The sequence below is a fragment of the Epinephelus moara genome, chromosome 5 (assembly GCF_006386435.1).
Source record: "Epinephelus moara isolate mb chromosome 5, YSFRI_EMoa_1.0, whole genome shotgun sequence".
Taxonomy (NCBI): Eukaryota; Metazoa; Chordata; class Actinopteri; order Perciformes; family Serranidae; genus Epinephelus; species Epinephelus moara.
In genome coordinates, this window is record NC_065510.1 from 12,979,164 (window position 1) to 13,045,277 (window position 66,114).

The window sequence follows — 66,114 nt, forward strand, 5'->3', positions numbered from 1 at the left end:
TATCTTTCAAGAAAAGTGTTTGAACCATTCCTGAGCTTCTGCACTCCATCCTTTCAGCGTAGTCCTCCAGTAAAAAATGGCAGGAGCACACAAACATTTTCCGGACCATTTCCACAGGCGTGTTGGGGTCGATGTCCAGCACAAATAGCCATTGTTTCATCCTGTCCGTATTACTGGTTGGAACTACGTGAAACTTCACTTTGCTCCATGTCTTCGGCTTGTTACTGCAACCTTTTACAATGCATGTGTAAACCATGATTTACAAAAACACTTGTAAACTTTCCTCAAACCTTCTGGTGTGTCCAGCTGACGATACCGCAAATGGCTACAAGCAATAACAACGGCACTGTCTCAGCTGCGCACTGTGTCACTCCGCCCAGTGGTTTACTCAAGAAAGTAGTTCCGAGTATTTGCTTCATGTGTCGTAATGTTACTTAATTATACATTATTATTTCATAGCGTGGGGAATGCGCAAGCCATGTGTTGTCCACTAGAGCGTTTTGGAGTCATTTGATGGTGTATTTGATTAGTTTTGAGGGAGAGAGGGACCTGTACCGTTCACCTCCATTTCAGCGGGCAGCTCTGCCCCACCGATCTCAGAACAGCACGCACTGACAATTAAAGGTAATGTACCTACTCATATGACTATAGGGATTACGGCAATAGGCGAATTTGCCAAAATGTTGAACTATCCCTTTAAAGATAACATTAAAAATAAAATAAATTAAATCTTAGGGTATTAATGTAATTTTTAGGTGATCATTAAGCCACATTGGGTCCATTTGTTCTCAGTGATTTTCTACTGAGGAAATTGATTCAAATCGTTTATTTGATAGCTTTTGTTTCCAAAGGTATAACTTTGATTTTAGAAGTGGGGGGAGGACAGTAATTAGAAAAAAAAAGTGATTTGATTTGAATTTGTTTATCATGCTAAAATTTGCCAGAACACTGTTAAATATGTTAAATGTGCTACTCCTCTGTGACATTTTTCTGAGTATTCAACCATGATTTTTGTGTTAAAAAAACATGAAAATTACACCTCAGCTTGTTTCTCTTTTAATGCGCCATTATATCATCTCATGTTCCTATCACCTGATGGGATTATGTGTTATTATGTAGTAAATGTTATGTTCATGCTATGTTTTGCCTTTTGATAATGTTATGTTTTAGCTACTTTAAGGTCTTACTTTTGCCTCAGTTTCATGCCTGTGGTGTGAACGTATTATCTTGCCATCGCCAAGCTGCCTTAGTGCACATGCATGTGTACTTTTCATGTGGCCTTAGTTTTATTGTTATTTTCATGCATGTGTTGCTTTTAATATCTGTGTATTGTAATCGTCTGTGTTGCATGTTTTAATTAGTATCTGCCAATGTAGCATAATGATTTCTGGTGTGATAACTAGAGAAATTTAATAGTCTCTCTTTTTTTGTTATTGCTCTGCATGCTTATAAATTTAATATGTATATTAAGGGTGACAGTGTCAGATGTCTACTGACCACAGAAGAGAAAAAACAGCGTTATTGGAACTTAAGTGCATTCACAACAATCTTTATTAATGTGCAAGGTTAAATTAAAAAAAAAATCAAACAGATTTATTTTTAACTTTTTTCAGCTTCTTAATTCTTTTTTACACATTCTGGTCTTAATCAAACAAAGCCTAATGGCCCCAAACAGCTTGCAAAATTTTCAGTTCAAGTCAAAATCAATATCATGTGCTACATTAGCCCCATTTTGGCTATTTTTACCAGACGTTTCAGTCACAGAGGCAATATATTAAATTATATTTCAGTGCTAAGACCCTACTGTACATCCACATTTTTTCCTCATAAATAATGGAAACAAACAGGAAAGGAATTAAAAGTAATACTAGGTGTGTTACAGTCAAAACTTCATGGTATTCCAGTGTATGAAATACAAAAGCGGATTATCACCTGGAGGGTGTTGTCTTGTGCATTTCTCTCTCATGAATGAAAGTGACCCACACTGTTATAGTTTAGTTGTGTGACATAGTGTAATTAAGAGTTAATGCTAAGCTGAGCTCAGCTTTCACAGAAATCCACCATGCTGCATTTGATCACAACACACACACACACACACACACACACACACACACACACACACACACACACACACACACACACACACACACACCATCTGTTGATACATACACTGAACTTTCTGTTAGTATCATATAAAATAGCCACCAGCCATCCGAGGCTCGCAGCAGGCAGCAATGTGATATCAGTTAATTCTGCTTTTTTCTTTTTCTTTTCTTTTTTCTCTGCTTCTCTCTGTAAATCTTGTTTTCTCTTGTGTCTTTAATTGCGTCAGCGACTCTCTGCCTCTCTCTTTGTCTGTCATGTCATTGGACATGGGTTAATATCCTCTCTGTCAGTCTCTGTCTTAATCCTCTCTTTTTCATCTCAGTTTTTATTAATTCTCCATCTCTGCTTCATGTGGCTGTGCTTTTCATTTAGACGTTGCATTTTACTAGACCGCCCTCAGTGGCTGCTGCATGCTAAAAGGCTTGTGGAGTAACCTAGTTACAACATCCGTTTACCAATACATGAGATCTGATGCAGCACCAGGGGTCCTGTGTTGTACACAAACATCTTAACTTTAATTACACTTTGCAAATTACATCAGTTTAATAAACTTTCATGCTGTGTATATAAATGTATATGTCACTCTAAATTTGAAGTATAGCAAAAAATATTTTAAAATTATTTTTTTTAAATTGAACGTACTGATGTTTTTAACTTATGAACATTCCCTTTTCTCTTTAAGTTTGTTCCGCCTATTCATTTGAGGTGAAATATTCAAAGCCAAGATTTTTATGATGGTACCATTTCATCAGATGGAAACATTGTCTTAAATTTTACACACATGCAGGTGCTGAGTCCAAAACTGTAATTGTGATTTCTGGCCCCCAAAGACTCGTAAAACCGGACCGCTAACTGTAAAATTCAGATTGTATTGCATTAAAAAAGCATGCATTTAAAGCCCAAATTTACTTTTCATCAGGTATTAAAGTATCAAAAATACCTCTGGTTTCTGAAGCGCTTTCAAAGTGAGCTTTCTAAAGCACTGTGAGTCTTTGGGAAGCAGAAATCCCAAAATACAGCCCGACTCTTCTGGAACTTAAAATAAAGTTTTGTAGGTTTAAACAAAGTTTGGCTGCACGGATTGAGTCTGTTATGACTGAAGCACCAGTTAACTGAATGGGCCCAAAGTATTCAATATAAATGGAAAATGTTGTAATGAAATTAAATAAAACTTTGGTTAGGGGACTGATTTGATGTGGTGGGGAGATAAATGTTTGATTCGCAATTAAATGAATGCATTATTTATGTACTTCATGTTCTGTCTCTTTTTTATTTCTGTGATTTCCAAATGTATTTTGTGAACTTGTTAAATGTAATTATTTCATATGTAAATCTACATAACAAGTAAGTTTAATAGGTGTTGCTATCACTTTTCTTTCCTTTTCTACAAAAATAATTCTTAACAGAGTCGTTGTATAAAATGAATAATAATAAATTGTGTCATAATGATAAAAGTATGTGTCTGTATTATTATTACTAGTAGCAGCAGCAGTAATAGTTAGTAGGTAATGGATGAGTGTTGGTAGTAACCGTAGTAACAGTAGGAGCAGTACCTGTGGTGTCAGCGGTGTGTGTTAGCAGGAGCACTGTGTGAACTGGCCTGCAGTGTGTGTGTGTGTGTGTGTGTGTGTGTGTGTGTGTGTGCACTGCAGTGTCAGCAGCAGTGGCTGCTCATGCTGATGAAGTGCAGAGGCTCTGGGGCTCAGGAGGCCATCCATCATCTCCATCAAGCTTAAGTGAGGCTCTCTGGACTGGGACGCCACCAGACAACGACCCGGGCCACCGGTCTGAGCTGGGCTAAATAAACACCAGCCCCTTCATCATCATCATCATCACCATAATCATCATCATCATCTACCTCCTCCGGAGACCCAACGTGGTGATATTGTTGGAGACCCAACAATATCAGCAGCAGCAGAGAGAAAGTTGGTGGTGCTGGATGGCGATGTTCTTTTTTTTTTTTCCAATATCACATAACATCATGTATTAATACCTTGGTTTTGAACATTCACCTCACCACATCAGGAGCTCTGACAGCTGTTCAAATGATGAGGTTGTCTGATCTTCATCCTGGGAATGTGGCATTGGCATCAAAATTTCTCACACCCATGCAAACACACAATAGATCTTTGGATTTCAACTACAGGCAACTTCAATGCCTTATCTAAGGCAAACACATATTTGGAAGGGAAAAAAAAAAAAAAAAATATATATATATATATATATATATATATATATATATATATATATATATATATATAAACTAATTTTGCATTGACAAAAAAATGTGTCAATGCATTCTTCTTAAGGTCCAATAGATGAACTGATAAGGTCTTGAAAAGACGTCCCAGCATGACCTATAACTAATAGTCCTTTGTCTGGTCTGGGGGAATCAGCATTAAATCTGGTCATAAAACATAACTTCAACACCTTCTCTTTAACAGTTTTGATTACTGTCACAGAAGTCAGCTCAGATCTGATCAATGAAAAAGATTTCCCATAAATTCTTCAGTGCAAATCAAAATTACACTTTCTACGTCTAATTTTCATTCATTTGCTCCATTAATAAATTGCTGAGACATTGCTCTGAGAGAAGCCCACAATGCTACACTTGGTTGTAGTGTATTCGCAGTGTAAACATACTATAGCTTCACCTTTTTCAGTCAGCAGTAATTTGACTTACTTTTCTGATGCTAAACTGAGAGAAAGTTTATGCATGTAATCTTTTGTAAATTGCTTAATTGAAGCATTCATATCATGAGACTTTTTTTTACTTCATGTAACTCTAAAGACCTTTGGATGTTTGGACGGTTTGACAAAACACACTATAAGCTCATATGATTACCTGAAGAAAATGACTGAATGAAAACAACCATAGCTGCTTGCATAACTGCTTCTCAACAAAATAAAAATTAATTAAAATATTTCTTTGACTGTTAGTATTATTTCTGATACAGCTAATACATATTACATTGTAAACTCCTACCAGCACCACTGATAATAATAAAACTGCTGTTATGATTTCAAGGACGTAGGTTTTGTTTCTGGGGACACAGTTATTGGGGGTAATGGGGGTCTTCTCCTAGGATTAGGAGGAATCTTTGTGCACCAATTTGTGCCTTTTCTGCATCAGTTTATGGTGGAAATGTCTTTAATTTTGGCAGAATTAAAGTCCTTTCAGGTTTCAAAATTTGGGGATGTCCCCCCACCTTCCAAAATCTACACCTATCCCATTTTCTCTTTGAGGAAGCCAGATTTGTTTTCATTGTAGATGTGTAGTCAAATATACACAGGATTAAAAGGAAGTGTCACTTTTACCTTTGTCACAGAGTGTGTGTGTGTGTGTGTGTGTGTGTGTGTGTGTGTGTGTGTGTGTGTGGATAGGTCATGTATCTCTGCCCTCTGCTCTCTTTTCATTTGCAGTACATAAAACACCACCACCCAGAAATGGGTCATTCACACACACACACACACACACACACACACACACACACACACTCTCACATGGGTCAAGTGTCAAAGGTCATATTGTGTCTGAAGAGGATTTACTCTTATGGCTGTTTGATCTCAAACATGCCCACACTTACACACTTACACACACACACACACACACACACACACACACAGAATTACAAGAAGCAGTGTGGCCTGTATCACATCTGCTGTTGAATGACCTGGACCAGACTAATATGCGCCTTTCATTCTGTTAGAAAAAAAAGGGATCTGATTGGGCCTGATGATGTCGTTACTTTAGCCACATTACAATATACTTTCTATTAGTATGTGAAAAATCGTTATGATTATGCTACAGCTCTTATGACGAAACAGTGATGTGATTGGGTGCCATCACAGTCCTCTAACCCATCCAATAGCGGTAGAAACCCAAAACTTAATGCAGTGGTGTTTCAGTATTTTGCATTAGAACCCTACCATCATCAGTAAATGACCTCAGAGTTTATACTGACAATAGTGAATAAAGCTGCTCTCCTAGCGCCTTTGAACATCTGCTAATGCTTCTCATTTAAACTGTAGAGAGTGGAGAATCTTCACGTTAGTAATCACTTTCCATTTTTCAAGCTTTTCTGTGAGATAACTCACGTCACTGGAGAGAAATGAAACACACTCTGAATCACCTTCATCTAGTGAAGAAGAACCAGATAATGACTGAAGTGAATGTTATATAGGCCTCATGCAGGAAGTGATACATGAGCACATTTTGTCTTGTTTTTGTTTGTATCCATAAATTTTCTTATTTTGTTACTACCAGTTAATTTCTGGAATTTATCAGTGTTCTTTTTTTTTTTGCTTTTTCTGTTAGGGAAGAGAAACTTTTATGAGCAGTTGAAAGAAAAAACACCATCTTGTTTTTACAGTGAGTCCACAAACACGAGGGACCAACGCAAGGAAACAAAGTTCTTTTAATGTAAGGAACATAAAAGACACACCATAAAATCAAATATGTTTTAAAGTTAAAGTTAATTAAATGTGTGGGCTATTGGTCCATTGATCCCAGTTACAACTTTAAAAAACCCTTTGATGATGTTGCATGTGTTCAGCTCGTCCTTCAGTCGTCACAATGGTGTGTTGGTGTGTTTTTTTGCTTCCATTTCAAACATCCATCCATCCATTTTCTGACCACTTATCCTCTTGAGGGTCACAGGGAGGCTGGAGCCTATCCCAACTGACATTGGGCGAGAGGCAGGGTACACCCTGGACAGGTCACCAGACTATCACAGTGCTGACACATAGAGACAGACAACCATTCACACTCACATTCACACCTACAGACAATTTAGAGTCACCAGTTAACCTGCATGTCTTTGGACTGTGGGAGGAAGCCGGAGTGCCCGGAGAGAACCCACGCTGACACGGGGAGAACATGCAAACTCTGCACAGAAGGGCTCCCACACCCGGGATCGAACCAGGAACCCTCTTGCTGTGAGGCGACAGCGCTAAACACCACACCACTGTGCCGCCCCCCATTTCAAACCATTTTCTTTAATTTCAGTTACTATGCATCCCTCTGTTGACACGGCATTTACAGCATCACAAATGTTTTGCCATTGCTGGGATTTTACTTTCCTGTAACGCCAGTGCAGTTGCTCTGGAAAAATCAAGTTTAAGTTCCTTAAACAGTACGTTGATTTCATCGCCTTTTTTTGGTGGCATCCCTCCAACTGTTGAGCATGTGCTCAGTATTTGCACACAGCACAACACCGCCTTTATTTAGTGTTTAGGGGGTGCTAATATGCTAACAACAAACAATCAGCCATGCGCCTCTAATTCATGATCAAGTGGGATTCATCATTCAGCACACCTGGGTAAGATCAGATTTGGATGGTTAGAGTGTTTGGTGCATCTGGAGTTGACTTGTCTTATTTTTCTCTTAACAGAAAATAAAAATAAAATACAAGAGAAATTAAGGAGAGTGTTGCTGCATGAGGCCCAGTGTAGCACATAAAATGAGCGGTGCGTGATAGCCCTCTGAGAACTGATTCTCTACTTCTACCATTTATTATCTCACGCTGTCCGTCTTCAGGTGGTTGAAACATGTCAGTAAAATCAAGCCCAGATTTAATGAGTCAGATATATGGAACATTTTCTCAGTACATGTTGTCAGTCATAAAATCCTCTAGTAACCACAAAGGAGCAAAAAAACACACACAGCAGGAAGTGGATTTCCTTCATAATTTAAATAAAACAAATGAAGATATAGCTCTAAATCAGTGTGCATCATCAGCAATAATGAATACATGTCATGTTTTGAGTTCACTCATGGTCAGATTTACAATCTAATGAAGAGGCTCAAAATCAGAAAGTATATACATGTTGGTATTGCAATGGCTAACTAGGTTATGATATAAACCCTTAATTTAAAAAAAGGTTTTAATACAAAACTGCTTCTCTGTGTCATCCCATCTGTTTCCATGGTTACAATCAGCGAGCATTGTGATGCCTCACTGTTAGCTGCGGCTACATGCGAGCTGCTGGGACTTGACGCTACTAGCACAGAGTGACTATAAGGCTGCGTTCAGGTCTGATGAGCATCATTGTTTCATTTATTCATTTTCAAAGCAGCTGAAAATATTTCACATTTGAAAGTTTTAAGTGTCAATATGACCCGATTAAAGTATTTTCTACACTCTCCAGATTGGCTTTTACATACTGTAATGTCAGGCGCCACATCTTCTCTATGGTAGTGTTGCCCTCAGCCCAGGCACCAGAGGAAAGTGTTGGCGTTGTATGTTTCTGCAAACCATTTTTATTTCATATATATCACGTTTCAAAAGTGATGTAGTATATGAGCTGATTGAAGGAGATGGTGGAGCTGTGCTTCCAGCAGCGATGGTGACATGAACAGTAGTTGTTTTTTTACCAGGACATCACTGCATTTCCTGCCAGGACTGTGCCACTAAAAGCAGGTAATCTGAGCCAAAACATGGTCTTTTCCTCACCAAAACTAAGTGGTTTTCGTTTCCAAACCTCACCACACGTTGACTGCAGCGCTGTTAAATTGTGAAGTTTCAATGTATGCTGCACAATAACATGCAAATGTATCTGTGGTTTGCAGAATTGTACAACGCCAACATTTCTTCTGGGTTGGTTTCATTGGGTTAGTTGCCCTCCAGATGTAACAGGCTTCCGCTATTCAAAAATTCATTAAAAACAACTCACATATCCCTGCACTGACAAACGTAATCCATCATTTAAATTTACACTATATTTTACCTATTACTTTACCACACTGCTAATTATAGTGTTTAATATGAATAGTTTCTCTTTCTTCCATGACTGTGCGCTGCTAGTTACCATGAATGGAAGGCTAAATAATAAGGGATGGTGTCGTGTTGTGAGATGCATAATAATCTTCTCCATTCATTCCTGGAAGAATGACACCACCTCTGACGGGATTACAGCTGCAGCGGTTGTGGTGTTTCACAGTCATTATAAAACTACATGTCTAATTTAAATTGATGGATTATGCCATTATGTCATGGCAGCAATAGCTATGTTGTTGTGGGCCGTTTTTCAGACAATGGAAGTCTATGACTTTGGGGCCTAAAGCTAAAACTGTGGGAACTGGGGGATAAATACATGGGCACTGTGCAAAAATAGGAAATTATAGCAGGATTAATTTCAAAACACAAGAACTTCATAAACCTCATACAGTTAAGTGCGCTGTTGTCCACAGACTTCGGCCAGTGGTTTTGTTCCAGAGCCAAGAATTGCAGATGACTTGATGGAACTCCTTAATTTTTTTTTACTTAACATTATCTTTCTCCACACTTGACTTGAGCCTTTTCCTTGATAATGATGCCAGGTTTAGAGCCAGGTTCATCACTATTTACCGCCCTCATTAAGCAGCATAATACCAAAACTGCTGTAATCTGTCTGCTACACAACAAGCGTGTCACCTCCAAGCTCACCTCACTGTGACTATACATTTCCCTAATGTCATGGGAAAAAAAATACATTCAATTTCTCTCATAATCAGAACAAAGCTTGCACAAAATATTAGTAAGTTGGCTCTCATAAAACTGAAAATACTAAGTGTGACTTCGCTTTTATCTGGGTGACCATCAGATTTAAGATAAAACAATTCATCTGAATGTATGTTGTTTTAGGATTTCTTGTGTATTAAATAATTTCACATTTGTGGCATTCATCAGTTTCCTTGTACCAGTAATTTTCTCTTAGCTACAAATCAATTTCACAAGTGGTCCACACCCGTCACACGAGCCACATACAGATAGTCTGTAGAGGAAAAACACTTGTTTGATTTAAGAATTACACTGCCTTTATCTGAAATCTGAGTGTAAATATGAGACTGAAATGAACTGAAATAAAACAGAAAACTAAACCAAATTTAATTGTGCTAAATTGATTATCTAAACATCATCTCATTGACATCATAGCTTACCAATTTCTGAGAGGTACTTTAGATTTTATCATTTGTTGTAGCTTAACTCTGCTGTTTGAAATTCTTTTTGCTCTCTGTTAAAGGGACAGTTCACCCAAAAATAAAAAATGCACATTTTTTTTTTCTTTTGTATTGGTTTGAGTTGCAATGTTGGAGGTACCGGCCGTACAGATGTCTGCCTTTTCTTGAATATAAAGGAAGTTACTCCTCAGCTGAGCTGTAGCCTTAGCTAGTTGAGTAGTGCTAGGTGAGCTAGCAGTAGATGCACGCTTCCTTCTACAATTGGTGTCTGTAGTTCAAGAGAAAGAAAGTAGTTCCTACATGAAACTGCTCACAACAAGGTCTGTGGATTATCTTGAGTAACCGGGTCATGATTTCTGGAAAGAGACATTGCTGTTGAGTTTTTCAAATGTATTTTCTTGGCGCTTTGAGCACCACAAGCCGAGTGCCATCTAGTTCTGTCACATTAAAGAGAGGGCAGATGTCTCTACAGCTGATATCTCCAATACTCAGAAACTAACACGAAAACAATCTAGATTAATAAATAGCACTATAAGTAAGAGGAAAAATATGTATTTTTGATTTTGGGGTGAACTGTACCTTTAACATTTCTGCCCACATGGGAAGTGGAACAGGTTGCAATTTAAAGGGGTGCTAATTATGCTAATTATCAGATACAACAAGGGTACTCCTCTTCATCAATAAGTGACATTAATCAGAATAAAATGAGCCATTTACATCAAGTTTGTGCAATTTGGTGCTTCTGACTTAGAACACATACAAGCAAACCTCAATGGAAAAAAGAAAAAGAGATTTGGGATAGGAATACGCAAATGTTCTTGCATGAGACCCAATGTGTTGTTCATTTTACTCGTGTTATAGAAAAGAAAAAAACCCAACAGAAAACCAGATCTAGTTGAATCTTGACACTTGGGACATTCAGGTTGTTACCACTGGACGAGGTATCAAGGTCAACTGATTTGCAGAATAGCTCCAATGCAGCTTTGTCATTAGTCACACTGGTAAATGCTACTAGTGATATTAGTGAGTGGTCTTGTGTTAGCCTCGCTGTGTCACTTATAAGTACGGGCCAGTGTACGTCCTACTGGTGAACGTTAAGCAGCTGTCCAATAGGAAATAAGCAGGACTGTCCCGGCATCTGTGACAGGCTGAGGGGCAGTGCTCCGCCTCCTCCCTCCACCAATCAGTAGTCACCATCAGTCAGTGCAGTTATCAGAGCTCGTCTTCATGGTTCCATTTTAAAACCTCCTTCTTCGCACGGACTTGGTTTTAAAGACATTTCTGATGTTTCGCGCCTTTAATTAGAATCATTACTAATATTTGGTAGCACAGTCTGTCTCACAGTGCATTGGTGAATTTTGTTTTTCTAACCTTTCTAGTAAGATTTATTGGTTGTCATGAAAATTGTTAAAATCCATTTCCACAATGTCCCATACTTTCCAGACATATAGAGGAACCCGATCACCAATTCCCAATTTTCAGTGCAGTATGAGGGTATCGACTGGACAGCCGGCAGGCAGAGCTACGCAGCCACGTGGCCAATCAGGTATATGTTGTCATAGAGGTGGCCTACAAAGTCATCCGACACATTATGTGCTGCTCGGCGAGTGTTCCTGATAAACTCCCTCTTGGACATTTTGTTTTTGACATGGGGGCTGGTCAGGTCGATGGACAGCAGGATGAGACTGTAGCACAGCACATAGACAGCATCTGCAGAGAGATGAAAGCAGGCCGTGATCAAACAGGACTGTTGCTGTTTCTCACGAGCTGAGTGTGGTATGAAATACAACAGGAAATTAGCGCTAAAACTGAAAAGTCAAAGAGCTTATTTACACCTGGTATTAATATGCATCTTGAATGATCAGATCAAACGTGAACAGCTCTGTTTGTCTGGCATTAAAATGCATCTCCACATGTGTCTCCAGTGACCACTTGTAATCAGATCTCCCTTCCCTGCTCTATATGCAAATAAACACGTACACCATTTCCATTTGCAAGAAGATAATGCATTCCTGTTTATCCTGTTTATTATGTGACACCACCACAAAGATGAGGGGAGAAATACATGGATATTATTATTAGAGATTTTAATAGTAAGGTTAATCTTCTCAGGCATTGCGTCCCTCTCACCCCTGTTGTATACACTGGTCAGGGGTGCTCTTTTACACAGGTGTAAGGGGGGCGTGGTCTGGGGAACAAAGGAGAGGAGATTTTGATTGTGTTTGAAGAGAGAGACAGATGACTGAGGTTGGAGCTGAGCAGCTTGCCACGGAGAAAAAACACATTTGACTCTTTTGTTATGGTGGTTCCTCGACCAACTGAAGGCAGCAGAGACACTACACATATGGAGGACCAAAAAAAACTGAGCAAGCCATCAAGCCTAGGCCAGAATATTTATTTTCTCGATTCAACAGCAGGTGAGTTTTATTCCTTTTTGGACTTTTTTTCTTGGACACTTTCTTTTGTTGGATCATGCTGTCTTATGTAAGAGGACTGTTTCTGAGTTGGGCACAATGGACAATTTTCTGTGGTAAACATTACTCCAGCTGTTTTTTCTTGTACTCTACTTTGGAGAGAGGAGTTGTTTTTTAATAAAGTGTGTTCAAGCTTACATTTAAAGTTTCCTTTTATCTTTTGGTGGAGTCACTCGGGAATTAAAAGCAACCCACATTATTTGCAGTGCCTCTTTTAACTACATCATTAGTCTCATAGCTCTTAAATTATAATAGTAACAAGGCTTAAAATTTAAGCTGATTTTTATACCGCATCCCCTGCTCCTCCCTGATGCTAGGAGATTACAGCTGGGGGAGTTTGAGCTCTGCACTGTGAACAGTTGCTGAGAGTCCGCCTGCACTCACACACGGCTAGCATCACATGTCTAACATTATCTAACACTTATTAATGAGTCAGACCATTTTTATGTCGGTGTGAGTTTGTTGAGACTATTAAATACCTGCTGCTGTGTTAGCTTCTGCTAACTGAGCAGACATTGAATGAACCGTTTGCTAGAGCGGCTCTGGGGACGGTCCAACAGCACTGTATCGAACCTGTGTAGCGGCAGACAGTCTGAGTCAGATAAGCAAGGCCCTTTAATGTGGTCCAGGACACATTAGCATTCACACTGCTGAAGAAATGCCCTCTGAATGTGGTCTGAGCCATTGAGAACGCATTGGGTGCATTCACACACATACACCCAGGACTTGCTTTAATTTGACCTCAGCTTCACTCTACAGAACAATCCATGGAACCTCAAATTCAACCCTTTAAACCCAAATATTACTGCAAGAGGAGCCACTCTAAAGGGATAGAAAAGGGGCAGTCAAAGAAACAAGTACTGTAGATTTATTATTTCAATTATAGCTAAATGATGAATAAGATACATTAATGTATACTGTGCTACTAATAAACTCTAAGCTGTTCTCCACTGCTGTGCCCAATCCTTTCCAGAGTGGATGCAGGGGCAGAACTGCAGTGAAATGAAAGGGCTGGTTTCAGAAAGGCAGCCATCCATCCATCCATCTCTAGCCTTGAGCTCAAAACCATTACACTAATCCTGCTAATCATATGAGAAGGACCAGAGAGTTAACAGTAACAGAGTCGGGGATTGGTTTCTGTATGGTCTGCTGGCATTAACAAAGCCCTCAGTTGGTAAATGTACGCTCCATTGACAGTACTGAAGCCAGGGATTACTTGAAAATAAAACCTTGAGGGTTTCCCCTCATTTTGCGGTCGGGCCGATGGGTCAGAAGTGTAGTAACTTCAAAATCACTTTTTCTGTCACTAGAGTTTTTGGACTTCTGGCTGCAGGGTTTAATATGGTGATGTCTGGTTAGGCTCAGGATAGAGTGGATACTAATGGCAAGAGAGGACTTTTCTGAATGTTTCGATGACCCCCTGACCTCTCTTGTGGTATCACCATCAAGTCAAAATCTCAACCCAGACACCCGAAATATTAAAATCTTGCCTTGAAACTTAATGAAAGTATTTACGTTCTCCAGAGGATAAAGCCTCTTTCATGTGGGACAATCCATGACCTTTCCTCTAGCGCCACCTTCAGGCCCAGTTGTCACTGTACACAACTGTGAGCACAAATTGTGTACACAATTTAAGTACAAATGGATCATTTTAGAGTACTACATATGTACTGTCGCTGCATATATGTTGGCTGATAAGTAACAAGAAATTGCGTGACAGAAAAGCCAAAAGATAACAATTGTTTTTTTTGTTGTTGTTTATTTAATATCAAATGTCCCACTTAGCAAATATCTTGATCACAGTTTTCAAATGATGAATTTTCGCTAATACTCATTAAAATTATTTGCCTTATTTTTCATTCATAATTATACGCTTCCTTTTTCTAAGTAATAAAATGTTGTCCAAAATACCATTATCTATTTTTTAACTCTCAGATATCAGCAATGTCACCATGTGACCCCTTGACCTTTTAAAATGTCCACTATTACACAACATCCTTCAGAATCTGGTGGAAAAATTACAATCAAACTTAGACCTAGACCACAATCCAATTTGTCTATTACACATTTCCTCTCATGCGCTCTTTGGCCACCTAAACAAGACTTGCTATAAAATCAATCATTTGCCATATTTGCACCAAAATTTCTATATCATATTGACCATGAGATCATAGAAATTTGTCAAGCAGTAGAGATGTTCCTGTACTGTTATATGGGGTCCCTTTAATATTTGTGGTTGCATTAGGTCATCGTGGGCAAGGTTTGCAAAGTGCAGCACATCAAAGAATCATCAAAGACCTTCTTTCTTAACCTGCTCAACACAGCTAAAACTCATCTGTCCATAACTGACGCAGACATCCCAACACGCACCTTTCTTAAAACCTGACTTGATTGTAATGTTTTATAAGGCCTGTTACATCTCGTACTAAAAGTCTTCAAATGGTTCAGAACGCTGCAGCTGGAATCTTAACGAAACTAGAAAGTTTGACCATATTACACAAACCTTAGCTTCCCTTCACTGGGCACGTCCCTTTATACCCATCTGATTTTCTTTGAACCTTTCATCTGTCTCTATCTCCAGAGTTTAAACAACAGTCAATGCCAATAAGCCTAAAACCACAACTACAAAGACTACTAGTTAACATACTGCATGTGTTCACTACTGATGTGTGTGTCTGAGTACTAACCAGGACTGAGGCCCAGCTCTCGGACAAGGCTAGGGTTACAGGTACAAAACCTGTGGCTGAACTTGGTGATGAGAGTTTCCAGATACTCTCCTCTCTCCTCTGGTGCGTGAATGTGCCTAAAGAAGTCCCGCAGAGCGTTGGGGAGGAACTGGTTACTGAAGTTATGGAGGGTCACCAACTCGTCCAGGACATCCCGCCTGCACCCACACGGACATACACAAACACAGAATAAGTGAATAAGCTTTTGTATTTGTATGCCGGTAATGACAGTTGCTGAAATACGAGATTCATGCTCTTTTCAAAGGTAAAGCGCACCAATAAACGTATTTTTAGTATCATAGTAGACACATTAAATAAACACCACTCCACAGTGAACTTATAATATAAAAAAATAAATCTAATTATTTCAGGGGTGGTTTTAGACTTTCTTAAGGCAATGCAGAAGTATCACACAAAAAAAGCTGTCACTAGGACTGGGCGATGTGGCCTATAAATAATATTGCAATACACAATAATATATAAAATAATTTGAAATCTCTTCTAAATGCCTGTAGACTATTAAACTACTGTTAAAATTAATTCAAATAAAGTACTGTTACAGTTAAGTTACAGTATTGTTATGAAAAAGTTAAATTAAGTACTGTTATAATAAAGTTAGATAAAGTATATTGTTATAATAGTTAGTTAAATAAAATAATAAATAAATAAAATAAAATAATGTTTTAAGAAATTTAATAAAGTAAGTACTGGTATTATAAGGTTAAACAAAGTACTGTGATAATAAAATTAAATTAAGTATTGTTATAATAAAGTCAAATAAAGTATTGTTATAATTAAGATAAAGTACTGTTATAATAAGGTTAAATAAAGTACTGCAACAAAAAAAAGTTAAAGTGTTGTTGCTCTTATTATGAAGAATCCTGCTTGTTTCAGGCTGTCAATGATTTTGTCAACAGATAGCTGTTAGCAGAAAGTTAAATCATCACAGCGCTTTTTAAATGTGAGGATTTATTGATTGTTAGCAGAAAACAAGTTGCAGAGCAGAAAACAAGTTGCAGAGGTGCTCCATGGTCACAAAATGCGACTTAATGGTCGCAGCCTGGAGCCCTGTAGATACAAAAACGCACGTCTCACCCTACACATTATTCCCCAAGACAGATTGGTCTGGATCAGCGGGGGACTATGTGTAGGCTTAGAAAAAAATGACGTGACAATTTATACTTGATATAGTCAGTCGACACAGTCCCACCCCTAGTTCTTACAGACGTATCCATTGTTTTATTGTTACAAACTGTTGTGGAAGTCTTGTGTTGAGTTTTCTGGGTATTGTGTGTGTTTCTGTGTTAACCTCTCATCCAGGTAAATCCTCAGCATCTTCCAGTTGAGCCGTCTAGTGTAGAAGATGAATTTTGCCAACTCTGTCGGATGATCCACTAATATACCTTTAGACATAAAGTAACTAATACCCTGCATACACACACACACACACACACACACACACACACACACACACACACACATGCAGAGAGAAAGAAGGAGAATCACAGTGTGAGTGTGGGTCTAACAGAGTCTTAATCCATCCAGACACACACTTTGATGTTGAAGTGATTGATTGGTTAAACATCAGAAGCTCAGAATAATGACATCATCAAACACATAATTCTGTCATGAAATCATTGTTCCAGAAACCAACATGTGCACTGCACACACTCAACACACACACATACACATACGCACACACACAGTACAGAAGCTGTGAGGTAGAATGCGTCTATAGGACTAGGGATCTTAGATGTTTGGGCTTGTGTTACCTCCTGTGAGTTTGCGTTGAATGTCAGGCTGCCTTCATCTAGCTGTAGGTAGAGTCTTCTATATGAGAAACCAGCAGGTAGTCTTCTGTTGTAGATGGAGCAGTGTCCCCATGTGGATTTACACAGCCTGGTGGATTGACATACATGGGTTACAGAAAATAAACAGCTAAAAAAAGGCTTTACAAAATACATGTGCTGAAAAAAAGGCTTGTCTGGCAAGTTGACAGAAAAAAACATGTGCTCAGAACATGCCAAAAACATGTAATCTATTTTCATTATCTTGAACTTTCTGTCTCTTCCCGTGTTTCGAGGACGTAACATTGACAAGTACGGCAAAATGCAGTGCACTGGATGGTGTACTCATAACTGATAATTTAGACAAAGCATAAGTCTATCTGTCATCAATTATTTTGTTTATCAGTACAGCAGATCAGCTGTTGTCACTGCTCAGAAAACTTTCTGGTCACCAAGAAACATTATGAACCTCAATCAAATCATCAATCCTCACAAAAAGGTAACAGAAACTAGGGTTGATCCTCCTTACCCCTGCCAGAGATATTCGTCATTTCCCAGGTCCTGCCACACACAGCCGGCCAGGCACAGATCAGTAGCATTCAGGTACGACAGTATGGTGATGCCTAATTCAGGGGGCAACATCTCCAAATCTATAAATCCATGCTGTTCCTTACCTACAGTCAACAAGAAAAAGGAGGAGAAAGGCAGAAAACAAATATTTAGGATAATTCTAATCTCCGTGTGACACAGGATTTAATGCGTACAAGATTACTGTAGTAGAGTGTGGTAGTTTTGAAGCCTCTTGTTGTATTCTTTCCCACTTCCTCCCTGAGTTGGTAGCCACTTTCCATTGCATAAAACATCATAATCATGGACAGTCATTGCTGGTAAATGACAGTAAAGTTCCATCCACACAACCCAGAGATTATTTCAATCAATCAATCAATTTTATTTATAAAGCCCAATATCACAAATCACAATTTGCCTCACAGGGCTTTACAGCATACGACATCCCTCTGTCCTTAGGACCCTCGCAGCGGATAAGGAAAAACTCCCCCCCAAAAAAAACCCTTTAACGGGGAAAAAAAACATTTAGAGACATAAACTGTATAGAAGTGGATGTAGCCTCTGGCTCTGAAAAGTGAAGCCAATGTGGTAGTGCCTTAAACCTGCATTCTTCCTAATGGCCAGCAGGGGGTGACTCCACTTGTTGCAAAAAGACAAGTCTATTAGAAAATGACTCTACTTCTCACTTGATTTATTACCTCAGTAGACATTTTTCTCATGAGATTATGGTCTCAGTAGTTAGTTTCAAGTCTTCTTTAATACAGCATGATGTTCATTTTGTAAATGATGATCCCATTTAGAGTAAAATAAACAAACAAGCAGGGTATGCTTTAGGGTGTGGCTGCCTTGTGAATGACAGGTTGCTACCACACCAACCTGTCAATCAGGATCGAGGCGCAACAATCAAAGCCTCCCCAGCTTCACCCTCTCGTCCAAATATGGTCACCTCTGGCTCCAAAAAAACCAAGATGGCGACGGCCAAAATGCACAACACAGGCTTGAAACTGGTAGTCCACAAACCAATTGGTGATTCCATGTTGGCTGCATCCACTTTTTTAATATAGTCTATGTTTAGAGAGCACAGCTTTTAAAAAATAAAAGTTTCTTCTCCTGTGAGTTTGCTGTTTCATTTTGTTTGTAGCTTAGCATGTGTTTTGTGTGTTCTTACCACCCATGCGTGTTCTCAGCAGATGGTAGATGTCTGGGCCGTAACACTGCTGAGGCACTCTTCTTTGGTGACCTCCATCTTTCCCTAGGAGAAAACAAAACAAAATAAAAAAATATTAGATATTGGAATCATTTTTCTACTTTTTCATTCATTCACTGTCATTACTTGCTTACTGCTAATTGGCACGACAGGAAAGTGGAAGACTATCCCAGCATGCATTGTGGCTTCAGACTGACCAGGCACACTGTGAGTTATAGTCATCATTCAAATACATAAAGAATTAAATGAATACATATTTTACAAAGACTTTTTTAAATTGTATTTTTACTTTTACTTCTAATGACATTTACAAGAATCCATCGCAGCTGAAGGAAAACAACCAATCAGAACCAAGGAGTTTCTAACGCAGCAGTCAATCACATCAATCACAGCTCATGAACTGTAGTCAAACTGTCAAACTAGGCAGCACTGATCAAATGTGAATCAAGATTCTGTTACTGCATTGCCTTTTTCTCCCCTAAAATATTTTCAAAAACATATTTAAGTGTACTGTTTAGCTGTGAAATGAGAAAGTTTGTGACCAGGCCTCAAGGTTGAACACAGTCAAGCCAAAACTCAGCAATGCCCATCAGCTGAAGCTGTACCTTAATGTCACTCGCCATAATTTGTAATGATTTTCTCCAAAAGTTAATCATTTTAACCGTCTGCCTCACAGTCCACCAGAGCAGCGATGCATTAGCAGCAAAGCACACTACATACTTAATTTTACGTCATACTTTGTGTTAACAGTATGAACAGTATGTCAGTATGCCATTTTGAACAGAGCCAAACTGGTTTGGGCAGAAACACGGGAGCAAGATGAACAGCCAGCCTGGGTCAGATGTATAGTAGACAAAAGGAGAAAGGGATGGAATACTGGGAGCAGAAAACTAATACGAGTAACTAAAACAGCTGATAGAAGCCAAACAAGTGAAGTGTATGTAAGAAATATCTACTGATAAAAACTAGTTGTGAGTGTTGTTGTTACACTATGTGACTTGGAATGTTGCATGTTGTTCTTGGGTCATTATGTTACTTTCTTTGTACATAAGTAATTCTGTGGGTGAAAAGTTTGGGTTGGATTTATCTCATGGTCTGTTCAAAAACATTAAGTTTTTAACATGGTTTTTATTGTCTTAGATCTTTCATAAACGTACACAATGACCTCTGACTCAGACTTATCTGTCCTAAGTCTTCTGCAAAGTTGTGTCTGTGGACACACTCAAAGAAGATACTGACAGTGATTACATTTTTGACAGTAACACAATTTTGGCATTAAAAAGTCTAGTCAAATAATTAAATAAATCCATAGTCTTCATTTTTATTTGCATTAAAAATCCACAACCCAACCTCAAACATAAACAGGACCGTTTAAAATGAAGCTGTTGGGTTTAACAATAACAGGTGGACTGATTTTAGTTGGCACTTGCTGTGCTGATACTGAGTTAAAAGTTTATTACAGACTGGAACCCAGAATTTAAATCAACCAGATAAGTCACAACATGTTCATATTTTCTCTGAAGCATTAATGTCAACCATTTGTGACAGCAGCAGTCACATACACACTACAAAATCCTCATCCAAAAATAATATTTATGTAAAAAAAAAATATTAGGACTACCTTGCTCTCGTCTTCCTCCTCCTCCTCCTCCTCCGCCTCCTCCTCCTCCTCGGTCAGCTAGTCGGTCTGCAAGCTCTTCCTGAAGCTGCTGCTGTTGTCTAGGAGGCAGCCTCCACAGTGCTTGACCCATCTGCATGGTAGCATAAGAAGTGCATAAGAAAACATTTTGCTTTCATATATCTGACTAAACTTGTTGTGTGTCTGTCGGTGACTTTGTAGTTAGGATGGAAAACAAGTGATATAATGACAAATTATATAATTCAGTCTGGATACACTGAGGTTCACTTGTTGCTGTGATCTTCCATAACTGGCAACCTGATAAAAAGGCAAATCCACAAGTGAATTAAACAAGTTACCACACGTTTAGACCAATTCTGCCGAACAACTCTAGGCTCTCATGATTGAGAAGAAAACATATTGAACCTCCTGTAATTATAATTCCTTCTCTTTGATTTGTCATATTGTGAAACACAGCTTGTGATTAATGTTAAAGCTTACGTGCTGCTGAGAAGCAATATAAAATGGGTCAGGCATAACCTGACCAATCCATTTAAGTCTCAAGTATTACATTGAACATTCCTAACATTATATGTGTGATAGTTTCAATCATGCCTACGACAGTGTCTTTGTCAATAGATTACAGCTGCCAGTCATTACAGTCAGATTATATTCAGGACACTTTATGACAGCTACAGTGGTTTTACAATTCCCTGAATCATATGATGAAAATAAAAAAAAATACAGATGGACTACAGTGATGTAATGTGGGAGGGCATGCTAGTATCATGTGCTTGCAGAACCCTGAGTTTAGATGCTTGTGGTCATCATGTGTTAAATGTGTTTAGCGCTGCAACGATAATCGACTAGTTGGAAACTATTACATCAATCGCCACCTATTTTGAAAAGTGATTTTTTTCAAGGAAAAAAAAAGTTATATTCTCTGATTCCAGCTTCTTAAATGTGAATATTTTCTGGTCTATTTATTCCTCTATGACAGTAAATTGAATATCTTTGGGTTGTGGACAAAATAAGTCATTTAAAGACGTCTTCATAGACTCTGGCACACATTTTTTCATCATTTTCTGACATTTTATAGCCCAAATAACATTAACCAATTAATGGAGAAAATGATGTTACTAATTAAGAAAGCAGGCTTTAAAGCCTTGTTTATATATGTATATATGGACTATGTAAAATGAAATAAATAAATGACAGACAGTGCTCAAGTGTTACTGGAAAATTAGATGACTTACATAGCTACCACTGACATTCAGTGTGTATTAAACGACATAGGCTAACCCTTCTGACACACTAATATCAGCATCTGTTTAAAGCATTGCCATGACTGTGCTGATGGACTTCAAAATTAGCTTAATCTTTTTTGTCGACTCATAAGTGTACAATAATCAAAGCAGTGATGCACTGCTGGTGTTTTTGTCCTCATTAAACTGCCCACTCTTCCTTTTCCCTCTCAGCCTGTCCAATATCAGCTGTGTTGCATAAACAAATCCATTACACTGTTGTAAACATCAACGTTGGAAGTTCCAGCAAGCAAGGTAGTGTGCACTTTAGTCCCGCCTCCTCTGCTTTATCATTGGCCACACACAACACAGCAGCTTCCAGATTGGAACGTCATTGGCCGAACTGGCTATCACTCACAATCTGTTGTTACAAATCCCCGAGTTAGCTTACAGAGCTAGTTTAAGTTGACGAAGATAGTGTCGAGCCGAATCGATTGATCTTGCTGCCTCATTAAAGGTTATTGATCGTATTTCTCCTACGAGCACAGTGCAGTATTTCCTAATAAGAGCGATACAGCGGCTCAATGTTAACCCTGAACTACCCACCTGAGTTTAGTGATTCCTCTGACAACCCGACCTGCACACAAGTACAGCTGGAAATGTAGTTTCCTCGCTTTCAAACGAATCCAGTTGTCATTTCATTTCGCCGAGAACAGATTAATAACAGAGCAGCTGCTCCTTAGGTTCAGGAGGAACCTTTCATACATCATCTGTTTCCACACTCCTCCTCCTGTCACCTCTGCCCCGCCCCCTGTTCTCTCCCCACTCATCGAACAATCAAAAACGCTGAAAGAAAAAATTAAATTTTACATCAAAGAGTCAAACAAACTCATTTTATATGTAAATACGTGCTGCCTTTGAAAAATTGATAAATCATTCTCAACGGAAAAAAGCAGAAAATGGTGTGCGTACTTCCTACGTCATGACGTCAGATCGTTACGTTACGTCTAAAGCAACAGCCAATCGTGGTTCGTGCTGTTGTTCACCCGGTAGAAACAAAACCAACTTTTCTAGGTTACCAACACTCAAAATACCAGCTAGCGTTTGCCAAAAAGAAATCAAATTGGAATTATTGTACTTTTATTAACACATACAAACACTATTTTGAACGTTTATGTAAAGTAGCTCGGGTTTTGGTGTCTCATTTCGCGTCTACCCTGTTTGTGTTGCCATAACGCAGGTTTGTAACGTTAAGTTAGCTGACTGTAACTTTGGTTAGCCCTGTAGGTTGACGCTTTAATGTTGCTCTCTTGCTTTTAGATAAAGATGCTGTCTGCTGGAGATGTCCATGGCTGTCTTCGTAAGCTGGAAAGTCTGCTGCGAGTGTTAAAGTACCCAGGAAATGTCGACTACAATGGGTAACAACACAACTACCTAATGGACGTTTAGCATGAGCAAAAACGATTTCCAGTGCTAGAGGCCGTTGTAACGCCACAAGTTAATATTTAATTAACCAACCAAACATAACATTACGAGGGAAATGTTAAGTATGTCTAAGCGACCTGTGACATTACAATCATAGGTCAGAAGTAATAGCAGTCAGTGAGTAGGTTTCTGACACAGCAAGCAGCACTGAATGTAATTTTACAAATGGTTTTATTAATTGCCACTGTGTTGTCAGATATGATACAGCTGAATGATACTGATACAGTTTACAATCAGGACAAACTCAAACATTGTTTTATGTGATAAAACGTATTGCTTTTTGAGTGGAGGAGACTTAACTGTGACACACAATCTACTGTTTGGTTCATATAGACACCAATATTTTGTGGCCTCTGTCTCAAGTACTACTAATCTGCAAATTTACTCGGCTAAAGACACTGAACATGCCAAACAGGAGTCAAAAATGTGGTGCCTGTTATAATGTTGCCTGTCGACCACAAGACATTTGTTGTTCGAGTGTAACGTAACGAACATTTACTGCACATAGGTCCAGGCTTGCCTTCATTCACCTTCACTCCAGAAAGAATTGCAGTTCGTCTTTTTGTCTTGCCGTCTCATCATAGTTTCATTGTGTGTTCCTTCGCCAGCATCTAAACCTTGTTATTGCTTGCAGGAAACATTTTGCATTCTTGTTTAGGAACATCACAGACATTCAAAACAAATACACAACGCACATGATAATATGAGATTTGAGAGCTGGCAGGTATTGTTTATGTTTGATAAAGTGCATATCAGATCTAATGCATTATCATATACAAATGCACCAAGCCATAAAGAGTACAGCAACACATCCACTATGTACAACTATATTACACATATGAACCATTTGAATGAGTTGAAAATTTAAATTGAATTAGCATAAGCAAACACAGTGTGCTCAGATAAATATATATTTGATTACAGAGTCTCTGTCATTACATATGCCTGTCAGTAACATACGTAACAACGGTGGTTTAGCAGTGAAACCTGGTAATCAATACACTTGGTTGGTTTTGGGTTATCTAGTTCAGATTTACACAGATGAATACAAATATTAATTGAGAACTAAAATTTCACATATCAACTGTCGTGTATATATAAATGTAATACCAACGAGTTTGTATTCACCTTATTAAACAAAATATGTCTGTTGCAACTATTGTCCAATGCAGTTCTAAAGAAAAGTCAGGCTCATGAAAAGTCAAGTCATGATTTTGTAGCCGCAGAATGTGACTGTGACTCCGCCTGTATGTATAAACTTAATTTTAGCACTCCAATGAGCTATGACAGCTAGTTTTAAGAATGTGCAGTGTGGACATTGTATAACAGTTTCTCTCATACCTCATTTGCAGTTTTTCTTACATAGTTCTTTGTTCCTCCACCAGCCTTTCCAAAGGGGATCCCTCCGCTTTTCTACCAATTGTGAGCTTCACCCTCACCTCCTTCTCCCCACCCTTTGCTGAGCAACTACTAGAGGCTGGACTGGAGCTGACTGGCAAAACTGACCTCCGATTCATTGACACTCTTTATAAGGTAACATGTACACACATTCTGAGCATTGTGTTTTCACAGAAGTTTCTCAATTCAGATTCGTCCCCCCACTAATGTGACTACCAACCAACTAGTGAACAGTGGATTTTTACTTTACACTCACAAGTATTCTACTAGCCTTTAGAGGTCTTTTCAACCGTGAGTGTGTGTGTAGGTACTGCGAGACATCTTCGACTACAAGCCTATACTGACCAAGCAGCAGTTCCTCCAGTGGGGTTTCTCTCAAAGGAAAATCTCTGTCATCTGTGACATCATTAACCTGGTCCTGCAGAAACACAACCAACTGAAGAAGGTACAGAACTTTAATGGTTTAATTTTAATTTACATACATGTCTTTTATAATAGTGATCTAAGATTTTGGATCAGGAAGATGATTAAATCACTAAACTGATACGTTTGGTGACCCTATACTAATGTAAACTGTTAACTGGGGCATCAGTAGAGCAGTTCCTCAAAATTTGGTGACAGGTGTGGTCCTGCGAAGTTGGTTTGACTTGCGCTAACGAAGGTTTCCACTCACAAGTCCTATTGCTACCCTGGCAGGTGGCCTGCATGCTTCAGTCACTTCATAAGGGGCAGCCACACACAGCCAGAAAGATTAGCAGTAATTAAATCCACTAGACTTGAAACTCATCATGTGACTGCTGCTATCTGTGCCGTGACAGTAATTAAGTTTGGAGAAAATAAAAAACAGGAGACAGGCATCATTCAACAAACAACACTTCTGCAACATCTCCAATAGAGTTGTGTGTTTGTGTGTGTTGCAGCCAAGAGTCAGATGTCCTGTCTTGCACAGGGATGGCAGAGGAGAAGCTCTTTCAACGCTGACTAATGCAGACACTGTAAGTATAGTGTAAAGTGCAAAACCACCACTCAAAGTACACAGTAGAATAAAGTAGGGCTGCAACCAACAATTATTTTCATTATGGGCTAATCTGCTGATTATTTTCACGATTAATCAATTTATTGTTTATTCTACAAAATGTCAAACGATTGTGAAAAACACCTAAAGGGATGTCTTCAAATTGCTCCCTCTGTCGAACCAACAGTCCAAAACCCAAAGATTGTTAATTTGCTATCATAAATGGCAAAGAAAACCAGCAGATTCTCACATTTAAGAAGCTGGAACCAGCATTTGTTTGACGTTTTCGCTTGGCAACCGACTAAAACGGTTAATCAATGATCAGAATAGTCTTTTGTTTGATCCATCAACCAATTAATCGATGAACCGTTGCAGCACTGCCATATACTATTGCAAACCACTCGATTTAGATACTGGATATCCAAATTCTACTGCAAAACAGACACAAAGGATTTAACCGGCCACTCTGTAAAAACTGAAGACACAAGGAGGACTTGAAGCTCCACATTGTTACCACTCTTCTCTGGCAAATCAGCGTTGTTATTGGTCAGATGAATCCGCCCAAGTCAATCACATAACACATGGTTAGATATAGAACAGTTTGTAAAGACACTCAGGTTCCATATCTATCATTTCACAGCCTGTTTATCAAACAGCATCCTTGTTTCAAAATGTTAACAGCTGCAGCTCTTGACAACCTGTTGAATTGCAGAAAATCATATAAAAATACATTTGTCCTATTTGGAACAGTTTCGAAGTAACAAGAAACCACTTTCCACACATGAACCCAAAAAGCAAACACACATCTTAAACACATCTTTCATAATGTTATCATTGTTTCATTCTCCCACTTGGCCCAGAAGTTTGGCTTCGGGAGCAAATATTTTTTGGAATATCTGCAACTTCACTCATCTGTTCAGTCAAAATTTAACATTATTACCACCAACCTGGATCTTCCTCCCTCTGCCTCAGATTTAATTAACATCCATCTCTTGAAAAAACTCTATCCATACCATCAATAAAATGACAAACAATGCCAGTATAAAATTCTCCACAGAGTTTGTTTCACAGGGCAAGAAATGGTTAAAAGGGGATTCATCAGAAATCTGTTCACATTGCACCCAGTGCAACGCCAGTTGGCACTGCGCACTCATTAACAGTAGATTACATCTCATGGCTCTAACTGTTGCCAAGAAAACTGTCCTCATGAACTGGAAATCGAGGAACACCACATTTATTGCATTAGCCTGACCCTGCTGACCCGTTCTGGAGCTCATTGACAGCGCCCGCTTCACTGCCTGTGTCCAGGACGGCAGTGCCAGCAGCACTCTCCCTGACTTAATTACCAGCCATGACAGCAGTGCTTGTATTGTTTTCACCTTGTGAGTCTGTGTGTTTGTGTGTGTGTCATGGCAAATGTGCGCCTGGAGACACCGATTGCAGCAGGAACTACCACAGAAGCCATTTTGAGTACTTTGCCAGGTGTTAATACGTCTCTCTGTGTGTTGACAGATTCTCTCAACAGGATAGCGTCACAACCATGCAGGATGCATTCACAAAACTTTATAAGTGTGTAGTTGAGATCACAATGAAGGCAGAGTTGGAAGATGGGTGTAGTCTGAGCAAGGGTGCCAGTAGTAGGGACTAGGAGGTAGGAAAGGAGTCATTGGCCCTCCAGTTTACGCCCCTGGCCTGCATTTCTTTAAAGTTGCAGATCGCTGTATTGGAGCTGGAGTGATCCCATAACAACATGGTCTTTAGTTACAGTTGTTGGTAGTTGTAACGATAGTGGAAGTAGTAGTGGTGGTGATAGTTGTAGTAGTAGCATTGGTAGTGGTAAAGGTAAAGCTTAATTTCCCTCCCCTTTCACCTATCCACATTTATAGCGTTATTCCAGTCTGACAGTGTGAAACACAGACACGCACACACCAACACCAACATCACTTTGTTCTCTTGTTCCTTGACTAAATATTTAATAATTGTTCTGCATTTGCTCTTTTTGTTTTCATCATGTTGTTCTGTTAGTAATTTTTTTTCTTGCAATCATAAAAAAGATCTAGATAATACAGTAAGTGGTGTAAACCTGTGGCTCTTAACAAATTTTTAGCATGCGACCTCTAAAATGTGGCGAAGCCTGCAACCCCCATCACAGAACTGCACATGAACAGTGGTGAACAATATGACAGAAATGTTTTATGGCATTGGTTTTATACGTTTCAGGTGTCCAAGAGGCCATTTGTTGTGAACCACATGGAAAATCCCTCCACTTTTCCCACAATCTCCTCCCAAGCTGAAGCATGCTCCTCCAATAATGTAACCCGTGCCTCTGATAATGAAGTCCACTCCAGTTCTGCTGAAAATGGGATCAGAGAGCTGGCAGGACAGGAGGAGGACAAGGAGAACATTCTTAATGTAAGCATTTACAAAACCTGTGTGAAGACTAGGTGAAAGTTTGTGATAGACATTAATTAATAGATTCAATGTAGTAAAAGCTTTGACCTGTTTACCAATAAATGGAGACAGTATGATTTAAATAAAACTGGTTGTGGCCTTTTTCCCTCTCTGATACAATGGTTAAAGGATGTCAATGGGAATTTATGAATATGGAGTTAAAATGCCTTTGTTTAAAACAATTTTTGATATAGCTTTGCAGCATTCACCAGAACAACAAAGTGACCTTTAGACAACAAATGGATTCTGTTGTACTGAAACTTTGAAAGGCCTTAAGCTCTGATGATCACCTAATCCGCCCCACATATTTCCAGAGGAGTCTGAACACATGCCAATATACGTATATGTAATATAACTGTCTTCCTGTCTTTCAGTCATCAGAGGTGGAGGGAAGGCTTTCAGCACTGGAAGCTCAACAAGAGATTCTTCTGTCTGGGCTCGAGAGGCTCAGTATCCTTGAGAGACGCCTGGACGAACTTGACAAATGGAGAAACACAGACAAGGTTGACAAGACATTCTTTACTCTACTTATTTAATATCCGATCCCATTTGTTTAATATTTTTCCTTATTGGACAGATGGCAAAGGAAATGTAATAAAACATTACAATTGCAGCCAACTTTTTTTTATTAATTATATTCTGTTCCAGTATGATGAACAAGTCATCACTGTATCCAAGAAGAGCTGGGAAAATCTGATGAGCAGGGTCCTGTTACTGGAAACTAAACTAGATCTGAGCAATGTACAGGTAATGCATTAAGGCATCCTCACAGAACAATGGAGTGGTTGTAACAAATTGCTAACCATAACAAGATCCCCTTAAACTGTTAAATGTTAAAATGTGATTCGCTTGAAATTAGCACTGAGCCAGTTTTGAGATTAATCCTTGACTAAACAAAGTTTTAAACTGACCATTTCCTTTGCATTTCCCTTTGCTTTCACACCTCTCTCTCTCTTAGTTAAGTGTGCCGCCGCCATGTCCGTCATCTGCCTCTTCGTGTTCTTCAGTTTCCACGTCTGATGCTTCAAAGGTGAGGCAAAGCAAAGGACTCCCCTTCCTGTCACTGTGGATAATCAAATCTAATCTATTCCAGCTGTTCAATGATTTTGTGAATGACATCACCGTATTTGTTGTATTATTTGTTTCATGTTCTGTTATGCTGTGTTGTAAACATTTTGGGGAATTGTTTTCCCAGACCATGCGTTTGAATAAGACAGTCACAGTATTTATAAGAGGTGGGCAAATAACAGAGCACCTTTCAGTTCCCTCCAGTTCCAGAAATCACTCAGAAAAAGAATCTTAAGGCGTTTCATTAGTTCATAGTTACCTGAGAAGAAGGTGTTTTTGTTACATTAGATTGAGCTGATATATATATCTATATACAGAGTGGGTCCTCTCCCACAGAGTCCGCAATGTTGTTTGTAGAGAAGTCCAGAACAGACAAATCAAACACGTGCACTAGATGGGGCCATCTGAGTTTTCACATCGGCCAGCGTAAGGGTGAAGTTTTCATTCTGCATCCTCACCACTAGATGCCACTAAATCCCACACACTGGATCGTAGGGCTTTAGCTTTAGTTGGCAAGTTGATGCTCCACTAACATCATATTTTCTTGGCAGCAGAACATTGACTGATTAGCAATTATGATTTCTGTATTTCTTTTATGAATCAGCTTCTGTTTTTGTATGTGTGACAGGAGAAAACAGAATAAATTCTAACAACATTAGTTAGAGGCATTAGCAAACTCATTTCCAATTCTGCAGTGTATCTTTAAAAATGTCTCACATGTCCTGACTGCACTATTTTATAGTGTTGCGCTGTTGCACATACAGAATAATTTCACTGAACGATGCAAACAGTACATAATATCCTAGCTAGCCATCTGCATGCATGTCTGCTTTCAGGTTATTCCATGTTGCTGCAGTTAATCTTTCTTCAGTACACATTACCTAATATCTGTTCAAGAAACATATCTATTTGTCTGTCCTGTGTTTGTTTTGTTTTTCTGTTTTTTTGTCCAGGAGGATCTTAAGGAGAGGCTAGAGAGGATCACAAACATGTAAGTTTTTAATTATAGTTGCTCAACATTACAGTTCACACTTAACCACATCAAGGCTGTGAGATAGGTCTGCTGATTTTTAGTCACTGATCTTATCGCTCCATCCAGCCTGGCTCGATAAAAGCAGCAGTGAGCTTTAATCTTATGAATGTGTCTTGATCTTGTAGAGGAGGTGTTGGTGTACCTGCCATATTTTTGTGTTGCACTTGCCAGATAGCACATAATCTGGATAAAATTCATTGTTTGTGTTTGTGTCTGAAATCTGTAGGCTGAAGAGCACCTCCAGTCTGCTGAAGAACACTGAATCCTCCACAAAACTGCAGATACATTATGAGAAATGATAATCATCTAAGTTTGTGTTGAATGTAATAATACACCACGATTTTAGTGCACTTTTCTATCATCTTAGCATTGTTAATGTTCCTTATTAAACTAAATTATCACTATGATGTGCCTCTCAGCTTGTAACTCTTCTAACAAAGCTATCTGTACTTAAGACGAGCCAGGAAACTTCTGTAGTTGCTTTAACTCAGGTCTCAAAGGAAGTGACTGTGAGGAAGAAATATTGTCAACATGAAAATGAATTTCTGGTGATAAAGGCTGATGAGAGCAAAGCAGATGATTTCCGCTGTGTTAACCCTCATCAAATAAATCCTGCATTGTTAAAACTGCAGGTGCTTGTGTTAATTGTTTTTCATTTACTACAGTTTTTGGTAGTGTATGTGTGTGTGCATGTGTGGAGCAACAAATAAAGTTCACTTCACTGAGTCCATGCAAATAAATGCTTGACAGTGAACATGCTGAGTTTGCATCACCACTCAAAGAAGGGACAGAATGTTGGTGTCTCCCATTTGGCAACCTGCTGGGCATAACAAAAAATAAATTAAGCTAACGCAGAAGAGCCAGAAACTGCACTTCCTCAAATTGTCACTTGAGACGGGCTCCAAAAGTGAGTCAGTCCCCATAGATGTCCATGTTCAAATGCCCAACTCTACAGCAGAAACAAACATGTTGGTCATGTTTGGTCTCTATAGCTAATTTTCAAGACTGAAATTGGGACATAAAACAAAGCATAATTTATTTACTAATGAAATGTTCTAATTTCTTGCCTATGTGACATTTGAGAGGCCCTGGAAGTTGATTCAGTTGACAGGAGCATTTTTGGTCTGATGTACACAGCTGACAGCACAGGACATGTTTTTGTAGCAGAGGGAGAGAAGAGAGTGAGCTCCAGTTGGTGGATTCACCTAGGCAGGCTCTGCAAAGGCACAAGTTCACATTGTAAACTACATAATTCTTCTCTTATTTCCTCAATAAATGCACTTTCTGGCATGGAGAGTGGCACCACAGTCTTCTTTATCAGTAAACCAGAAATGGAAATGGTTCCCTTTTCAAGACTTTTATCAGTTTACGAAAATGAGACGTGTCACTGAAAACAGAGGGTTTTTTTGGTTATTTTTTTAATAGAAATGATGTAATGCCACTCAGAAGCAGGCTAATCAGTGACAAAGAACTGAACACCAAAATATTTCTTTCTCTACAAATCTACTCAAAATTCATCAGGTTGTCATTTGTGCTCCAATACTGCCATCTAGTGGGCACTTAGGCAAACACACCACTTTAAATGAAAATGTCAAATATGATCTTGCATACAAGCTACATTTTTTCTTAGCCTACAAATAAAATTAAAAAATCAGATTTTTGATAATGTCACCATAAACAATAAGTTCTTCAGCCCAGTTTAATCAGTGTTATGTCTTAACAATTCTTACAAGGAAAACTGTGTGGGTAGTTGTTTTCTGTCTTGCAACGATTGTATGTAAGGATTCCCCTCAGAAACTGATGAAGTGGTGACACCGTTTATTTTTAACGCATTAAAACTTCTTAAGACACAAATAAATCCAACTTAGTAATACAAAGGCAGAACTATAAGTTTTGATCCCATTATCAGAGGACGGGTTGGCTGGAATGTAACTTTATTTTATCTAATTTTATTAATTTATTTTGACCCTCCTCAAAATATTTTCCTTGAGCTTCCATAAGTGACTGGTGGAAAATGCATGACCCTCCCTCCCACATTGTTTGAAAGTTAAAAGTTAAAGACAAAATCCTGGAATTGAAAAAAAGCCTTCGTTCTTCGCTCTTGTCCTGCATGCTGGCAAAACTCTAAATGAGATATAGAATAACGTGATTGTGATGAAATATCACAATTTTAAACTCAGATTTGATAATGTTTTTTTTTTCTGACAGACGCATTCGTCACACATGATGCGTCTAAGGGCCACTGGAAATGTAAAAATCTAACTATAATCTCTGTTTTTACAGTTTCTGACTATGATAAATGGTGCCATTTTGGTGGTTTTGGCGATTCTTAAAGGCATGCCTTTGTTTTCTCTGGAAATCGGTGGTAAAATCAATACAAAATACAAACGTTTAAATTTGTATGCCCCTCCCCTAAACCAAAATAAAAGACCCAAGTCCCTTAAAAATGATTAAACACGTCTCCTCCTTTTTGCACTGTCCTAGTTAATGAATCAGATTGTAGAAATAAAATGAGAGTCAGAATTTGTCCTGAAAGGCAAAGGTGGGGGCAAAGGCCGGGCCAAGGTTAGCGTGGGAGATTTGAGGTGGATCAATGTTCCTTCTGCAATAATGAGAATTAAACACTGGATCATTTGTTTTGTTTTTTATATCCTATATCTCAGTGTTTTGTTCAGACATTAAAAATTGAGTATCACTAAAAATTAATCCATCTTTTGAATTGTGTCAAAATATTCTTTACATGGATGATTTGGCCTTTTCTGTTTCAGATATTATTAATATAATTTTATTACTTGGTAAATACCATATTCATTGTGCAAAATGGAGAAACTGTAAGCCCTCCTTCCCTTGATTTATTTATGATTTTAAAATGGTGTTTTTTATGTCGCAAAAAAATTGAAACAATCAAAATTGCAAGAAAAATGAGTATAGACATTGCTCGCTATTTGTTATTTTAATTTATGACTTCCTTTCCTGTCTTGTGTCTCTGCTCCGTTGTTAATTTGAATGCCTAATCTATATTGAAATTTATGTGCACCTTATTTGTTACTGTATTTTGTTTTTGATTTGTTTTGTTTTTTCCTTACAAGAATCCCACAATTTTTATTTTTATATTGTATTTAACTTTAATCTGTATTCATTATGCTCTTTGAGAGTCTGTATTTTTTCCAATGTTCAATAAAGTTTGTATTTAAAAAAAAAAAAAAAAAAAAAGGTCAGCGCGGGAGATTTCTTCCTGTTCTGTGTTGACGTCATGCAGCGTGTCGCAGTCTTTTACCGCGCTTGGCTTGGTCGTTTAACAAACACAGCAACACACAGTCCCGAGATTAGCAGAACAACCTCCAGAGTGTCCATCAGTTGGAAGACCATGGAAGAAGCTCAGCAGCCGAAGCATGTTCACCTAAACGGGTAACGTTAACTAACTTTAACTTTTGTCTACGTTCAACATGGAGGCTCAAACATCTACCGAGAAAGGTAAAGTCAACGGGCAGGTACCATACCATGGTGTCTCGTGCTGTTGTGTTTCCCCAGTGTTTGTTGAGTTGATTCCTTTAACTCTCTACGTTTTTCATCTTTAAAATACCAGTCTGAGTAACGTTAATACTCTGTAACGAGCCCTACATATAAACTCTCACTGAAGTAAAGCTACAGAAGTACTGTCATCAAAATGTACCTAAAGTATTACAGGTTAAATAACTTAATGTACAGAAAATGCCCCCTGTTGGTGCTGTTTATTATACTGTGTTATTCAATGCTCACTTGTATGTATTTTTAGCTCAGCTGCACTTACATGGAAAATCAAAAGCATACACTAGCTGGTAGTTAAATCTGTAATAAATAATGATATCTCAGTGTTTTGTGTGATAATTCTTAGTTTTACGGTGGCATGCAAACGTTTGGTCACACCCCTGCTCAAAACTTCTTTTGCCGCCAATAGTTATGTGAGAAGATGAAGTGAGCTCCAAAGGGCATGGAGTTAAAGATGAAACCTGCTTTTCAACATTTTCAGCAAGATGAATGTGTCATTTTTGTTGAGAGTGGGGAAAAAAGTAAAGGAGCACCATGCAAAAGTTTGGGCATGCTAAGACATTTGAGCTCTCAGGCAACTTTTAACAGACTCTCTGACCTTAATTAGTTTGTTAGGGCTCTGGCTTGTTCGCGATCATGGTTAGGAAAGGTCAGATGATGGAAATTTCAAAGCTTTATAAATATTTTGACTCCAAAAACCTTGTCCCAACAATCAGCAGCCATGGGCTCATCAAAACAGCCGCCTAGCATTCCAAAAAACTAAAATAATTGACACCTACAAAGCAGGAGAAGGATATAAGAAGACATCAAAGTGTTTTCAGGTAGGTGCTTCCTCAGTGTGGAATGTAATTAAAAAATGGCAGTTAACAGGAACTGTGGAGGTCAAGTTGAGGTCTGGATGACCAAGAAAACTTTCTGAGAGAGCTGCTTGCAGAGTTGACCTATGGCTAAGCCACGCCCCCTCCACTCACTTGGACAAAATATCAACATTCAGTGACCGGCGCTATGGCAGGTATCACAGTACATGGCATTTCGCAGGAGGCAATTGATGATTTTTGGAGACATAATGATCAAATTTTGGTGCATCAAAGTGCCACTCAAGTTAAGGTTTTTGGCTCAGAATATGAGAAAAGGATAACGGCCTTTTTACCATCTTTACCAAGAGTGTCTCTCTGTTAGTTTGGTGCTACAGTANATTCAGTGACCGGCGCTATGGCAGGTATCACAGTACACGGCATTTCGCAGGAGGCTATTGATGATTTTTGGAGACATAATCAAATTTTGGTGCATCAAAGTGCCACTGAAGTTAAGGTTTTTGGCTCAGAATATGAGAAAAGGATAACGGCCTTTTTACCATCTTTACCAAGAGTGTCTCTCTGTTAGTTTGGTGCTACAGTATTTACACTGAATCATTCAGCATAACGTTTGCCAACCTTTGTTATCTCTGCGATTACAGATAAATTAATGAAGCTAAGCTCCAGAAGTTAACGTTAGCTTAACTAGAGCCCTCTGGTGATCGTACATCATTGTTAGCTGTTGTCCAAAGTACAAAAACTAGAACAAAATAGGTTAATGAACTCCCAACGCAGCTAGGAGCTAACGTTAGGCTAACTTTAGCTAACGTTAGCTAGAGATGTTAAAGATAACTTTATATTTCTTTCCAGCAAAGTGACAATATGTTGCCTCAAACACGATGTTGACTTACCTTAGAACAGATGTAGACATCCTTGTTAATCTTATTCACATTGGGTTGATGTTGTGGTCTAACGTTACCACACAACTTTATCCAAAGGAGACACTTTTCACGGTTGAGATGTGGTTTAAAGTGTAAAAAATACACCTTGTCGCCCAGCCTCTCAGGATACCTTGTGTCGGAGTTGCATGTACCCCATGTACACCGTTTGACAATTTTTAAACTTCAAATCTCAGAAAAAGCTCATAAAACCAAACAAAACTTACTTTCTGTAATGCATTTCAATGGACGTCCAGGCAGAGAATGTCCGAGTGTATGGGAATGGCTATACGCACTGCGATTGGCTTATCGCGTCTGAGGGCGGGGCTAGGCCATAGGTCAATTGTTAGAGAGGCAAATCAAAACCCCCGTTTGACTGCAAAAGACCTGCAGAGAGATTTATCCAACTCTGGGGTGGTGGTGCTCTGTTCTACTGTGCAGTGACACCTGCACAAATATGGCCATCATTGAAGAGTCATTACAAGAAAACCTTTCTTGTGTCCTCGCCACAAAATTCAGCATCAGAAGTTTGCAAAGTTGCGTCTAAACAAGCCTGATGCTAACTGTTCATCACGGGGGTGGATCGATCATGCTTTAGGCTTGTGATGCAGACAGTGGCACGGAGAACATTTCACAGGTAGAGGGAAGAATGGATTAAATTAAATTCCAGCAAATTCTGTAGGAAAACATCACAGCATCTGTTAAAAAAGCTGAGGATGAAGCGAGGGTGGTTTCTACAACAGGACAATGATCCTAAACACGCCTTGAAATCCACAATGAGCTACTTCAAGAGGCACACGCTGAGGGTTTTGCCATGGCTCTCACAGTCCCCTGACCTAAATATCATCAAAAATATGTGGATAGACCTAAAGAGCATGCAAGACAGCCGAAGAATCTCACAGAGCTAGAAGCCTTTTGCAAAGAAGAATGGGCAAAATTCCTCCAAACAAGAACAGAAAGACTCTTGGCTGGATAAAAAAAGTATTTAGAAGCTGTGATACTTGCTCATGGGGGCGCCACGAAGCACTGACCATGCAGGGTGCCCAAACTTTTGCCTCAGGCCCTTTCCCTTTTTTGTTATTGTGAAATTGTATAAGATTGAAATAAAAAAGGCAATCTTGCTTAAACTATTGAAGACATTTGTCATCTTTAACCTTTTACCTTTTGGAAATCAGGTTTTCTTTTACTTGCTTAGCTATACACACCACACCAAATTTTGACCAGGGGCGGCCAAACTTTTGCATGCAGCTGTATATGATGACCAAATGTTTTGTATTTTAATCTTTGCAGATATTGCCACTGAAAATGTGATAAGTAGCATACCATCCAAACACTTAAGTATGGCACTTGAGTACACTGCACACTGCCAAAATCAAGCAGAGCCGAAATAAAGCAAAAACATATTTCTTAGACGAAGAGATTTCAGTAAATTAAACTACAACCTGTTCCCCTGGTGCTTGTAAGAGAGGTGGACTGTAAACTCATCATGTTGGAGCTTTTACTGACGATTATACACATTAAGCTTCTTCTCAGAATATAATTCTGGTATTTTAAAGTGGCTGTGTTCACGATGATTGTGTTGCAACTCATAATAGTTTACAACTGGTAATACAAGACAGAAATTGCTGCAAGGCTTTGTGATCTTAGAGAAAGATCTCAAACTTAAAGTCCTCTCTCTGTCTTTTTTGTGTCTCTCTGTAGCAGCACAACTAAGAAGAGGAAAGACTACCTGGAATGGCCAGATTACTTTATGGCTGTAGCCTTCCTGTCCGCCCAAAGGAGCAAAGACCCAAGCTCACAGGTGAGTGTGTAAATTGACAAAGATGTTTCTAATTCATTTTTAAGAAGACGTTTTTGTGGGGGGAAAAAATCACAGAAGGTAGCCAAACAAACAAGTGGGCAACAGACAACCCAAATCTAAGGGTATAGTAGGGGAGGCCTTGGTCCTTAACTCAGGGTGCTGGTGTACCTTTCTCAGAAGTCCCTGATGCAAATATAGAGAAGGGAAGTTAAATGGGCTGAAGGAACAGTGATTGTCATTGACCTTTGTTTTCTTTGCTTCCAAGAAACACAAAGTTTATGTTGTTTTTTGAGGCATCAGTTGTACAGGAATAAATGTTGAGTCTTTCAGATTTACTATTATTCTCACGTTATGTCTCCAAAGTGATAACATACAGATACCTGGTTTAACTCAGATTTGTAAGACGGGTATTTTCCAGTCTTACACTTGGTAAGAAAACAGATTCTGTGGTATTATTAACAGATTGTAATGAGGGTTGTCAATAAGGAGGCCCAGAAAAGTGGAATTAGAGATGATGAGGGTTTTGGCACTTTGGCTTCGTAGGGTTGGGTACCGAACTTTGTACTTTTAAGAATATGGATTCACATCAAAGCCATTGGTGCCAAATGTTGGTACCTGGGTGCACATCTGTGTGAGAACGGCAGGTTTAGACAAGAAGGGGAAGGGCCCCAAAGCCTCGAAGCGAGCCATGGAGCTCCAAGGCCAGCAACAGAGCTCAGCAGAGCCGTTTGGTTTTACTTCAGACAGGAGGTGGTAGCACCAGGAAGCCATCTGCACCATTTGGCTTTTCTGTCACCTTCCCAGATCCCTCCATTGGCTGCTCCTTTGGCTGCTCCTTTGGCTTCCCAGCTAGCCAAAACTATTGCTGCAGCGCTGATCTGCCACAGTAGTTTTGGATCTCAGCAGAGCCCCTTGGTTCTACTTCAGACAGGAGGCAGAAGCACTGGGTAGCCAGCTGCCCCTTTGGCCGCTCTATCACCTTCCCAGATCGCCTCACTGGCCACTATGTTGGCCTCCCAGCTAGCCAAAACTATTGCTGCAGAGCTGATCTGCACCGATAGTTCCGGCATCTGGTCTGTTTTTTCTGTGTTATTTTATCAAATCCTCGTATCACTGTTAGAGAAGCGGACACACAGACAGGCACACACACACAAACAAACAAGCAGAACGACAGACAGAGACAGAAGATTAGCTCTATGTGTGATTAGAGAAGAGCAGAGGAGCAGAACTGCATTTAAATATTACATTTTTGTAATTACAGAGAAAATAAAATATCAAAAAAAAGGTACCATTGGGTAAAGTTATGAAATTCAAGGCAATGGAAAAAATACCAATATCGTTCAAATATGAACAGTACCTAAACCTGTGGCTTACAACAAGGAGGTTGTTGGTTTACATCCACAGGCTAGTTGTGTTCTTTCTGTGAGCGTGCATGTTCTCCCCATACTGTAAGAGTTTCTTGCCTGTAGATGTCAAACTGACAGACTTACAGCCTCGGTTTGATCTGGAATCTGTATTTTAGGGTGTAGTATGCTCTGTTGAAACCATCACACAATCACTTGGTGTACTAGACTTGTAAATGTTGTGTTGCCCATATAGTATCCTAATATGGATGCACATTCAAATTCCCACTTGCATAATGGCACAACTGTAAGAGGGTTTTTATTGCATTCAGTAGGTAAAATGTGCAGCACAGGGGAGAGGCTCAGCGAGGCCCATAAGCTCTTACAACAGTCATTATAGCAGGTAACCAAAATGGAGGATGCAGTTAGCATGAACATAGCTCTTAAATCCTCAAACAAACACAGCCGAACATTTCAAAAAGATCTTCACTTACACATATAGACATGTATGTGTAAGAGACCATCATGGTTGAAAGAAATGGTGTTCATCACAAAGCAAGCAGGATTTAAAGGGATCCTATCAATGTTCAGGTCTTTAGAGTGTGTGAAATACTACCGCTGCATTTTATCTTGGATTAGTTCATGAAAGTTATAGCCAGACTAACCTGTGGAACATGTCTCCCTCTCTGCAGGTGGGGGCCTGTATAGTGAACGAGGAGAATAAGATAGTTGGCATTGGTTACAATGGCATGCCCAATGGCTGTGATGATGACCTGCTGCCGTGGTCCCGCTCTGCTGACGACCGGCTTAACACTAAATACCCTTACGGTGAGAACACATGTGCAAATGCACTTCCTGCTTTTTTGTTGCTTTATTTTGGATAATCATTCTGGCCTTATTCTTTTTTGGAATTAAATAGTTTGGTGAAAGAAGTGTGTAACTACAAAAAGAGCTCCTGGTTTCATCCACAACAGCACAGAACCCTGTAGTGATTATACTGAATTGAGTGGGAGGGTTTCTGGAATCAACATAATACAATTTTAAAGGCATCTGTGCAACAAAGACTGTGACTGACTAGTTGTCCATACTGTGCTGCTGAGTTCTCTTCATGTCTCAAGTGATAGTCTTTGGCCTGTAGAGGGTGGTAGAGGATAAATAATGAAGGAATCTCTCTTTCTCCATTGACCACATGCTCTGTTCACATTCTTCTTTGACATTCTCTCTGTTTCTCTCTCTTCCCTTCTCCTTTAGTGCTCATGTAAGGGTGGGATATTAGGGCAGAGAAGTAGTCTACATCTTTCTCCACTCATAATGAGCCCCTTCTTCTTATTTTGAGTTGTCTTTACTTTAAATGAACTGACAATGCCACAGAAAGTGTCTGATGGTGGTGCTAGAGGAAAGGTTACATCAGGATTCATCCGTCATCCATGAAAATGTGGTTGTTGGCTTTTAAAACTAAAAGCAAATATAGGGGGGATTGGATGGATGGACTAAATTGACCAAGTAGTACATAGACCAAGACCAAGAAGAAGCACTGAAAAATTCAACTAACATGTCCACTGTTAATGTGGATAATCCGTAGACCTCACTGTGGACAGTTTTCATTGGGACTATTTTTATGTCGATAGTGAGTTTAATGCGTCTGTTAATCCCAACAGTATCCTGGGAAAGATCTGTGTTTGTCCCAGACATGTTTTCTGTCGTCCCCGGGATGATGGGACACTGTAAGTCTTGAGCCCTGCTTTTTAGCCTGCACAAACATCGTCCACTGCCATTTCTCAATGTCATCTTACTTGCTGATGAGCCAATGGTAGTAAACAAGGTAAATATCAGCCGATACCGTTGTGCGACTAATAAATAGGTGTATCCCTAAATATCATGAATGTCAACTGATACTGTGTCTGTGCGACGTTTTGGAGAAAAGGAAGTGCTTTTCTGTCTCCAGTGTCACAGAAAGCATACACCATCCAGGAGCCATGTCCTTGTATATTATGCCTGCCTGTCTAGAGAGTGTTTGCAGAACATCCTAATTAAACTTAAAAGAAGAAAACTCGCAACGTCTTGTACTGACTGGAGACCATCTCAATGCTCTGTCCCACAGTGTGTCACGCAGAGCTGAATGCCATCATGAACAAGAACAGCGCTGACGTGAAAGGCTGCACCATGTATGTGGCTTTGTTCCCCTGCAATGAGTGTGCCAAGCTCATCATCCAGGCTGGTGAGTGTTGACAGCAGGCGTGCACGCGCACACACATGCGCACACACACACACACACACACACACACACACACACACTCATGCTCTAGTCAGTTGTGACTATAGACTATATTTTAAGGCCTGTTTTGATATTTTATTTGATCATTTTTTTATGTTAACTGCTTAAAGTTGTTGCTAACTGTGCCTGGACTTTGTTTCAATGTTCAGTGTCTAAAAATAGGAAATTTTCCAGTCAAACCACCTTTTTAATACGAAATAATTTGGATGATATCACTTTTTCCCAAATATACATTTTGCTACCCAAATAGATTTGTAATTTCTTCCTCTGTGTCCCCTCTGTTTTCCATCATTTCCAGTGGTCACTTGCTCCTTCAGCTCTATTTTTCTTCGTCTACCTGTGTGTGTTCTCCTGAGTGACCAGCCACTTCTGTGTTAGCTGCTGTCATTTCAGATATGTGTTGTCATATACAAAAAACACAGTGACCATTACAGCAGTCACACTTTGACATCCATTGGAAATTCTGTTTTATAAGAATCCGTGGTAATAACATAATAGCTGTAACCTAATTTTACATACACGCTTTAATACTGTGCCTTAAGTATGCACCATGTACTCATCTGCATCATATACTGTTGTGTTTGAACTAACAGGGATGTCGCGCAAACTGTGACTTTGGACGCTTGAATTTTGAAGTTTCATAAAGACAGCAAAACATTTCCCCATAAATTCAACTTTTTCCCTGAGATGATCCCGCAGCTATCTTTCCACTGTCCATAATCTGCCTATAATTTTTATCCGCTTTAAGCAGCTCTTGTATTTTCATTTTGCACTGCATTGTGGAATAACACTGTCCATCATTATATAACATAACACTGTTGTTTGAAAGGAATTCATTTATGCATTTCATGAGTAACTTATAGGAGTTGTTTAAAATGTTGGATGAAAGAAACGCTCTTGTTATGATCACTGTTAAAAGGCAATACATTGTTTAATCTCAGTTACAGTCAGATTTATTTTGAAGTCACAAGGAAGAAACTGGCTTTTATCATTTGCCTGTGTGCATCACACTATACAGCATTTGGCTTTGTGTGTAATGTAGATATGCAGGCATGGGCTATTTGTAGCTGGTGTATGGCAATGTGCACCGTTTGCAATGTGAATGAACATAATTCTGAAGTGATGTGTCAGACAACCTAAATGCTTTAGGAAGATTCATTTCACAATCACCAGTCTTGATCCCAACTAGTGGTTGTAATGGTCGAAGCACCTTAAAATCCTGGGTGGTATCTATGTATTCATGTCTTCATACCTTCCTGATATTTCACTGGGGAACTTTCAGCCTGGAGATGTGTAAGAGCGATGAGGTTGATACGTTCCACAAGCTCAAATGTCAAGAGAGGAAATATTCTCACATCTACTTTCCTTTTATTAGACTGAAAAACACAACCGTACCCCTCCTGAATTCAAGTTTGGCTCGTTAATGCATTGTTAAACACACTTCATTTTAACTTAACAAAAACAAAATGCAACTCTTCAAAACCATCATGGTCACACTCAAGTGGCATTGAAGTGCTGCCCGCTGCAATAATTAAATTTTTCTGTGGCTGGGATGTGTGGTCATGTGTTTCAGATGGGAAGAAATTCTTTGTAACACAGGTCAACATGTCACAGAAGGAGTATTCTCAGGCCACAATTTATCCTAAACTTTTATTATGGCTGGACTTCACCGTAAAATTAAATACTTGCAGCTTGGAGCGGCCGCCACAGCTTTCTGTAGCTGTTGCATGGCAGCTCACCACAGGCCACACATCACTTCTGCTTTATGTTTTTTTTGGCATTAGTCTTTTCATTATTCCAACAATCACCATATAAACAAAATAAACTTTGATTCAGTGAGTTATATATATAAAAATATGCAGGGTCTACTACTGTTTTTTCCCTGTTTCTCTCTGCTGTTGCTGGCCAGCATTTCCCTAGTCCTGTAACGTTATCCCCACCACCCGCAGTCGGCGTCTTTCTCAGCTCAGCTGCCTCTTCCATCAGTTGATACTGACCTCTGGTGGCACGTGCTGTCCACTACATACAACACATCACCTTACTACAGCACCGCCCTGTCGGTTAACAGAAAGAGGAGTGTCTGTATTATTGTAGTCATTGGAAATCATACCATCAGGATAAATAATCTAGTGTACCCAATCCCACCCAAGCCTAGCACCTCACAGTACAAATGTGTTGAACAGCATACTCCTGATTCTACTATTCTGGGAGCATTTTTGAAGAGTATAAAGTGCATCCTAAAGATGGTCACCAAAATTATAAAAATTCATCATCTATAGAACGTGACTACTGTCTAGCATTTACTGAAATATCTTGTTCTGAGTCCCACAGTTGGCAGGATGGACCACCTGTCGGATGTTGCCGTATTAAGGAGATAAAAACGGCAATTAAATCAAATCCGTCTCCTCTTTTACCCTTTTCTTTCTCTTCATGCCTTCTGCTGTCATGCACTTCCCTTGGTGAGAAGCATGTCTCTGCTAAGACTATGAATGGTCTTTATTTGTACGTCTGCCTTTTGTGCCTCTGTTTAATCCTTCTCTCCCTCTGTCACACCAGGAATAAAGGAAGTGGTCTATCTTTCTGATAAGTACCATGAATCACCAGAGATGATCGCTTCCAGGAGACTGCTCGGTATGGCAGGCGTACAATGCAGGTGAGTAACAGGTTTGATCTGGCACACAAAAACAAGTGGGAGTGTTTTTGCTGTCTGTTTTTATTATTACACAAGGCCAAGGGATACATACACTCACACATACACATAAAGGAACATAATAACAATACCACCAGCTGAAACCAACAACAAGTTCAGGAGATATAAAAGAACAATAGACAAAAGAATAAATAAAACAAGTGCAAGTGTTGCTTTTTCGCCTTAAAGGAAAATTGTGATGGTGTTGTAATTAACCTCTTTTTGTTGCACAAACCTTTTCCCAACTTTACTCCTCCGCCCAACTCAGTGTCACTTTGAGAATTGTCAAACACCTGTGCTGTGTTGAGAGGAGAAGCTGACACCCAAGACTTACATTTTAAAATATAGATATTGTGTTTGTTTCAGACAGATAGAAATCTTGGTTTACTTCCATTGTAGCTACTGTCATCCACCATTGACCAGTTATTGACAACAAAAATACCCCAGAAAACTACAGTGGGCAACATCAAGGCAATACGTTAACTCCTGATAGAAGCTTCTCATCGATATAACACAGCTGTAGTACGAGTCAGATAAATGGAAATGTGAGCTGTGACACAACCCTACTTGACTCCTGTCCTGATTTTGAAAGGGTTTCCATCTGATCCACCACAGTGAACAGCAGCAGTCATGACATGCAGGAGGTGGGTGGTGATGGGAAATTTTTGAGAGGTGCTCCGAGGTGGGTGGTGATGGGAAATTTTTGAGAGGTGCTCCAAGGCATGCCAGAGGCTTCCTGGTTGATTAAATTAAAGGTCAGATCTGGTCAGGTCTGTAAAGCTGCGAAATAGTTTGTAGTACCTCTGCTGCAATTGTCTGTCTCTGACAATGTCAGTCATGTCAGGCAGTTCGAAAACCACACATACAGGAAAACATGGAGGAGTGGTAGAAGCAGACAATAGGTGAAGAGAAGAAGTCGATTGTAAGGACCTTTTAGAGCGAGCCAAAATGCTGACAGCCACAGAACAAGTTGCTCTGCTTTTATACATATTAAAATCAGTTTACTGACAGGGCAGTGCCAGTATTTTGTTACTAGGGCTGCCCCTTGAAAGTCAGAGATTCAAATCGTTAGTCGAGCAGGGTTTTTTTTTTGTCCACTAGTTAGTCTAGTGTACAGTGCAATTCTAGGCGTGTTTTGGTACCCAGATTTTGCTGCGGCATCAGCACTTTTGACTTTCACGCTACTCTTTGGTACAGACAGCTGCGGACGTGATTCAGTGGCACAGAGGAGAAGAAACTTTCCACTGTAAGACTCCGAGATAACATTATCTTCTCTCTGCTGCTTGGAAGTGGTGAATTTACAGCTCACAGATACTTAATACGACAGTATTGTTTGATATCTTGTGTCGGCAAAAAATGTTGCACATTTCTGATCTGTTGTTAGCGCCATAAGCTTGTTTATTATATTATATAAATGCTGCTGTCACAGTGAACATCTAGTTGGACCCTGTTCAGACTTCATCGAATATATATATTAAACAACTGAATCTGGTTCGTTTCAGATCCCATGTACTTAAACAAGAAATACTTTATTAAAATATTTGCATATAGAATAACATTTCTATCAACAGATTGATATTACTTATATTTTTTCTTTTTCTCTTTTCCTCACTACCTATTTTTCGTTGTAAAAAACATTGATCAACAACCGCAATAAACTCAAACTATTTAAATATTTACTATTTAAATCACGCTGACAGCGTTTGAGCCAGCCACAACAATGTGTGGAATTTCGTTGGTTTCATTTATTGTTTGCCCTGTCCCGGTGCAAACAGCGTTTTTTGACGTCCGTGGTCCAGTTGTGGAAAAATCAAACGTCCCAGTGTAATAAATCAAATGCACCCCAACCGCTGTGTTTCGGAAGTAGACGCGCATGCGCAGTCACGTACTGCTGAGAGTGAAATCCCTGATCGTTGGCTAACACGCAGCTTGTTCGAGCTGTTTTCTGTGTTGTTGAAATTAAACAAAATAACATGGAACATATCTGCTTATAATGCTACTGATTTGACATTTAACGGAGTGTTGCACGTCTCGCAGGCTGGACTCACTGGACTCTCTCCTAGGGGAGGGGCTGGTGGAGAGAGGGAGATGTCCAGAGTCCGGACGAGGCTCTGCACACAGCACGGACGGTTCAGAAGCAATTCGGAACGAGTTAAAAGCAATTAATAAACAAAGTGGTGTTTAAAACTGCATATATTGCTAACAGATCTATTTTTCTGGCCTAAAGTGCGGCCGTGACTGGTTCTGAATGTGGGCTTTAGCAGGCAGCCGCTCTCTCCTCTTCCTCGTCACCCCCTCGCTCTGAATATAGGCATGGACTGTAACGAGTCCAATTCTTACGCTGGTATCGGTTCTTCCGGTTTTTCAAAAATGAGTATCGCCGGGTTTTTTCATCATGGAATCGAAAGGTATCGCAAGTATTGGTTCTCATGACATCACTAGGTAGAACTAGTTAACGTTAAGTGTTTGCAGCCCGTACCTGGAACTAACTGCTCACAGAGGTTGCATTAAGTAACGTCATGATGCGTTTAAGCTCTATTTAGTGAAATTGAGAATCGGGTGAAGTAAACTGTAATTTCATCATAATGTGTTCAAATGTAATCTCGTGAAATTTTAGTTTTGGCGAGAAAATTGAGTAAATCCAGCTGTTTGAAGGAGAAATTCTTAATGTTTTCACAGCAATATTAAAAAGATATTAGAGAGGGAATTATGATGTATCATATATAGCAAAAAGGCTTTGAAGCAGTTATTTAAAAAAGTTTTTCATGTGAAAGAGGGTTATTTTCAAGGTTGTTTCTTAAATGTGTGTGATTGAGTTAGTGCTCATTTAAAGCTTGAGCAATGACGGACTGAATGGCAAATATTTTTGTGAAGTGAAGTTTTCTTTCCCTGGAGGTTTTTTTCCTGCTCCCTCCTGTAGCTGTCCTTGCCCTGCTGAATCCTCTCCTTCAGTTCTCTCTAAACCTGTACACCTCTCCCCTGTCCCTGTCTCTGAAGGCCCTCTTCCTCTCATTCAAGAGGACCTTGATGTCCGTGGTCACCCAGAGTTTGTTGTTGGGTAAACAGTGTACAGCCTCTGTTGGAACATGATCCACACAGATGTTAATGTACCCTGTTATACAACTGTGAGATCGTCAGTGTCCTCTCCATGTGAGTTACAGTGCACATCCCAGTCAGCTATTTCAAAGCAGCTCTGCAGAGCTTCAGTGGTCTCATGTGACCGTCTCCTCACAAGTCACAGGCTGCTGTTGGCCTAGAGGCTTATACTGGAGTAGAAGGTACATCATGTTGTGCTCTGATCCCCTGAATAGCTATAAGAGCTATAGGGCTGCCTCTTTAACACTGGCAGACAGCAGGTCTAGTGTCTTATTTCCCTGGTTGGACAGCACACAACCTGTTTAAAATTGGGCACACTTCGCCCGGATTGAGGTGGTTGAAGTCCCCAGATATCGTAATGAATGCATTCGGGGCTGCATCTGTAGACAAAGAGCAACTGTTGCCTGCCGCTGCTCGTATAGCGTCAACAACCATACATGTATTAGAGCTTAGATTCTCTGTCCGAACCCGATCCAGACCCGACCTGACCCGTGGGCCGTAATTTCCTGCCACTATCCTTGGGCTCGGACGGGTCGGGCTCCTCATAATAGTACCTACGCTATGAAACCGTGACGGCGCCACTGGCTGCGTACATGTCAGTTGTCGACGGTGACAACATGTGTGTTGGCTTCGTCGAGTGTACCAAGTGCAGCACAGTGCTGGTATATGACAGCAAAAAGATGGGGACCTCGACACTTGAGAGGCACATGACGAGGGCTTGCCATGGAAAGAAAGATGAGAGTCAGCCTCAATGTCCACGTTCGTATCCTTAAAAAAAAAAAAGTCTGGTTTAAACCGGGCTCGGGCTTGTAATTATAGTTAAAGAGATGGGCCGGGCCAGGCTCGGACAGAGCATGCACAGGCTCGGGTGGGGTAAGGCTGGATTTTTTGGGCCCGATCTAAGCTCTAACATGTATAGAGGAAGTGGATCAGTCGATGGATCGTGGAATGATTTTTTTTGCCTTTGCAGACCGCCACGGCAAAACATGTCCAGTGGCAACATTGTCACTCTGATTCATTTTGAAAGGGCAATCGCCAGTTGGGAAACTCCAACATTCACCAGATTAATGGTGTAACTTCATCACTCACCCATTCACTCAGTGAGGGATGCACTTTGCTGTGATCCAACCAAAAAACATGGCTACCAATATACAGCAGCATGAGAAACAAATTAAATTCAATTAGTAAAATATTGACATTCAAGTATATTGAATCTGGTATCAGAAACCACCAGCATGTTATGAAAAAAATCATTATACTTTTTTTTCCCCACAATATCTTTATTAATGTTCAAATACCTTATAAGAACAGGTAAGCAACTGTGTTCTTATTCAGAAGAATATCTAAAGCACAGAGATTATTGTCCAACATCAAAATAAAGTCTTCCCTTACATGTCAGACATTTTAAAGATAACTAAATGTAAACATCAATAATAAAAAATAATAAATTGTACATAATGGAATAAAATAAACCAGAAAAAGAAAAGAAAAAAGGAGGTTTCTCTGTTTTGTAAAAGAGGGTTCCCGTATTGTTATATTCACGTCATGCTGTCATTGTTTGTACCTTGTATCAAACCCGAAGACATAGTTCACATGGAACATACTGTACCAGTACAATCAAATACTAAAAGGAGGAAATGATTTCAGAGTGATTATTTGGCTTTAATGATGTATGTCATCTTTTCCAGAGGTAGTTATGCCTGGTTCACACTACGTGACATTTTTGTCCGCTCCAACAGTCACCATGTCAGATTACGCGACTGTGGAGTCATAAAATCGTGCCGTGACTTGGCCGACAGATATGACAGACAACACGATGGTCCACGCCAATTATCCCCGGTCGTCTTTCACAACATGTGTGATGTCATCGGGTTATTCTTGTCCTATTTTTATTAGTATTACTATTATTTGAGTCACTGTGTCTGTTCATGTGCCAGCTAAAATGAAATGTTGTAGTAATGTAAAAAGCACCAGCAGATGGCAGAGCTACATTTGAAGCACTGTACGCAAACATACAAGTCACTGAATCCTCCACAACAACTTCCTGCAAATGTTTCACAATAAAAGCCTATTTGGAAAATGAAGGGATTCTCTCAACTGAAGTTATAATAGGCTTTTAATTTGAAACAGATACAGGAAGTGTTGAGTTTGAAATGATGGCGTGATGCATTAACTTTATCAAGGCAACGTGAGCGGATAAAAAAAGTATAAATATAAAGATACAGAGGGATTAATGAATAACGGCCTGTTTATAATGTAGTCTGTTTCACATGAAGCTGGTACCCTCTGGAGTTGTGACTGAGTAAAAGCCTCTATTTTTTAATTTTCTCTGATCTGATCAGCTCTGTGCGGCTCAACAGATTAATTATCCACCCCTCAAGTCACAAACTGCTGCTGGAGAGCTCCGCCTGCGCTGCGTTCTGCAAAAAAACTCAGAATTTAGAGAAAGGACACAGAATGATACAAAGGGATGCACAAGCATTTTGATTTTGCTGTCCACCCTCTTCAGCTGCAGCCACACATACTGTCATTCTGAGGGAAACACTGGCCATGTGAGGTCTCCTTAGGATGCTTGGGACCATGGCTACTGACCTTTCCAAACTCCTCTTGAACTGTGACAGTGGGAACTGCTGGTGGGGACTTGGTGATGGAGAGTATCATCACTGTACTTTTCAGTAAGCTCTAAGGGCTTGTTGCCTGCACTGCTTGAACATCAGCAGAAAAACAGGTCCTTCTCAATGGTAGCGAAATCTTCACAGCGCTCGTTAAATTCAGGGATCAGTTAAGTGAGCACAGTCACATATTTTAGCCCTTGTAGCATTTTACCTAGGGAGGTTGGCCTGGAAAAAAATAGCAAAACCTGGTCTAAAGTTAAAATGGCGGAGCAATTCCCTGCTATTTAACATGTGCTTTCTTCAGATAGTGAGATGTGATACATAGGTAGGTTCACAGGGACGTGTGGATGTGTTGCTGGTGGGTGAAATAATACACTGTTACTGAAGAAAACAGTAATTACATCCTGTAGAATGTGAGCAGAGCTGCAGAGCTGCTATGTGGCTCCACATCTAGAGAGACATTGTGCATATTTACACAAGGAGCGGTGTAACTTCTTTGATTATTTCAGAAGCTGAAAGTTTAGTTGTTTCCTCTGTCAAGTTTATAACTACTGCTTAAATGTCCCAAATGCCCCACGATATTTACTGCAGTGACATTACTGCTCTTACTGCATTATTAAGCAGAAAACTGCTTCTCCAATTTGATAAATCTGTCAATAGCAGCACACCAGGTGCAGGCACACCTGGCTTTTAAAGGTAATGGGAGTTGAAACTCATATTGGTTAAATTTTATGCCCCAAACACACCATTTATAAATGAAGAGACTAAATAAAACCCCTTTCTCTCATGAGCCTTACTTTATGCCCAGATTAAGCCCCATTTAACTAGACAAAAATGGAGTTGGACACGCCTCAAATGCACTTGTGCCTGGCACCACTGGTTCCCAAGTTGTCCTCCCACTGAATCCAGATTTCTCTGTAGTCGTTAGTTCAAGGTCCACACAGTTCAATACACTCAGCATCATACTTGCGGTTGGCCGTGTCTTTGAGCTAGTTTGCTGTCTCTGTTAAGTAGCTGTCCATTAGTCACTCGCTCTACAGCTGGAGACAGCACTTCAAAATAAAAGCTCTGTGTCGCAACCCACTTTTGGACCACGACCCACCAGTTGGGAACCACTGCTTCAGACCACATGTTATTAGCCCCTTTTACACTGCCAGATTTTCCGCAAATGTTAGGCCGTTTTGCCGGTAAGCTGCGAGCGTTTAGACACACACAGCCGGATTGGCGAATTGATCTGAGGTGCCCAATTTTCCGCCTTGTAGGGTAGTCATATTGGCAAAACCCTTTTAGTTTAAACAGACCGAGGCACCCTTCCACAACGGGAGGAGCTGTTGATGACTTGTGGGAGGAGCTGTTGACACCGCATGTGTGAGCCACTGGCGGTGGATAAACAGGAAACAGCTGATTAGCAGGAATGAGCAGCTAGTAGCAAGAGGGAAACGCAAACCTGACAGACACAGATGAGCACCTGGGGAGACAAGGAATTGTGCGTCCTCCTTGACCTCGCAAACAGAGACCATAAACTGTCAGATGACGGGGACGGTGAAGGACGGGCCAACTTACGAGAGAATTGCCGAAGGACTGACCAGCCGCAGCTTCCCTCCCACGTCACTGTTTACATCACACGCTGAGCTACGCTTTTGTTACTTGCTCACTCCCCCCATTGCCCCGAAAAAGGCGCATTCTGTATAAACAAAAGTAGGTAGGCGGCATTTTGCTGCACTCCCCGATTTTGTTTTTGTACTGCCAATGCTGAAAGAAGACTGATTGGGCTTTCCTGCAAATTTGCACAACTCCTATCTAAAAAGGGCTTTAGATAGCTTGAATAGGGCCCTGAGTGTGGGCTAAGAAGTGTGTGTCCAGGTGGTCCCAAAACGTAGCTGTGAACTAAGTGTTTTTTGGTGGGTCAGAATCTACGTGTGTGTGTGTGTTTGGGTTTTTCCTGGGTTGGCTTTGGACTGGATTTGTGTCCAGGACATAGTGGTGTATGTGTGTTTTGGGAGCTGTTGGAAAAAGTGTAAACATGCCCACTAATAATCTGCTCAGGGACACCTGGTCACAGAGAGAGAAGCTTTTACATGACAAGTTGTAAAAAAAACAATGAAGTCTTTATGGGTTTTATTGAACTCACTTTAGCAGGCTGTAAAAGCATTTTTTTTTGTGTGCCTTCTTTTTCCTTCTTGGTCTTACTCCCTTTTTCTGTCCACACTTCTTTCTGTCTACAATTTACCCAGACCTTGTGACAATGTATCGGGGTTGGGTGACAGATGAAAGCGAAACTCGATAAGAAAACCAAGAAGTGACTTTCATCCTCATCCATGTTTGTATTTGGTGTTTTCCATGTGTGTCCTCATACCTGCGCGTCCCTGACTAAAATGTGTTTGTTGCTTTTTTCCTCTGTGTTTTGGCAGGCAGTTCAAGCCCAAGAGGACCGAGATTGTCATTGATTTTAATTCCATTAACCACCCTGGAATACTGAACGGCGTGACCAAGTGAAAATGCAAAAGGCTCACCTTGGGGAGCTGCTGAATGAGGCGGGAAGTAGAGGGAGACTGACAAGATTGAAAGGGACTTTGATGCCTCTTTTCTGTATGTCTTCTTGCCCCCTGCTTTGTCCAAAGGAAAACTCAAGGATACCTCGACTTTGGCGTCTTTTGATATTTTGATTAACCGGATATTCAAGATAGTTTAATTTGACGCTTTCGCTCTTTTGTGGATGGTTGTGGCAGAAGGTCTTTCAGTGCTGCTTTCACGCTTTTTTTTTTTCTCTTTTAAAACTCCCTTTGGGTTTAGCTGTACACAAGGGCTCTGAACACACTTTCTTGAGTGTTTGATTTTAAAATCTTTTGTGTTGTGAATCAGATCCTCCAGCTCATGGCTGTCTGCACAGGGGAGAACCAGAATCTGTTTAATTCCTCCTTCAAACAAGGTTCCAGATTAATAAAGAGGCACCTTGACATTTACTGCATTTGACCTTTCCCATTCACAGTGAAAGCTGCTCTCAGGAAATCAGTCTTTATGCAGTTTGGTTCATCAAACCTGTCTGCAGAAAGTAGCCACTGTTAAACGTTGCCTGGGTTTTACTTTCAATTGTATTTTTTCTATTGATGCTCTAATGGGTATCAACTGTACTGGCAAGTAAATTTGGAAACAGTATTTTAAGAATGACTCTTGAGTCTTTGGCAGCACACCTATGACTAATGCTGCATTTACATCCTCCTCAGATGGTCCCATTTCCTGAGTTGGGAAGTCGTTCTTCCAACTATGTTGTGTTCATGGGCTTTAAGTCGTTATGTGGAAACAGTATGGACGCCACAAAGAAGCTTTTTTGCACATCCCCTAAAACTATTGAAATATTGCTTTACCTGAGTAATGCTAATAAATCATTTTTCTAACTAATTTAGGGTGCTCTACATGAATAAGGTGACGATTATAATGTAATACCATATTACAAATTACAGCTGAGCAAAATATTGACGTGCAATATGTGAATTTAAAAAAAGACTGAACTGAACTTTTTTTTGTCGGCCATGTTTCCGCATACATGCGTCAACTCGGCAGATTGACTTTCTTTGTTGTTGCTGTGACTTGAGTTTCTTATTCCACCAGCTCATAAATGCACCTATGGTAGCTCTGTTTCTTCAAAACTAACGAAAATAATTGTTTTGACTGAATGACAAAATGACCCCACTTTGCAGATTAGAAGAACTAATGGAGCTGCTTGTGAGTGGCACAATTATTCCAACATCAGCTGTCCTCTTATTGTTACCCACTATATATGTTACTGTATGTTTTAAAAAATATTCCTTGTAGGGAATATGGATCTTAGTTTTAATGACCATTTTTCATTTTTTCCCCAAAATGTGTCGCAGTCTTTAGTTAGTAACCGAACAGCCCACTCACCCGAAGGAAATGTTGGCATTGTACGTTACATTTGCACGTTGTTATGTATCCATTACGTTTAAACTTGACGGCAATGGGTCGTTACAAAACACCCACATTTGGTGCCTAAAAAGCTGCTGGAAACACGGCAATGACTTGCTAAATTAGTTGCATGGTTTTTGTGCCCAAACCTAACCACACGCATACCCCAGTGTTGAAATGTAAAGTTTCAACATATTCAATACATAATGTGCAAATTTGATACATCTGTGGTTTGCAGAAACGCATGATTCCAACATTTATTCTAGTGTTTGGGATGCATGTTAAGGCTTTTAAAAATACCTATCTGTGGCTCATGATACTGTGTTTTCAAGACTACCTGTCATTAAGATGAGAACAGCTGATTCTTTTTGTCATATTGTCTAATATGCTGTACAAGTGTATGAAAGCTATAGTCATTCCTTCATAATGACCAGAAAGCACTTGTCAGTTCTGTGACTTCATACCATCATGTCCGCTGTGAGTGCAGCGGAAGTCAATAAAACTTTTGGGCCACATCAGCTTGTGTTCAGTGTGTTTATTATTTTTGAAAAGGCATTTTAGAATCTAATCAGTCTGAGAGTCACTGCAGTTCAAATGAAAAAGTACATAGTTTATCATTCATGCCAGACAGTGTTAAAGGACAGTAGGTCCTTCACTGCTTTGTTAAGTAGCCTTTAGAAAGTGCCAGACAGATTTTAATCAAAGTTAAGCCATGAGGCCAAGTGAGCAGTTTTTGATGTGGATAGTTCCACCATTGTTGGAGCCAAATATTTGACTTAATAATTCACAGAATATTTTGTTTTTGTTCATTAAATTAAGTAAAGCAAAGTAAATGATGAATGAATATGAATAATATATGAATATGTATTGTGCCATGGATTATGTGTTTTGTTTCATTTGAATTTCCAATTATTTTGTGATTGATTATTGTTGCATATTGGATGCTGTAGTGATATTGGCCTGGAGCTGTATTCACAAACATTAGAACACTTTCAGAGAGCTCCAAACTTAGTCTAAAAACGTTTTAGTAAGGAGTCCTAGCTTAGGAGTGATATAGTAAAGTTCTCAGAGCAACTTTGAGCAAGGACAGGACTGAAACTTTGACCTTAATGAGGAGGTGTGGTTGACCCTGTTGCTAGGTGTGATGTGTTCTTTTAACAGATGTGATTGGTTGTCACAGACACACCCTTTTGTGAGCCTGTGTGGTGTGGACACCCAGTGGAAATTAACTGAGACTGGTTGTCTTGTGTGATGCTCTGCTGATGAAAGGTTGAGACAGACCAAAGTCATCACTGCTGCACTGTTGTTTTTTCCAGTTTTCCAAATATTTTAATGTTGTGATCATTTTATTTCTGGTGTTACAGTTTTGGGTGGGGAATGTGTGCGTATTCTTAATGAGATCAACCGCACATATTATCCCTGCATGATGTAATCTGTAGCCTTTCATTAACTCACTGCCATCCAGTGTTTGGAGAATATTTCTCTGACCTTTTTGTGTTTCCACAATTTTCTCCTCTTCTTCAGAAAGTCTTCCTCCCTGTTTGTCACCTTTGGAACTTTTTTAAGGTTGTTGTTTATTAAATAGTGATGATGTGAAGGTGATGAAGGAGACTCCGCTGACACCGTCTTGCTTGTATATAGAAAGGTTTATTACAAGAAGTACAGCATCAAAATCAAGCACCTAGGATTGCCTGACAGAGGGTTCGAAGCCAATATGAACTGCTCTGAATAACAGCCCCAACTACCCTGCTTATATAGGTTGGTTGTTTTTGTGAAATGTGAGACAAAGATAAACAGATGACAGAGAGACACCCTAGTTGGACTTCACCAGTCCTTGACCTGGGCCATATATACCTTCTTGACCCTGGGCCCCTATCTAGTCATCTGACCCAGGACGTTACAGTAGAACTTTAGACACCACAAGGTCTAAGATGCTCTGTGAATAACCTTTATGTTTACAAGGACCTAGTCTTAACTTTAAGGAGAAATTCTAAAAAAACATCACAAAGAATTTCATTAGAATTTTGTCACTAGGAACAACACTTAGTTCTACGAAGCTTTGTGGATACGGCTCCTGGTGTGTTCAGCTCAGTAGACAGGTGACTGCAGCACCTGTTCTAGTTGAGTTCAGGCTCTTTGCATGGAGGGGAGCTCTCTAGCCATACATTTTTTTGACTGTTGCCAAGCACTGATTCATTTGACCTACCGTGATGTACCTGCTGACAAATCTGATGTGAACAATCTGCCTAACTCAACTCCAGTAAGGCTGCTTACTTTTTTGAAAAAATGGAGAATAAACATTAGAAAGGAGATGTAGTTTAGACTTTATTGGATAGCGCTTAGGCACACCAGACCTGGGGTCTCATTTATAAAAATTGGGTATGCATAAAACAAGGCCTGACAGAGACGTAAGCCATTTCCCATGCAAGTGTAGTGATCTATAAGACTAGACTTGATTGGAGAAACTTTGAGCCATGCCTATGAACATTTTGGAGACGAGAAATTGGCGATAGATGGTGAGGTGGAACCCTGATTGTAGAAATTGTAGAACCTTTTTTGGCTTTTGTCTGTACGTACATTTTTAGTATGGGTCCTACGCATTGTTTTATCAAAGAGACCCCTGCATGCATGTACTTGGGAGCTGCAAGAACAAGCCTAGGGACATTTGAATTCAAAAGGGTTGCTCTTTTGACCATGTTTGGACCTTTAGGCTTTGGTAGTTCCTCTTTGACAACAAACAAAGACTAGGTGGAAGAAAGTATATATTTAACACAGATTAAAACATGATTTTCCATGACCTTTTGAAAGGATATAGTGCGTGCAAACATGCAGACACGTGCAGAACGTGGAGATTGCAGTTTGAAGTACAACACAACCAAGGCTTGAACCTCGGTATGTCAGGCCACTTTGGGCTCCATTCAGGGTTCCTGTGTTCTGGATATCTTGCGTCTGCATGGTTTATCTTTAAATTAGTCTTCATGTTCAGTCTGAACATATTTCAACACAGACGAAAGCCCAGTGCTGCTTCCTGCTGCGATCACAGTGTGAATGTGGCAAGTTTCCATAAAGAGTTAATCTCTGGATCTTGACCTTTGATGGAGGTCATTCCCTCCATCACCTGTTATTCTCCATGTTGTACTTTTTAATAAAACACAAATGCCAGGTTTGTGTTTTTCAATTCCATTTGTTCAAATATTCCATCTGCAAGCTATTGTTTGACATTCTGCCACCAAGATATTCATAGGAACATTACGGGCCTGCAACAGATATTTCATTGTTTTTCCTATTGACTATCAGGCCTATCATGCATAGAGACAGATATCTCTCTCTCTCACACATACACACACACACACACAGAGCGCCATTCATCTGACTGATGCCCATGCAGTGAACACAAACACACACTGTCAAACACACAGTATTCCATTTGCTATTTGACAATTTCTACCGACATGCCTACACACACAGATGCAGTAAATGCAGCCAGCAGCCCATTTCACTGTCAGATTGATTTGCTGCTCATTTCCGTCGCAAGTGTTCACCAATATATTGGAATCATTACTCTGCACTCTACAACACAGACCCTGACAACACCTCCTACTGTCTGTGTGTGCTCATGCGGTGTGCTCACTTGTATTCATCTTGATCTTAATAAGATAGATTTTAATATTTTACAATAAATATGTACAGTAGCTCAGTCGCCAGAAGAAATTGTCAGCATTGTACCCCGTGTCCAACCACTATCATGTTACATATTAACATTTCATACGTATCATATCAGTGTCTCCAAAGTGAGGTATTATATGAGCTGACATCTGGGCGCAGAGGGGATGGAGGATGGCATGACATCTAGGCGAGATACCTGCCAAGTTGCAGACCACTGTTTGGGACCAACAACCACAAAACTGGCTGTGATTTAACGAGTCATTGCTGTGTTTCCAGTGGCTTTTGGGACACTAAACATCTGTGTTTTGTAGCAATGTGTCACTGTTATTCCAGGTGGCTCTTTTAGGCATGAAAAGTTGTTTTTTAAAGAGACAGCGCTGCATTTCCTGCCAAGATGTGCCTCCCAAACGAGGTATTTTATACCAAAATATGATCTTTTTCTAACAGTAACCAAGTGTTTTTTGTGTTTTAACCTAACCACACGTTAACCACAGCGCTGTTGAAATGTAAAGTTTCAAGGTATTTGCTACTTAATAACGTGCAAGTGTAACGTATTCATGATTTGCGGAACCATACAATGCCAAAATGTTGGTGATTGGGTTGTCAAGAGGGACTTGTGGCTGACATTGGCTACCCTGCATCATGTGTGTCCTATGTCTCCATCACATCTGAGTGCAATAAAAAGAAATATAAATTTTTAAGCAGCCTTGTAATTGGCCTGTTCCACTTTAGCACCATTTTAGACTTTGTGTAACTTTGTTTTCCCAAACTTTTCAGCCAGAATAATATTAATAAATAATTAACACACTAGTTTGCAAACCAAATTAGTTGTAAAAGTAGTTGAGGCTGGTGGTTAGAGACAATACCACCACCAACAATGTAATCTCTGCTCAACAGCAGGAAAATATAAAGGATCAGGTGCTTTTTGGCTCATTCATAAAGGTTTGTTAGTAACTATTTAAATGTCAAGGGATATGAAAACAACACAAATTGTTAATTGTTTTGATATTTGTTCCCTGGCAGGAACATCCTAGGGACTCATTTTTTTCCAGGAAATGAACAATTTGGCCCAACACCTGGTTTGGTGGCTGTTTGTTCCTTCATGCTTGCACAGATCGCTGAATAAAAGTTCACAGTGGGGGTAGTTGAGAGTTTGGGCATGTATTGAAATGCCTTGGGGTGTGGAGTGTGCAGAAAGCCTGAAATCTGGCATTGACACTCAGGAACCCCCACTGATATAATATGTTCATTTTGTGCAACGAGGCAGTAAAATATTACTAATGAACTAAGTCGCCACCAGCTTGAGATTCCAACCTCCTGTTGAAAACCACAGTCTGATGAGACACATTAAGCACTTTCTGCATCGCTGGACCGGGCTGCATTTGGATTTTGGCCACTAAACAAAGAGCGAGAGGCAGATACTACACAAACACAGGGAGTGGGTACAATCGAATCACATGCTATATTAGCCAAGGCACTGCTGAGGGAAGAACAGAGCAGGAGTGGCAAAGCACTCTCAGGGGGACGAAGCAGGGGCAGACTGAGGAAAAGATGGACAATGCGGGAGGAAAAAGAGTGAGAGGGAGACTTCATTGGCTAAATAAATGAGTGCACCAAGTCACGGTCTTGCTCTCAATTACATAGAATACTCAGGATGTAGAGACCCACAGCAGACATGCATGAAAAAGCAAAGGAAATAATCTGAAAACAAACAGCATTGGAACACAAAGAAGCTCTCAGGCACCTTGGTTCTTTCCTCTACTCAAACAGACAGCTTTAATGTCTGTTATATCTTTAAGACCAAAAATGTTCAGATATTCATACTGTCACATCAAGGCTGATGATGTAGTGCTTGTCAGTTCCATTTTCTCTTCCAAATGATTTATTTAGCTAATTAGGTATAACTGATGAATTGCTTAAAGTAATACTCTAGCCACAAAATGACCATTTGTATATCAATTACATGCAGTGTCTTATGTTGAATTCATGAAGAAAACTTGTTTATCTCTCATGAATCCACTGTGAGCAGAAAATCCAAAAAAGGCAAACATTCTTCATGAATTAAAAGTAATCGTGGTCAATATTTAACAACAGCAAAACTACATTAAAACCTCCGTTTGCAAACTCTCACACAAGTAGTGCAGTATAATCTAAGTCTCATTTATCCAGTCGTATAGTCAGTGCTTTAAAACACGTACATTTTCACTTAAACATTTCAACATAAAGCATTTGTGTCTATTAGTAGTGCGCCCTAAGCGTGCCCTGAGCATACAAGTGCATTTGAGCTCTGCTTGAGCGGAGTTCAACAAGTTCGACATCTTTTACTGCTCTTCTCAGGTCTTAGGCTGCTGTGTTATAATTGTTCACGTTCCCAGACTGCAGTCCTAATTTGTAAGATGCACTGCTGTGTTTATGGCATCCCGAATAGTTATGATAATCCATGGTTTTGGATACAGCTGCATCTGTTGCTCTACAGATTAGACCACCCACAGACTCAGTGTCACATCAGCGTCAGTCTCTCGTGTGACATGCAACATACACATCTGCGGTGCTTTATGAACAGTAACAATAGCATTAACATGGCAACAACAATCATTTACCTTATCTCTGATTTGGCAACTGATCTCGTCCTTTGCTTGGAGGGTAAGGAGTTCCTGAATCTCATTGTTTTCCCAGTTTGTGGAATTTCAGTTGCTGCTCTTTTTCTTAGCTATTAGCTGCTAACTGCTAGTAGCTGCTTTTTAAATCTCCCGTGGTGGGTTGCATGCATGACAGATCAAAATGTCACACCCATCCTGCCCATGGTACCGTCCTCCCAGCTGTCCTGTTTACAGTTTTCATTTCAGTGCTGTTACTACCTCCCATAGCAACTTAAAGGCGAGACCACTCTGCCCCCCCCCATTGCGTGATCATACCTTATATACAGAACATTGAGGCGGCATGACAGCACAATATTCCCGCTTTGAACAGGCAGTGTAAAAGGGGATTAGATGTTGACGGAAGTCAGGCATAACCTTCTTAAGGTTAGACTAATCGAAGTCTTCAGTAACAATGAGCACAGCATCAGAACTCCCAGTCTGTGAGCAGTCCAGCTCTTTAAAGAGATCAGACAAGGCAGCCTCTGTATTCACTTGTGATGTAAATAATGCTATATCGTAAATAATGCTGTAAATAATGCTATGCTCTTGGAGATGTTTCACCTCTCATCCATCCAGCTTGTTCAGTTCTGAAGGACTGGTGCAGTTTCACAGGCTTTAAACACTGTGTGGATGTGAACCCTTAAAGAGTGGTTAAAGTCACGTTAGCCATTGACCCACCTGGCCAGTTACGATATCGCACTTATGATTACCATGACCTGGATGACTAAGAATCTTCACCGAAATGCTGTTATAATTAGGGATGCACGATAATATCAGTACATCATCAACATTGGCCAATATTGGCTTTCAAATTAAATATCAGGTTTGGCCAACATGCTGTTTATATCAGTACATCATCGATATCGGCCACCAGAATCACCAATATGTTTCTTCTTAATTTGCATACTACATACATTGAAATGTTTTGTATTTCATGTCTCCATCTACTGGTGGGCCATCATGATAAGCGTATGAATGCATAGTATAATGTTAATTCCACTTCAGAAGAGACCTGATGAACACTAAAATAAGGTAAGGAAAAAGTGGATATATCGATAGTGGTATCGGTTATTGGTCAAATTAGTTGTCATATTGGCAAAAAATCCAATATTGTGCATCCCTAGTTATAATGACTGATGCAAATTTCCCTGGTAGACAGTGCAGCTTACATTTAATTTACAGTAACTCCAGATTAGGTGAACAGGAACGGGATCACATTTGAATGTTCTTATTGTAACGTTTTTGCGATAATCTATAAATTCGAGAAATATTGAGTGTACGACTGGATAGATGAGACTTTGATTACACTGCACAACTCGTGTGAGAGTTTGTAAATGGTTGTTTTGGTACAGATTAGCTGTTGTTAAAGGTGGACCCTGATTCCTAAAAATCATGAATAATGTTCTGCTTTTTTGTATTCTCCATTCACCTTGGAGGCATGCAAGAAAAACAAAGTTTTCTTCACGAATTCAAGGTAACGTGGTGAGTAATTGATATACAAATGGTCATTTTGTGGATGAAGTGCTCCTTAAAGACCTTTCTGATTACTCTTGTTTGAGAAGTTCTGTGGACTACACCAGATCTCATTTTTTAAGCTGGTGAGTCAGCTAATTATAACAATTATAGCCCAGGTAGAAGAAAATCACTATGTAAGAGCAGTCCATTTACATTTGGTATGGCTGATTCAAATGAGGAAGACTGAAATGTTAAATTCTCTTCTGACTGTAGTTCATGTTTTGACATTCTGTTAAGTAGAAAAATATTCAGTTTCTGATACACCTGGAGGCCACAGAAGGATGCTTCTCTCTATGTTCTGCTTTCATTATGCATGTTTTGCTCTTGATAGCCTGTACCACATGTGCTCTTGCACTTGGTGGTCTGTACGTAGTCTGTACTTTTGTTTTACTCATTCAGGGAGTCAACCATCCTGTTACAAGCCCCCTGCTCTCCCCTCAGGCTGCTGCTGCCCTCAATGCAGTCGGAGAAACCACGAAAGAGAGGGAGAGAGGGAGCAAAGTTCTGCATAAATGATCTAATGTGAATCAGAGCCTGAATGAAAGAAAATCCTTGTTGACATAACCTAAATGACTAGTCAGTGTGATGTAGCTGGGATAAGGCCACTGCTGCGAGAGAGAGCACAAAAGTCTTACCCCCCGCTCTCTCATCCTGAAAAGTGTGTTGTGACAAAGTTCAAGCAAGAACGAGAGGTGACGGTTTGGAGAGGGAAGAGAAAAGAAAGAGCAGAGTTGAAGAGTCTTTACCTTCTCGCCGTTTGTGCTGCATGAGAGCTCAACTCTAGTTTCTTAAATTACTTCTGCCTCGACCAGATATTATAAAAGTTTGGTCAGAAACATTCAAAATGCAAATGTAGGTGACTGAGGCTTCAGAGTGGCTTTCCTGTTTGTCTCTCTTGTGACTGAAATATAAGTTTAGACAATTAACCATGTCTGGTTTATCGTAGACACACACTGATGGTTAACTGCTGCCTGTGTGCCAATCACTGGAAGAATCATTGATGAGTGACTCACTCCTGCCTGAAACTCCACCAAGCTTCTCCATTCAAGCCTAACCTAGTATATCGTCCTCTCATCAGGAGCCAACTGTGCGTTTAAAACATCATCACAAGCCAGAGACTAAATTGACTTTTGAATTGAATTAGATGCATCACTGTGGTGAAATGAAATCAGCCCTCATTGCCCAGGCACCCTGAGGGTAGAGACCAGCTAGTGTTGAAACAGTTAGAGGTGTATCTATAATGAAACGTGCTAAATATTTAGCATAATGTCAAATCCAATTGCCTCTTATAATCCATCCATTCTTTCGGTTTAAGTAGGACTTCACCCCAGCTGGGTTGTTTTAGCGTCTCTGTCCTCTGGGTGATCCAGTTTCCTGCCACAGTCCGAAGACATGCAGGCCAAGTGAAGTGGAAATTTGTAAAACTGCCTGTAGATGCGACTGTGAGTGTACATGTGTTGGTCTGTATATGTGTCAGGCTAACGCATGCTCCAGATGAACAGATTAAATGATTCATCAAATGAACAGATGGATGGAAACATCAGTGATATGTACACCACCACATCATTAATATAATAACAATCACTGCAGTGGATGTTTTTGTTGAGATAAGAAGATCTTTTCACAATCTGGCTGTTGAGCTAAGCTGAACTAACTTGACATTTTCCAGTTACCTGGCAACAAATTAATTCATGTACAATTGAGTAAACTATTCGTACATTCCATCTAGTTTTTTTCATCCTGGTGCACCATGAAATGATTATCTTATTTTTTTTTTAATGTTTTTGGCTGAGGCCTATATAATGATCTGTAATACATTAAATCCTTAACAATACTGCTTAAAAACAGATTTCAGTTTAAGTAAATGAAAAACAGGGTGATTAGTTGTGCAAACTGACATGTATTTGATTGTTGATCACATCTTCTGCTGCACAAATTGCATATTCATGTTGAAGCTCCAGCTTTGGAACATTAATTACCTGGCAGTGGAACATAACTAAGTAAATTCATTGAAGGACTATATTTAATATTTTTAACTTCATATTACAGTAATTCTAAAAAAAAAAAAAAAGTGTAGTATAGTATGTTTTTGGGGGGGGGGGATCAATGTCATACCATAGTATAAAATTTCATAGCAAAATATGTCAGTAAAAAGTCATAGCATATAATGTTGGAAACAGTCAAAGAATATTATGCTGAATGGCTGAAAGTTAAGTTTTTAAGTTAAAAAAAACCCTCACAGCATAGTAAGTTGAGGAAAAAAATCAAAAAAAGTAAAAAAAAAGAGTACTATGTAAAAAGTGTCATTGTAGGCTGAAAAACAGTGATAGTATGTATGTCATAAAAAAATTCTAGTGAAGCATGGTGAAAAATTATAGTCATAGTATAGTATGTCTTAAAAACATCCTAAGAAAGTCAGTATAGTATAGTATGCCAAAAAAAGTCACAGTATAGTAAATAAAATAAAATAAAATAGTATGGTATGTGCTGTGTGCTGGCGGCACTAGCTCAGTCCATAGGGACTTGGGTTGGGAACCGGAGGGTCGCCTGTTCAAGTCCCCGTCCGGACCAAGAATATGGAGCGTGGACTGGTAGCTGGAGAGGTGCCAGTTCACCTCCTGGGCACTGCCGAGGTGCCCCTGAGCAAGGCACCGAACCCCCCAACCGCTCAGAGCGCCTGTCATGGGCAGCCCACTCTGACATCTCTCCACTTAGTGCATGTATAGGTCCAGTTTGTGCATGTGTGTGTTCGGACCTGTGTGTAATTGACAACAGATGAAAAATTGAATTTCCCCTCTGGGATTAATAAAGTATATAAAAAAATAAATAAATAAATAAAAATAAAATGTAGTAAAAACTCTTTGCATGGTATGTCAACAGCAGCAAAAAAACCCAAAACCAAACAAAAAGAAATGTCATAGTACAGTATAGTATATATAACATGTTAAAATAACAACAACAAAAATATAGAATAGTTTGTTAAAAACAAGGCATAGTATAATGTATAGTATCATATAGCAAATAAAAACTTATTGTATAGCATGTACAGGGTTTTTCCTGGCTTAAAATGAGGTGGAGTTGGAACCATCCTCAATATGTGCACACACCAGCGTGTGTACAGTGCCTTTAACTGGTTTAAGCAAAGTATTTTATGAATTCTACTAAATATATGGTTGAAAAAGAAAAGAAAATTATTAATAAAGTATTAATAATAAAGTATGGCCTAATTGTTACATGGATCCCTGATGTTACAACCCGATACGCCTTAATCTGACTGTTGTGATGTGTGAGATCTCTCTCTCCTCCTATCAGAGTGTGTGCATGTGTGTGTGAGTGTGAATGGGTGATGAAAAATAGGTGGTGGTTGCTGATTGGTTGGTTCGAAGGGATTGCTGCCCCCGGATTGGTCCAACAGGTGACAACGGTATTTTCAAACCATAGCTGGCAGAAGCTCATCTCTCCTTCACCTCTACCACTGCCAACAAAACCAAAATATGAATCCTGTGTTTTATAAGAGTTGTGTGTAAATCTATGGTGTAAGTAAGTCTTATCAGTGACTTTGTTAGTTGTGAGGGAGCCATTTGATTAACTTGAATTTGTGATTAGAGGCTTGCAATTTTGTAGTGCTATTAGTTGTAAAAATTCTGTTATTCTTCCTTTTTCATCACTTTAAATATGCTTAAAGCATTTAAGTAGGAGTAAGCCCTTTTAAGGAGCTCAGGTAAGAAGCTTGTCTTTTGTTTAATTTTTGTTGTTTTGTTGAGTGTTGAGGAAGTCAACTTTTTGTTGTTGTTTTGAACATGGCTCAACTTTGAATTTTGAAATAAACTGCTACCTTTCTTATCTGGTAAATACTGTGCAGCTGGACTTTCTTGGGAGTGGGAAGAGTGAGGAGTTACACGGCATGCTATGTGTAAGTTCTCCTTGATGGGACCATATAATATAGTATAGTGTGTTTATAGAAAGCTATGTGTAGTATGTCCAAAAGTCTTTCTTAACAGTCATAGTATAGTGGTTAAACAATAACCTCCTTGTACAGCATGTCAAAAAAATGTGGAAGTGTGATAAAGTAGCCAGAAAGCCATAGTATACTCAGTCAAAAAACTCAAAGTAAGATAGCCTATGTAAAAAACAAAAACATACAAACCAAACTCCTAGTATAGCATGTAAAACGAAAAAAAGTCACAGTATAGTCTGTCGTCAAAAGTTATGAAAAAACGTCATAGTAAAGTATGTCATCAAAAAACATGAATGAACATCATACTATAGCATGTCGTCAAAAATCATGAAAAAACGTCATAGTATAGTATGTCGTTAAAAATCGTGAAAAAAAGTCAAATTATAGTATGTTGTCAAAAATTGCGAGAAAACGTCATAGTATGGTATGTCATCAAAAATGATGAATTATGTCATAGCATAGTATATCGTCAAAAAACATGAAAACGTCATAGTGTAGTATGTCATCAAAAATCATGTATAAAAGTCATAGTATAGCATGTCGTCAAATATGAAAAAAATAATCACAGTATAGTATGGTGTCAAAAATCATGTATAAAAGTCATAGCATAGTAGGTCGTCAAAAATTGCGAGAAAACATCATAGTATAGTATGTTGTGAAAAACGACATGAAGAAGTCATACTATAGTATGTCGTCAAAAATCCTGAAAAAAGTCATAGTATAGTATGTCGTCAAAAACCATGGCAAAAAGTCATAGTATAGTATGTTGTCAAAACTCATGAAAAAAAGTCATGGTATAGTATGTCGTCAAAAATCATGAAAAAAAGTCATAGTATAGTATGTCGTCAAAAATCATGAAAAAATGTCATAGTATAGTATGTTGTCAAAAATCATGAAAAAAAGTCATACTATAGTATGTCGTCAAATATCATGAAAAAAAGTCATAGTATAGTATGTCGTCAAAAATCATGAAAAAATGTCATAGTATAGTATGTCATCAAAGATGATGAAAAAAGTCATTGTATAGTATGTCGTCAAAAACGACATGAAAAAAAGTCATAGTATAGTATGTTGTCAAAAATCCTGAAAAGGCACCATAGTATAGTATGTCGTCAAAAACCATGAAAAAATGTCATAGTATAGCATGCCGTCAAAAATCCTGCAAAAACGTCATAGTGTAGTACATCGTCAAAAATCATGAAAAAAAGTCAT

At 39.4% G+C, this 66,114-nt stretch overlaps 3 protein-coding genes across 3 annotated transcripts; 2 read left to right on the top strand and 1 right to left on the bottom strand.

The window, feature by feature from the left end:
- Positions 1-6,590: 6,590 nt before the first annotated feature.
- Positions 6,591-22,462, bottom strand: fbxo8 (F-box protein 8). Its single transcript, XM_050043943.1, has 8 exons — positions 22,278-22,462; positions 20,431-20,560; positions 18,771-18,854; positions 17,565-17,709; positions 17,021-17,147; positions 16,558-16,676; positions 15,210-15,406; positions 6,591-11,758 (listed from the first exon to the last, which is right to left on the bottom strand). Exons 2-8 carry the CDS (start codon positions 20,558-20,560, stop codon positions 11,571-11,573), a joined length of 990 nt encoding a protein of 329 aa, XP_049899900.1. The 5' UTR covers positions 22,278-22,462; the 3' UTR covers positions 6,591-11,570.
- A 413-nt stretch (positions 22,463-22,875) lies between these two features.
- cep44 (centrosomal protein 44) lies at positions 22,876-31,719 on the top strand. Its single transcript, XM_050043945.1, has 11 exons — positions 22,876-22,911; positions 22,992-23,089; positions 24,542-24,689; positions 24,862-24,999; positions 25,475-25,549; positions 27,790-27,981; positions 28,395-28,523; positions 28,669-28,767; positions 28,979-29,050; positions 30,042-30,079; positions 30,348-31,719. Exons 2-11 carry the CDS (start codon positions 22,998-23,000, stop codon positions 30,418-30,420), a joined length of 1,056 nt encoding a protein of 351 aa, XP_049899902.1. The 5' UTR covers positions 22,876-22,911; positions 22,992-22,997; the 3' UTR covers positions 30,421-31,719.
- Positions 31,720-33,358: 1,639 nt separating this feature from the next.
- dctd (dCMP deaminase) lies at positions 33,359-53,642 on the top strand. Its single transcript, XM_050043944.1, has 6 exons — positions 33,359-33,529; positions 37,083-37,182; positions 39,218-39,353; positions 40,627-40,743; positions 43,357-43,453; positions 51,612-53,642. Exons 1-6 carry the CDS (start codon positions 33,375-33,377, stop codon positions 51,694-51,696), a joined length of 690 nt encoding a protein of 229 aa, XP_049899901.1. The 5' UTR covers positions 33,359-33,374; the 3' UTR covers positions 51,697-53,642.
- The last annotated feature ends 12,472 nt before the right edge of the window (positions 53,643-66,114 follow it).

What these genes read in the sequence shown, in the direction of transcription:
- fbxo8 (XM_050043943.1), bottom strand. Translation starts at nt 20,560, where the DNA reads ATGGGTCAAGCACTGTGGAGGCTGCCTCCTAGACAACAGCAGCAGCTT. An exon ending in AGGAGGAAGACGAGAGCAAG is followed by an intron (nt 18,855 to 20,430) that starts GTAGTCCTAATA and finishes GTTTTCTCCTAG; the next exon opens with GGAAAGATGGAGGTCACCAA. An exon ending in AGAGCTGGGCCTCAGTCCTG is followed by an intron (nt 11,759 to 15,209) that starts GTTAGTACTCAG and finishes ATCTCTCTGCAG; the next exon opens with ATGCTGTCTATGTGCTGTGC.
- cep44 (XM_050043945.1), top strand. Translation starts at nt 22,998, where the DNA reads ATGCTGTCTGCTGGAGATGTCCATGGCTGTCTTCGTAAGCTGGAAAGT. An exon ending in ACAAGGAGAACATTCTTAAT is followed by an intron (nt 27,982 to 28,394) that starts GTAAGCATTTAC and finishes CCTGTCTTTCAG; the next exon opens with TCATCAGAGGTGGAGGGAAG. An exon ending in AATGGAGAAACACAGACAAG is followed by an intron (nt 28,524 to 28,668) that starts GTTGACAAGACA and finishes ATTCTGTTCCAG; the next exon opens with TATGATGAACAAGTCATCAC.
- dctd (XM_050043944.1), top strand. Translation starts at nt 33,375, where the DNA reads ATGCAGCGTGTCGCAGTCTTTTACCGCGCTTGGCTTGGTCGTTTAACA. An exon ending in TAACACTAAATACCCTTACG is followed by an intron (nt 39,354 to 40,626) that starts GTGAGAACACAT and finishes TCTGTCCCACAG; the next exon opens with TGTGTCACGCAGAGCTGAAT. An exon ending in CAAGCTCATCATCCAGGCTG is followed by an intron (nt 40,744 to 43,356) that starts GTGAGTGTTGAC and finishes CTGTCACACCAG; the next exon opens with GAATAAAGGAAGTGGTCTAT.